Source organism: Danio rerio, chromosome 4, assembly GCF_049306965.1.
Source record: "Danio rerio strain Tuebingen ecotype United States chromosome 4, GRCz12tu, whole genome shotgun sequence".
Lineage (NCBI taxonomy): Eukaryota > Metazoa > Chordata > Actinopteri > Cypriniformes > Danionidae > Danio > Danio rerio.
Window position 1 is genome coordinate 64,633,295 of NC_133179.1, and position 72,089 is coordinate 64,705,383.

General features: G+C 36.3%; 6 protein-coding genes across 30 annotated transcripts in view; 4 read left to right on the top strand and 2 right to left on the bottom strand.

The window, feature by feature from the left end:
• Positions 1-3,063, bottom strand: part of si:ch211-226o13.1 — a 30,842-nt gene extending 27,779 nt beyond the window's left edge. Inside the window, exon 1 of the mRNA XM_068220049.2 lies at positions 2,989-3,063. The gene's annotated coding sequence lies outside the window, so the exon portion shown is untranslated. The remainder of the gene's footprint in view (positions 1-2,988) is intronic.
• Positions 3,064-8,029: 4,966 nt separating this feature from the next.
• On the bottom strand, positions 8,030-20,908 carry si:ch211-226o13.2. 5 transcript variants are annotated; one of them, XR_012402599.1, is made up of 4 exons: positions 19,225-19,275; positions 18,765-18,914; positions 9,191-10,428; positions 8,030-8,528 (listed from the first exon to the last, which is right to left on the bottom strand). XR_012402599.1 is itself a non-coding variant. In XM_005161507.6 (3 exons), the coding sequence occupies exons 2-3, from the start codon at positions 18,847-18,849 to the stop codon at positions 9,434-9,436; spliced, it is 1,080 nt and encodes a 359-aa protein (XP_005161564.2). In that variant the 5' UTR covers positions 18,850-18,914; positions 20,583-20,908; the 3' UTR covers positions 8,030-9,433. The 5 variants fall into 5 exon arrangements, 3 of the variants coding, with proteins under 3 accessions (XP_005161564.2, XP_073804848.1, XP_068076195.1); XR_012402598.1 differs by having other exon boundaries at positions 19,220-19,275; XM_005161507.6 differs by lacking the exon at positions 19,225-19,275 and adding an exon at positions 20,583-20,908 and having other exon boundaries at positions 8,030-10,428.
• Positions 20,016-53,805, top strand: LOC101885873 (NLR family CARD domain-containing protein 3). Of its 20 annotated transcripts, none has more exons than XR_012402487.1 (12): positions 20,016-20,282; positions 21,303-21,378; positions 21,738-21,788; positions 22,419-22,514; positions 24,810-24,914; positions 25,428-25,524; positions 29,762-29,957; positions 30,045-31,824; positions 33,121-33,294; positions 33,592-33,715; positions 44,534-44,580; positions 45,986-47,868. XR_012402487.1 is itself a non-coding variant. In XM_068220055.2 (12 exons), the coding sequence occupies exons 3-12, from the start codon at positions 21,745-21,747 to the stop codon at positions 46,507-46,509; spliced, it is 3,237 nt and encodes a 1,078-aa protein (XP_068076156.1). In that variant the 5' UTR covers positions 20,016-20,282; positions 21,303-21,378; positions 21,738-21,744; the 3' UTR covers positions 46,510-47,868. The 20 variants fall into 20 exon arrangements, 18 of the variants coding, with proteins under 18 accessions (XP_068076156.1, XP_073804351.1, XP_073804350.1 ...); XR_012402488.1 differs by having other exon boundaries at positions 21,306-21,378; XM_068220055.2 differs by having other exon boundaries at positions 33,542-33,715.
• Positions 53,806-58,824: 5,019 nt separating this feature from the next.
• LOC137487288 (uncharacterized) overlaps positions 58,825-72,089 on the top strand; it is a 371,338-nt gene continuing 358,073 nt past the window's right edge. Inside the window, exon 1 of the mRNA XM_073948710.1 lies at positions 58,825-58,980. Within this exon, the coding sequence (XP_073804811.1) occupies positions 58,896-58,980 (85 nt within the window). The 5' untranslated portion in view covers positions 58,825-58,895. The remainder of the gene's footprint in view (positions 58,981-72,089) is intronic.
• On the top strand, positions 62,336-69,290 carry LOC137491230 (uncharacterized). The gene is made up of 2 exons (XM_073948947.1): positions 62,336-62,533; positions 65,338-69,290. The coding sequence occupies exon 2, from the start codon at positions 65,505-65,507 to the stop codon at positions 66,309-66,311; it is 807 nt and encodes a 268-aa protein (XP_073805048.1). The 5' UTR covers positions 62,336-62,533; positions 65,338-65,504; the 3' UTR covers positions 66,312-69,290.
• The window catches only part of LOC110439559 (protein NLRC3-like), a 30,944-nt gene continuing 28,626 nt past the window's right edge, over positions 69,772-72,089 (top strand). For both annotated transcript variants that reach the window (XM_073948269.1, XM_073948268.1), the window contains exon 1: positions 69,772-69,844. The gene's annotated coding sequence lies outside the window, so the exon portion shown is untranslated. The remainder of the gene's footprint in view (positions 69,845-72,089) is intronic.

Here is a 72,089-nt window from a genome sequence, read left to right on the forward strand (position 1 = left end):
GCCACCATTAGCCTGTATACTCTGTCTACATTATGGTTATATGGTTTAATTAATATTTATTTATAATTGAAAAACCCTTTACTCACCAAGATTAGGCTACGTGTGTTTGTGGAGGAACATTATTAAATCCACTGGCTTTAGCGCAGTCCTGAGCTCACGGGGTCCAGCAGAACTGAACATCCTTTCCTGCGGCTATAGGCCGAGATGCAGAGTTCTGATCTGGCTGATTTTTCAAGTTTTGGGTAGGATTGTTTGTTAATTTTCTACCAGTCAGGAACATCCATTTAATTTTCCATGACAGCAGTTTCAGTGTAGCGAATTGCCTCATCATTTTACCTGTCAGCTTGCGGTTTAGGGCTCTACCGTAATACGCAGTGTATGAGCGACCGCGAAACACCTGCGGCTGGAATAACCGTTCCTTCTGAGCTAGTGACTGACTTGACCGCCGTAATAATTCGCTTTTTTACTACTTATTCATCATTTGTTTCACCTTTGCAGGGATGGATTTTAATGCAGGGATTTGGATTTTTTCGGGTCTCGCCGGGTTCGGGCAAAGATCTTCAGCTCTAATGCAGACCTCTAGTTCATATTAACCACGTCTCCCTTCTGTTCAGTCGAAACTGCCAAACAGCAGGACACTTTGGAGCGCAACTTGTCACGTCACCTCTCCCTGTCCCTCTCCCCCTTCCCTCTCACCCTCCCTTTCACCCTCCCTCTTCCCTCTCACCCTCCCTTTCACCCTCCCTCTTCCTCTCTCTCTCTCTCCTCCACACTGTCCCGTGATGACAACCACACATACGTTTTTGTAGGCATTAAATAAAGGATATTTAATATTTTATGACGGTATAACGGTATTGAAACTCACACCGTTGCTATTTTTAGATCCCGCGGTATACCATAATACCGCAAAACCGCCCAAGCCTAGTTCAGACTGCGTGATTTTAGCCCGGATTTTGGCTCGCCGACAAGTTTTGAGAAATCGCCGACAAATGCCTGAAATCACAGGCAAATCACTGCTCGTGCACGTGAGTGACAAGACAATCACACAGTATGAACTTTCAAAGACGCGATCTAAGACGCGATTCAAATCATGCCATGTGAATTGAGTTTTGACTGAAAATAACATCAGCGATCACCTACAGCCAACGAGAGAGCAGCATTCACTTGTGTGTGTGTGTATACCTGCTGCAGGCCAGCGGGAGGCTGGGGAGAAGTTAAAAGCGCTCTTTTTCGGTTTATTTGGACCCACGAAATGGAGGAAAAACTAATGGAGGTTTGACCGGACTCAGGAGCAACCGTGTCTGTTTGACGTTTCATACAGAAAGAAAGTAGTTTATCATCAACGTTGAGGAGAAATGGCTAATTCCCTTTAAACCCAGGTGAGCAAACATGGACATGTTCTACCCCATTAAAGGCTTCTTTCTCATTATGTAGTTAATAACAAAAGATATACTACATGTTTTTGGCTGTGAGACGTATTTTGGATGGAGTTGTTGGTGATTCTTCCAATAGTAAAATCTTGCAACGTGAAAGCCCCTGTCGCTGATCCATCTTGCAGTGTAAACAAAGCAGCGACGAAACGCTAGCCCAGATAGTCATGCAGTGTGAAAACATCTGTGACATGACTACTTTGAAAATCATGCAGTCTGAACTCGGCATAACAATCACACAATGTGAACTATCAAAGACGCCATCTGAGAGAATCGCTAATGAATCACAGACACCTGTGAGATATTTGGCATGCTGAATATTTGGAGCTGTCATGCCAGGTGAAATGAGTTTTAACTGAAAATTACATCAGAGAGAAGTTAAATGCGCTCATTTTCAGTTTATTTGGACCCAAGAAATGGAGGAAAAACTAATGTAAATTTGGCAGGAGCACCTGTGTCTGTTTGACGTGTCATGTGAGCAATATTACAATCGGGTCAAAAAAAAAAAATTGAGGATAAATTGCTAATTCCCCTCAAATCCAGGTGAACAAATATGTAGATTTTCTACTCTATTATGCTTTTACTTCTTATGTAGTTAATAAACAAATATATACTACGTGTTTTTGGTTGTTTCGTTTAAAACAAAGTTGTCTGTGATACAGTGTGAAAGCCCCTGTCCATCTGGCAGTGTAAACAAAGCAGCAACAAAGCCCAGACTGTCATGCAGTGTGAAAACAATAGAGGTAAAGTTGGTTTTATATTTGCACATTCGGACTTTGCCCTTAATAATATAATTTCATGAAATAATTATTTGGAAACTCTAAATAGCGAAATCTTATTAGCAGCCAATGACTATCAAAGTACAACATTGCTCACAGTCAAATAATCAGTGTAATGTTGTTTTCAAGTCATACTTGCATGCTAAATCCGATCGAATATTCAAAGTAACATGGTAAACAATATAGAGACGTCTAAATAAACAAATTTGCGAATATAAAACTAACTTTACCAAAACATCGGTGACACGACTACTTTGAAAATCATGCAGTGAACTCAGCAATACAGGTTCTGTCAGGACATTAAAGATATAAAGCTATTGTAGGTAAACTATGGATTCTGTCTGTTTAAAACTGTGACAACAAGCTTTTTCACTTTCGTTTCTGAAGGGTTATGTTGTGCCGAAAATTGTGACCAGGGGGCGCTGTTCCGTGAAATACTCTCTCGGGAACGCCCAGGTCGCTCATGCACGCGATCGTTAACGCACACTCGCGCAGACATTACAAGTGATCAGCGTCGAGCAGTGCTGTAAAGCATGTTAAAATGCTAGATTCAGCAAACATGTTCATATTGAAAAACATATGAAATATATTGGAGAACTTTGATTTACTGAACTATGACTCCTGATCACAGATTTCATCTCTTTCATTTCATCTTTCAATCAGTCTACGGTCAGTTCAGTAAAAACATCCGTCACAAACACTCTGAACAGAGTAGATAAGGACATGCGGGATTTACATTCAATCAAATGACATGCAGAGGGTTACATGCGTGACTTTACCTAAAGCAGTATTAACGCTGGATGTGGAGCAGAAAGTTTAGACGCTGCGCACCTCTTCTTCTTCTGGCTGTGCGTTGAGTCAGAGAGCAGAGTAAAACTGCACACCGCCACCTGCTGTATTGGAGAAAGTAACATCAGTCCTTCAATGTGGATTTCCCTGAATATAAAATGACTGCTTTCGCTGCCTTCTTAAATTACCTAAGGTATTTCAGTTCCTACATAAAGTGAGGATACATTCATTGAGTTTATTCTGTCCTTGTGTTCTCTTTATTTTTTTCTGCAGGAACCTGCTGGTATCCTGTAGGAATTATGAAATCCTGCAGGACAAAATGACAATGTGCAGGCAACTCTACAGGTTTTAGAATCATGCAGTACTTTTTACAGGAATCCTGAAGGATTTATTTTTCCCCCTGCAGGATAGCTGCAGTACTGCAGGAATTATAAAATCCTGTAGGACACATTGACGATATGTGCAGGAATTTCTTACAGATTTCACAGTGGATCCAAGCAAGTGACAAATCCTGCAGGATTTTATAATTCCTGCAGGAGTTATTTGCTGTAATTGGAATGAAAGAAAGAAATTCTGTCACTTGCTGTTAGCAATACAGTATGAGTTCTAACAGATAAACAATACAACAAACAAGCAAAAACTTAATAAATACAGAAATACATAAAAGTATACGAATAGATTATAAACAATTATAGAAATCAACCATTACTATAAACCATTTAAATTATGCATTTGCATTTTACCTTTCATTTCTATACTTTTTTATATAATTTATTAAAATGTGAATCCAGCTATCTATTTTAATTCAACTCCCATCTGTTTCGTTGGATGCAAAAAAATAAAAATACTGCAAGAGGTGAGGCAGTGGTGCAGTAGGTAGTGCTGTCGCCTCACAGCAAGAAATAATAGGAATAATAGGTTTGCTGGTTCGAACCTTGGCTCAGTTGGCGTTTCTGTGTGGAGTTTGTGTGTTTCTGTGTAATGTTCTCCATGCCTTCGCGTGGGTTTCCTCCGGGTGCTCCGGTTTCCCCAACAGTTCAAAGACAAGCGTTACAGGTGAATTGGGTAGACTAATTTGTCCGTAGTGTATGAGTGTGTGTGAATGTGTGTGTGGATGTTTCCCAGATATGGGTTGCGGCTGGAAGGGCATCCGCTGCGTAAAAACTTGCTGGATAAGTTGGCGGTTCATTCCGCTGCGGCGACCCCGGATTAATAAAGGGACTAAACAGACAAGAAAATGAATGAATGAAAGAATGAACAACTGCAAGACTGATCCTTGATGTAGACACATGTTGAACGTATGTCTGTGCATTTCATGAGTTCAACAAGGTCTATCCCTTCTTCTTTTAAAATGTTTGTTGCTGTTATCCCTGATTCTCTGTCTTTTTGACGCAAGCTATTTTATTCTGTGTCCATTGCCTTTTTGTGGCAGCTGGAACTGGTGCCTCTTTTTTAAGTACACTTTTTACTCAATTTTTATCCTTTAAAAAGAAGCAGGTTAGTGTTATTGTTAGTGTGATTGGAAAACATAATGTGTTTTCTGCAATGTTAGAGTAAATTGAATCAGTAAAGTAATATAAACGTGAAACATTTTAAATAAAATGCAAAATTGAAATTAGATTATACATTACTACCAATAACGTATATGTCTATTTTATATAATATATATAATTATATAATTACAATATTTTAAGTTAATATGACTAGGCTCAGGAGTTGTCCTGTTGTGTCACTGCACTAATAATACTCTCATGTGTAACAAACTGTAAATGAAAGGCTTATAGAAATTGTAATCTTTCTGGAGCTAGAACTCTGTCCAAAGTCATTAAACACAGAAACATTATCATAAAAGGTAATATTTAATTACTGGAGCTCTTTATTTAACACTCTAGAATATTCTTTCTGACATGCAGCTAATAGAAAGAGGCCTGTCTAACTGCTGTGTCCTATAATAAAGGCTTTTCAGTGGTTGAGTTTTTGACTTAAACCACACACTCTGTCACTGTTGTGATTGTTGTCAGATAGCTTTAGGTTCTTTTTATTTTGCATGCAGACGAAGTTCCTTCTGCCTCAACTAACAAGCAGTGTAAGAATTTTCTGCACTTTTCCATATTTGAATATTACTCTTGGATCACAAAATCTTTTATCTACATATTTAAATTCTAAAGTAGCTGTATAAGGTCCATCTTCAAAGATAAAGTCACATGAGCATCAACTTAAGGTGAGAAATGTGTATGAAAAATATGTTACACGTTGAAAGGAGTGTGTATAAAGCAGTGTACAAAATCATTCGTTTTATTTCAGGAAATGCAGAAATGAACAGAACAAACTATTTGATTAAACATAGTTTTTTAACTAATTATATATTTTTAGCACTCTTCCATCTGTTTTGTCTGCTTGGGTCACTGAGATTTTCTCTGGGTCAGGCTGCAGGTACGTGTCATCGTATAAGGCAGAAAAGGGTATCTTTTGTCCTCCAGCAAGTAACAATGTAGTGCCCAGTAATGATTCTATTTTATAATACAAATATAATAAAAATAAACATTGTGTTTAGCAACATTTGCTTTATAGTTTTTTTTTTACTATATTTGTGTTATACACTTGAATCATTACTTCCTGAAAATCAGCCATTTAGCCTCAACATAGTGATGAGGTGGGGTGTGTGATGAGCTGGTAAGTGGAAGCAGTAATGAGTTTAATAGTTGAAACACCAAGATTAAGGATAGAAAATTAAGTTGTACCTGCACACTTATACTTTGGACAAATTTTATATTATCAGTGTCTTTAGTGACTGATGGAGCTTTAAAATCGGCTGCAATTAATGCACACAATAGCATTTAGAAACCCTGAAAAAAATATTATATTAAAAAATGTAGGTGTGTGTGCGTGAATGTATATATAAGAACGACGTCCTACATCTTAAATTAAAGATATATTTTCCTACAAAAGACAAAGCTGCCACTTATAATATTATACAGAAAAATGTGAGGGTGCAGAAGGAGAGAAAAAACACAAGATCTGTAAGTGAGATTTGAACTCGCTCCGTTGTGCGCTCCGTTGTTCTTTATCAACGCACTGTCCACTACGCTATTGCCGTGCTCTGAATCATCTGTGTAATGATACGCAGTAATGTATGACCAAGGAACTGTACAAAAGTGTAAAAAACAGTTCAGTGCCAGGCATACTGTACAGGTGGTCATACTGCCACATTGTACAGTTGCCTAAAATGCCCTGACGCAAATACAAAGAGCTGCACTGAATGTTTTTTATGCTAAGCGCAGACCCGCGGTTTGTCACATTTGATTTCAAAAAGGTTTGTTAAATACATTAACATTATGAATTTGGTTATGAAAAAAACTATGCACTTATAACCCTCTCACAACGAAAAAACTTGTATCTGTGTGTCCACATCCATAAATATTCTCATCAAAAGAGCATGCAATGCTCAGTAAACTCTCTGAAACAGACAAACTTTGAAACATAGCAACTTACTTTCTGAACATAACCTGCTCCAGAGCAGGTTATGTTCAGAGAGTAAGTTGCTATGGCTACTTAACATACCCAGAAGTTACTGTCGTAAATTCGACGACTAATCAATTACAAATTATCAGACCAGAGGTTTTGAATATCAGGAAATAGACTTTATTCTCCATAATAAAGCCGAGAAAGAGCAGAGCAGACCCCAGAGCATTCTGAAGTCTCTTCTGGACACCTTCTGAAGTCTCTCCTGCACCTTTTGAAGTATCTGTGTTTGTTACAATTTTTATACAGGATTATTTGACACACCCCTAAGTCTCTTTTTAACTCTTGACCATTTTTGAATAGGTTTTTAGTCTAAGGGGTCCTGCTATTCTTGGCTCTCAGCCCACTAGCTCATGTCAGCAGAGATGTTACAGGTCTATGTCAGCAAAGTATAGATGCAACTTATGCAAAGGAACTAAGTGTTTACATACATTTGTCATGATAGGATAATAACTTGATAATATGTTACTCATTCTAACTTCTGATACAAATACCTTCATACAAGTATTTAACATAAATAATCAGTGCTTTACATATTCAGTTATTCTACACAATCAGTCACTCAGCCTTCTCCTAGTGTTGCTTCTTTAGTGCAGGCACTCTCATCTTACACAGACATATCACTGTATTTTTAACACACGCTGGCATGTTTGCTGCAAACACTACATACATTTTGTGAAGAGAAAATTGACTGCTTTACACTTAGAAAATACTTCACACTGAGAGAATAGAAATCTTCTTCATTACCTCCGATTTTGGAACCAAAGTTGAGGTTATCCACCTACTTACTCTCAAACTTACCCGGGTATGTCACATAACCTGCTTTCTGGAACAGCCCCCTGGTCTATTAGGCTAGTTTAAATATTATTTTAAGATGTCACTATGCAGAGTGAGTGCATTTTCCCTCCTTCTCCTGGTTAAAAGATAAAGCTCTGGAAGTTGACAAAATCAAATAAACCCAGCCTGGTTATGGCGATGTTAAATGATTTGACAATGTTTGATATAAACCGTAAAGTTTACTTTAGTTTGTGATCAACTCTGGAGCAAATGCAGCATAAAGTGTGACGTGCAGCAAACAGCCAATCACAAGACACACAAGTGCAGCAAACAGCCAATTTCAAGACACATGAGAGTCAGTTTGACTAATTTCTCCAGAATCAGTGCAATTCACTTCTTTGTTGCAGATTATAGACATATCATAATATAAAAATATAATGAATCTAAATACATTTACAATCCAGAAATATACACTTCTGATGCAGCAATTGTTCAAGACGGCAATTTATAATATAATATCAGTGCAAATCATTCAACTTATGTTATAGATTTAGCTTCAAAAACAAGCTTTTTATATTAAAGCTAATTTATATGCTTATTTAAATGCAAATTTTCATACAAACAATAATTGGAATTATTAGATAGCTGAAGTGCTTCAGTAGTCTGTTAAGTACTGAAATTAGCATGTAAGCTAACAAATGACTCATGTTCTCATTCACTGAAGACACGGGGTTTCCCATACACAGATTTATTTGTAGTAATATGGGAGTTTTCACATTATTGCATCTTTAAAGGCAACAAGTTGTGTACAGAGAGTGTAATTGTTTTCAGAAAGAAAACTTGTTTATTTTCTCAAATCAGTCCATCAAAATATAAGTGTAGTGTTTTGAAATCAAACTCTTCATTTGTTACCCAAAAACATCAAGAGTTGATCAAGTCAAAATCTCATAATCTGACACAAATCTGATCTGTGGTAACTGGCAAATGGCATTGTCTGAACAGGGCTTCAGGGAGTCTGTATCGGTCGCTCACTGTCATTGCCTTATGGCGAGTTCACACCACATGAGTTTATCCACTAACAAGTTTTGTGAAATTGCAGACAAAAGCACAAAATTGGAGGCAAATCTTTGTTTGTTCAGGCGAGTGACAATCAGACAATGTGAATTATCAAAACCATAATCTAAGGGTGTAGGACAGTGTTCCCTGCATCTCCTCAAATATTTTCTCCTCCCTAATCTTTCTAATTCTCTTTTCAGAGCCGATCATTTGTTTGGTAAATTAATTAACTATTTGCAAATGTGCACTGTGCACAAATATGGTTATCGGTGCATATTATTGTTGAAGCACATTGTTATATTTTGCTGTGTTTGGCTTAACCGTTCTTGTGTGGCTTGCCAATGTATAGATGACTCTAACAGATGAAATAAGGAAGCTGACCAAAGTTCTTACAGGGAGAAGACTTTTATTGAAGACAAAATAATAGTGTAGGTCCTCATCAGTGATGTTAACTCATCCGTCTTCAAGTACCTTAAACCAAAGTACAGTCTGTGAGACACTACTTTATAACAAACGGCATAACTGCATAACCAGGGCCAGCGCGGAGAGAGAGGGCAGCGTCCGCGACACCTGCCTTACCACCCGCGTCCTCAGTTATGTCTGCAACACCTCCCTCACCACCCGCGTCCTCAGTTATATTCGCGCATAGGCGACAGAATAGAGGGCGGTGTCCATGACACATCCCTCAGCACTCGCGCGTCCTCAGTTATATCCGAGCATAGGGCGGCAGAAAAGAGGTACACGATACCTTGCTTCATTTTCATAACCGGTCACTTTCGTTTTCACATTGGGGTTTAGGGCGGCGTGACTGTCCTCTGCCTAGAGCGGCAGTTCAGCTTGATCCGGCCCTGCATGTAACCAATAACTGAGGTAAAAAAAAAAAACTCTGGTTATTTATAGTGAGTTTGGAATCATCTGATTGGTGAATCATGGGTTAGCTAATGCTGGACCAGCTGTGGACAATCATAAGCATGTGATCCTCTCAAAAGTAGTTTATAAAAAAACTTCACTTGAATGAACAGCCAAGCTACATGAAAAAGCTGCTGTTTTGAATATACCTGTGTTTCTGTGGACAAGGCCTCATTTTTCAGGACTCTGCTCTGCATTGTGAAGCTTCAAGTGAGCGCTGAGACTTCTTTTATGGGTAAAGCCCTTTCCAAACTCATTGCATCTAAAACGATTCTCTCTTGAGTGGGTCTTCATGTGTCGCCTAATGTAGTCTTTGCGTGTGAGTTTAATTCCACACTGATCACATGTGAACACTATGGTTCCAGTGTGACCATTCATGTGGTTCATGAGGCTAGATTTGGTTGAGAAGCTCTTTCCACACTGAGCACATGCAAACGGGTTCTCTCCGGTGTGAGTTCTCATGTGGTGTTTGAGTGAGCTTTTATATGTGAAACTTTTACCACACTCTGTGCATGTGTAAGGTTTCTCTCCAGTGTGAATCCTCATGTGGATGTCAAGGTTTTGTTTTTTAACAAAACTTTTCCCACACTGTGTGCAAGTAAATCTTTTCTCTCCAGTGTGAGTTCTCATGTGGACTTCAAGATTGCCATTTTGCTTAAAACTCTTTCCACACTGAGGGCAAGAGTAAGGCCTCTCCTCAGTGTGAATTCGCATGTGCATTATCAAGTTTCCTGCATGATAGAAGCTTTTTCCACACTGTTGGCATGTGTACGGCCTCTCTCCAGTGTGAATTCTCATGTGGGTTTTAAAGTTTTCTTTTTTACAAAAACTCTTTCCACACTGTTCACAGGTGTAAGGCTTCTCCCCAGTGTGAATTCTCATGTGCACTGTTAAGTTTCCTATAGTATAGAAGCTTTTTCCACACTGTTTGCAGGTGCAAGGTTTCTCCCCTGTGTGAACTCTCATGTGAACATCAAGCTTTGGCTTTTGACTAAAAGTCTTTCTACGCTGTTTACTGCTGAAATTACACTTAGATTTGGATTTCCGAGGTCTTCCACGTGATGAAGTCTTTTTAGTCAGTGTGGGTTTTTCATCAGCCATTATGTCTTGATGTTTCTCTTCCATTTCATTGCATTGATGAGTCTCTTCTTTCAGCACCATCAGGTCTTAAAAAACAACAAAAAAGTGAACTTTAGAATGAAGGCTCAAAGCGACAAGCATTAAATGGATATTCACCCACAAATAAAAATAACCAATTAACATTTACTCTCCGTCATGTGGTTTTAAACATTTCCTTTCTTTTGAAACACAAAGGAAGCTTGCATTTTTTTTTACAATATCTTGTGCTCAAAAGAACCAAGGGATAACTTATTAATGGAGAGTAATGGAGAGTTTTTTTTTTTGTTTTTTTTTAACAAGATGTAAAATAAGTCTTTGGTGTTCTCAGAATGTGTCTGAGGTTTCGGCTCAAAATCAGATCATATACCTTGCAGAATATTTCATTTTGGGGGTCAGAGAAAAACCAAGCTGTTTTTGTGCCTGTGGCTTTAAATGCAAATGATCAAATGCACTCGCTTTAGATTACTCAGGTTGTGTTCCCTTATGTGTATCTTCCACTGGATTTAAACATTTGTAACTTGCTTAGAAGACCCGATTGAGACAAATCCTGCATGTTTATAGCTAGTACGCATAATTCAGCTTATATTAGTGAGTTTGCATTATTGTAAATAACTTATGCAAATGTTTCCCAGTACTGGTTTGCAGCTGGACGGTATCCGCTGTTGAAAACATATGCTTGATAAGTTGGGGGTTCATTCCACTGTGGCGACCCCTGATAAATAAAGGGACTAAGCCGAAGGAAAATGAATGAATGAACTTGTGCAAAAGCTTAATGCCACGTTTGCTGTAAACTGTGATGAGGAGATGACATCCCAGGTGAAAAAAATATATAATTAAATGCAATTAAAATAGACTTAAATACCCGCAAATACATTTTTAGTACATTGTTATTTTTTGTGTTAAATAAAAGTTTGATGGTTTTACACTATAAATATACTAAATAAGTATGTTTATACTTCAGTAGGACTTTAGTACACTTGACAAAAGTATACCAAATACGAGTAATACTTAAATAAATTTTTAGTGTACTACAATAAAGTACACTACAGAAAAAAACACCCAAAAGAGTTTTAGTAGTGTGTTTTTCAAAAGTGTGCTTTAAATGCTTTAAACATTAGTTGATTTTTAGTACAATGTTTAAGTTTAACATAAGTTAATACATAAAAAATCTATTAGTAATGTATTATAGTAGAAGTACATTTTCCCAAAAGTTGTACTTAAGAACACTTAATGTGAATGCAATTATCACTAACACTTAAATTGATTTTGAGTGTGGTAATCTTACCAAAACATTATTGTCTTGAAGTATGTGTGTGTTGTGGGTGAAGGAATGATCAGGAAAGCCAATAATGGGCATGCAGAAGGGATGATATGTTTGTGTATATCCAGTGTAGTCAATAATATGATAATCTAAGGAAACATATGTTTTATATTGCATATTCTAAAATTGTTCTGGACTGTTTATCCTTCTACTTAATTATCTTTTGTCTAACCAATTACGTGAGGATGTCTAAACAATCTAATGACAAAGGTTTGTTGACTCTGTTAGCATAAATATCACTGTATCCTGAATGTAAGGAAGGTCGACCTGTGGAGCTCATGGAGAGTGCTGAAGCTGATTTCTTGCTGTCAAAACTACAAAAAAAGTAATTAAATTTCCTTCTATTTTATTTCATTCCTGACTCTTTTTTTTATTCATTGCAACTGGTCTTTCACTGTTCTTAAAATGTACTTAATACTAATTTTTAGTACATTAAATACAAAATTAGTTTGGGAAAATAGAGCACTTTTAATACAGTATTTAGCACACTTTTTTTTTTACAATTTGTATATTCTTTTAATATAGTACTATTATACTTTAAATTAGTCATAAATATATTTAAATGTTTAAAAGTAGGGTTCCAGTGTTTTTCTAGTTGTAACTAAATATATATTTTTAAAAATACAGATATAGTATGTTAAAAGCACATTTTAGATCAATTTCAGTGTGTCTCAAAATAGCACAGTTGAGTGCACTTAGATGGTGTTAAGTTTATCTTAACATATACTTAATACTATCTTTTAGTACATTAAGTACAAAATTAGTGTGCGAAAATAGAGCACTTTTAGTACATTACTGAAAAAAGTGTACTAAGTATACTTGAAGTGCATTTTAGTGCACTTTTTTCTTTTTTTTTACCTGGGCAAGCAAAGAGATCTGCATGCTGTAGGCTATTACATAAATGCGAACTCAACTTTTAATACTGCAGTCACAACATTTGTCATTGAAATAACGCCACAGGTAGTTGGTAGATCTGTGTAAAAAAGGCCTGCCGCTACAGCTGGAAAAAAATCCTAAAGGAAACACTGATATAACTCATGCAAATGCTTCTCAGTACTGGGTTGTAGCTGGAAGGACATCCGCTGTTTAAAACATATGCTAAAAAAGATAGTGGTTCATTCCACTGTGGTAACCCTTGATGAATAAAGGGACTAATGCTGAGTTCAGACTGCATGATTTTCAAAATATTCGTGTTACGGATGTTTTTCACACTGCATGACTATCTGGGTTAGTGTTTTGTCACTGCTTTGTTTACACTGCAAGATGGATTGGCGACAGGGAGTTTTACACTGCATGACTTTACAAAAGGACAATCACAGACAACTTTGTCCAAACTATGTCTCACAGCCAAAAACACGTGGTATATCTTTTGTTATTAACTACATAATGAGAAAGAAGCCTTTAATGGGGTAGAAAATGTATATATTTGCTCCTCTGGCATGGTTTCCGCTACATTAATTCTTCCATGGCGGGGCACCATGACTAAATTCATCCCGCCACGGCTACATTACAGCTTCTCATTCAAAACATTTAATTTTTTTAATAGCCAGTAATAACGTATTAAACGTCAAAACGTATTAAAAGGTTGAGTGAATTATAACAGCGTGAACTTCTCTGTAATCGTAGTAGTGCTGTGTATTATTTGTTTAACCCGTTAAGAATAAGTGCTGACAGACTGACTGGCTGACTGACAGATGCGTGAGGCCAGCAAACACGATCTATAGCCGTTTCACTTTACTTCAGGACGCATTAATATCGTTCTGTAGGTCTATTAGAGACATTCATAAATGTACAAGCAAAGAGATCTGCATGCTGTAGGCTATTACATAAATGTGATCTCGACTTCTAATACTGGGGTCACGACATTTGTCATTGAAATAACACCACAGGTAGTTGGTAGAGCTGTCCAAAAAAGGCCTGCCACTACAGCTGGAAAAAATCCTAGAGGAAACACTGCCTGGGTTGTGAAGGGAACTAGCAATTTCTCTTCAACTTTTTCCTTTTTCGGCCCAGTTGAGCCAAAGGAAAATGAATGAATGAACTAATGCAAATGCTTAATGCCAGTTTGCTGTAAACTGGAGTAATGAGGAGATAGCAAGATGACATACTTTGCAACTTGTTTTCATTCACTTGTACTTTTGTCTTTGTTTTATTGTCTTTGTGCATGTCCCAAGGCTTAGCTGAAGACCTACATGATGACATTTTATATACCTGACAAGATGCAGAAATGCCATCAAAAAAAGGTGACCTGCTGTTTGTCTAATCAGGGACAGTGACAACATAAATATACAAATAATAATGTTTACCCGGTGGTTGGGAATGTGTAATGTCTGTTAATGAACATCTAGGATTATTTGTTAGCCCCTGGTATAGCATGAGGAGAGTGGAACGTGCTTACAGATAACCAAGGATTTTGTTATTCAGAGTGGGAATGACCCAGGATTCTCCATTTGAAGTGTGAAAAGCCCTAAGAATACTCAGCATCAGTTCTCAGCATAAACAGAGCACAAAGACAAACAGCGACATACAAAAATTGTCAATCATGTCATAGCAGTGACCTGATCTCATATGCTAATGTTTTAGAACTTCCAATTCAAGTGCCTCTTGGAGAAATGACCAGGAATAATAAATGGCAGAAAACTAACACTACTTGCTCTGCAAACAAGTGTGTTCATGACTATACATACAAACAAAAATAATAAAAATAGAAATTTTGACTTTGCAACATTAAGCAGCATTAGGCAAGGGCTAGTATAAGATTCTAATTCTAATAACCTTGAATAAAAATATCAGTTTCATGGTACTGTGATTACTGCTCTAAAATGAATATTTTTTAATATGTCTGGGTAAAAAAACAAACAGTTTTCCCCTTTGAACACAATGTATTTTCTTTTGAGAAACTTTAAAATTATTTTGGAGCAGTAAACATGTCAGGCTGAATAATTCTAATAAATCATTGACTTTTGCTGTCTTCATTAGTTTTAGAAACACAGATTAATTATAAAATGGCATCTTTTGATATCTTTTCTGCTGGAGATACTGTTGTCCTGAAAAACTTAAAACATAAAAACCTTACATATACAGTAGTAATGATATAGCAGAATATTTTGTCAGCTTTATACCTTGAAAATTGTTATCGTCCCATGCCTTAGCAGCATAACACTGTTTTTAGGATCTAAAAATTAATTCTTTAAATAAAGTCTCAAGCAAAAAGATTCCAATGTCTGCTGGTACACTGTTAAAAATTGTCCCGTTAAAAAACAGTAAAATACTGGCAGCTGCAGTTGCCAGCAATGTACTGTTATTTTACAGTATGTTGCTGTAAAAATACATGGACTACATTGATTTACACAATACTCAAGTGAACTCATTTTGCTCACTGAAAGCAACTGCCTCAACTTGGTCAACTGCTGAATGAGTTTATGAAGTAATGTGCTATATATGCTTAGAAGCATACTTATAATGATAACTTGTTTTAGTTAATTAGAAAAGTTCGGTTTAACTCTAATGTCTTATTTTTCACAACAGCACACATACATGTAAATCTGGAATCACCAGAGAGATTCTGACTGCATCAGCAACTAAACAGCCGCTATATTTAAATAGAGAAACATGCAGAATAACATCAGCAGTTCATTGTTCATCTTTAACTCATACACTGGCTCTACTCTCCTCCACAACGGTGACAGACAGAAGAAATTAGCTTCAGGTTTTACAGTAAAATACTGTTTTTTCCTTGATTTAACGGTAATCTACTGGCAGCTGTGGTTGCCAGCAATATACTGTTTTTTTACAGTCTACTTCCGTTGTGTAAATTAACAGTATATTACTGTTAAAATACATTTTTACACTGTGTTTTTACCTCTCACACCTTTAACCCTTTAAACCCCAGAGCATATACTTCAATTTTAATTGAAGTGTCCACACTACTGAGTGTTCAAGAAACATGTAGCAAAGCTGAAGTAAATTCATTAATTAACTGACTAATTAAATGATAATTGAGGATTAACAATGAACAAATGAAGAAATACTAAAGGGAAAAAAACAAGAACAGAACATACAAAACTTTAGTCACAGCTTTATAATGAAATAACCTGAAGAACAACAAATGATTAAATCATTTAAATGATCAGCGGATGATTAAACAACTCTACAAACATCCTCACCAGCTACACTTATTACTTAATACATGTATTTTTGTATAACATCTACTAAAGTTCTTCTTAACAAAAAGTTAAAGTTTTACGTCACCATCATGGAGAACAGAGTTTGCTTTAGTTGGGCTCTTAGCCCTGTCATTTTTAACATTTATATATCTTGGCTGCTGCAATTGTTAAGAACTTTGTTTAAAAAGCTCCTTTGTTGTGGCAAGCCAGCCAAAAACCTAAATAAGATCTGGTGATGTTCATGTTGCTATTAAATGGCAGAGTCTGTTCTCATTTAGTATTATAAAATTTACTGCTCCTATTCAATGTTAAATCTATTGTTTTACATTGTATGTCTATATATGGCAATGATTTCTGGAAGTTTTTAAGAATATCTTGGACAATAACACTGCTCTATGGTGTGAATCGCACTCAAAGAGACATCAATAATCAGCATATGAACCTCAATAATGGTGACAACTAACAAAATTAACAGTTTAACTGTTCAATTTAACGCAACCGAAAGTCTAAACATAAACAACAGCAGAATCAAACACAAATAAAGAAAACTGTTAGACCATTATACAACATTTGTTTATACCGCAATGCATGCTGGGATATTTGTACCGTACCACTCCCAGCATGCATTGCAGCATGAAACATTTGAGATGTTACCATTGTTGAGATACAAGGTCAGATTCATCAGGTCTGAGTGTGTATTTGTCATAACTGAACTGTTTTTATATATTATTTCTTAACTGTTAAGTAATTACAGAGGTATCTTTTCTGTTTCCACTTCTCATTATTTAAATCAATAGCTGCAACTAAGCATAAAATCTATTGCATGAGACCCTTCTTCCAGATTTATAACAAAAACAATTATCAGAACTAATTTCAGACAAATAGATTTCTCTATTTATTGACTTTCCAACTTGATTGCTATAATACAAGCATTTTGTTAACTCTTTATTATAGTAATTGGAGAGTCTGAATTAATAAGTTCAAGGGTGAAGAGCCCAACTAAACCAGCCCCTCACTCCATTACGGTGACACAAAAAACACCTTAATTTCTGTTGGATCTCAATGAGAATAGTATGGAAGTCAAATCAGTCAGTAATAAGTGTGTGTCTGCTGTTGTTTGTAGAGTTGTTTAATGATCCTCTGCTGAGACTGAAGCTGTTTTATTTTATTTGATTTTATTTAATGTTGTAACTCAAGTCACTGTTTGTGTTTCTTGTTTATTTTCTTCAGTAATTGAGATTATTAACAGCAGGTGTTCATCAGTGTCTGAATTCACTCATTAGTGTTCATTAAAACTGTCAGGTGAACTATATTAGTTAACTAGTGTATGAAATAGTGAACAAGGACACAAAGTGTGATTTTAAACACAGACTTCAAAACATCGAATCTGAACTCTGTTAGCTCACAGTTTTCTGCAGTTGGTTACTTTCTCGAAAACAAAAATGTTACCCAGAATGCACTGTTTTTAACAGAATATTACTGTTTTAGTTAAAAAACATTATTTTACCGTAGAATCTGACCGTTTTTTAACAGCAATTTTTTACAGTGTACACAAAGAATATGGTCAAAATTCTAATAAACTTTACACTCAAATGTTTGCATATCATCAGCATGCTGTAATCCATTTCTTAAGCAGAAAAAGTCATTTTTAGACTAGTTTGTTGGCCAGTTGTAGTCAGTGCAATGCTAAACGTTATTGTTCTACTATAATTTGTTTATTTTGCCTCATGTTGTCCCAAAACATCATCAATATAGTTTACTGTACAATGTTTTATAATAATTAATTATTTTAGTGTCCATTTCATTCAGCATGTTTAAAATTGTGGGCATCCACGTTTTTGACATGCTTTAAACCAGGGTTTCTGCAGGTTTCACCAAGTTAAATTTAGGACTTTTTAAGACCATTATGAGTGAAAATTTATACTCATGAAGGGCTAAAAGCTAAGGAATTTTTCAAATGGCCCAGATGAAAATGGTTTTTATTTGCCCTTAAAGAATATTATGATTTTAATACATTTAATAATACAATAATAAATGAATAATATAAAATTACAATATTTTAGATATTTCTTAGCAAAAGATTTTAAATATTGTGTAAAAATAAGCCTTTACTTGTATCCATACACTTTTTCCCAACATAAACTTTGAAAAAATACAAAAAAAATTAACAAATGTTTTAAAAGTTTTTAAAACCATAATAAACTAAATCTATGCACAACAATCTGTCCAGGTCAATGTCCTCAGCAGTAAATACACGGATCACATTTAAACAAATGTTATTGTAAAAGAAATAATTAAACTATTATGATAAACAGAGTAAAAATGTCCTTTTTTAATTAAAAAGTTGAAAGTTTTATTGAGATGGATTGTTGGTGATTGTATGGGTTTTGGCCAGATTGGGTAGTAAATCATGAACAAAGGAAAATGAATTTTTGTTTTAAAAAGATTTAAGACCTACAACACAATATTTCAGAAAAATTTAAGACTTTTTAAGGCCTAAAATTTAGATTTTGGAATTTAAGACATTTTATGATTCGCGGAAACCCTGTTTAAATACAATAGCCCTGGTAATTAGTTATTATAATAATGTGGTTCTAACTCTGATACTATAAGTAACAACCAGTAACAACTACTAGAAACAAGTTTAAACCCATAAAGAATTTGGTAAAAAAAAAAAAGGAATTTACAATAATACATAAAATAATGACAAAAGACATGAGAACAAGTAACAAGAAAGAAACTTATTCCTGTCTTTATATAAGTGCTTATGTGCATTTAGGAGAACTAGGCAGTACACTCAGGGCTGCAAGATGGATTTAATTTAGTATTCTTATTATTAAAATATATCTGAATGAGGATCAAATGACTGAGTTGGTCTTTGAGAATAAAAACGAACCTGTTTGTTCCAGCAGATCTTCCTGTTTGACTGTGAATGTTTCTTCAATCTTCAAATCTTCACTCTCCTCTTTAATAAACGCCATCTTTATAACAGTGTGGAGATCAGTCGCTCAAGCAGGAGTTTTTCTCTGTGTTTGGACACTTTATCCTGTTTAAAATAAAAAAAAAACATTGAACAGAAACAAAATAACTTCTCTTTAAAAGTGTCTTCATATGAGTAATCAACAAAAAGAAATCGGGTAAAACGTTTCTTTAAAACACTTATTACACACTTTATCCAAACAATAGCTCTCAAATAATGAGAGATTATAGATTATAGAAATAGTATGTTGTATAAAAAGGTAAAATAATATTTCCAACAGCAGGAACATAATTTAAAATCGTCTAAAAAACCTAAAACTTCAGAACTTTAACTTTTAATTGGTTTATATCTGTAAACGTTTTAAAACAAACCTTACTCCAGTTGAACCATAGCGCAGATGCGGCGCCGCCTGATGACGTCACAGGCTACGCCAAAATAAAAGTCTTTTTTTTTTTGTTTAGCTTTTTTGCCACTTACTGTTGCATTCATGACTTATTGATACATTTCGCCCATCTTTTTCTCTTTACACTATATCTGCTCTCTCTCTCTGTCTCTCTCTCTCTTTCTCACACACAAACCTTCCCAGATAGCAAACCAATGTTGATTCAACGTCGAATAAGGGGTTCGGGGGAGAAGAGACTTTCCTGAGGTACATTTAAAGTGCTTTTAAAACGTATAAAATGGCAAGAAATATAATAATAATAAATAATAATAATAATCTCACAATTATTAAGAGAGGAAATAGCTATGAAAGGAAAATAGATTATTGTAGCCACACTGTTTGTTTTGTGTCTACACAAATCCATTTTGTTAAAGGGGTGGTCCAGAATGTTATTTTTAAGGCTTGGTTGTGTTAATAAGATGCAAAGCAATGTGTGCTCATGTTTAACTTGAAGGAAATCGTGTTATTTTTTCATAAATCTCACTTTGATTATACACAGCTACTCAGCTAACATGAAAACGACTGTCATATTTCCTAGTTTCTCTAAAAGGCCCACCCTCAAGTGACTCTGATTGGTCATCATCATAATATGCTGTGATTCGCCGATCGGCTCCACGTCACGCCCTGACAAGCACGCGCGTTTTGTGTAATCAGTCAGTCAGTCAACACGTGTCTGTAACGAGTGAAAATGGGATGCGGCTCCTTTAACTGTTTCTGTGCCTTTTAGTGTGTTTATGCGTGTATACGATGAAGTATCTGTAACACGAGAAGCGCATGTGCGCGGGAGAGATTTTTATTGTTCTTTTTCTCTCATGCTCGGATTAAGTTATTTTCTATGGTGACAGAATAAAGCACAAGATGTGAGATGAGACCTTTGTGAGCCTGGATTGATTTGTTTTTGATGTTACACTCCAGTTGGGAAATCATTGCTGTATTTTTTTTAAATCAACGCGTTACAGGACGTCTTTCATGCATATGCGGAATATGCCTGTGTAAGTAACATGAATCGTTCACATATCTTTTGCGACTTTATTGTCCGAGTTGTAAAACGCATAGCAAAGCTGCCTATAGAGAGAAACTGCCGTCTCCCACAGAGAGACGCAGGTGCTGGCCAAGAGTGCGTGTATGTGTATGTGTGCGTTTACAGCCGTTTGATAAATATAGATTTGTAACGTTAGCTAAGTCGTTAGCGGTTACCATAATTTCCCGTTGTTTACATCTTTGCTACAACACACCGTTAAAGTTAGACACTGTACATGTCATGATCAATTTTAACAAATAAAAACACTTACAGGTCATGACTCAGAGTTCACAGCGTCTCCTTGCTCCATCTTTGAGGAGATTTTAACTGAATCCAGCACTGAACTGGGAGAGATTCTGGAAGCTGTGTTTTGTCAAATCATGCTTGCTGTGTATTTTATAGTTCTCTGGAACATAATTAATATTGAACTGTAAGCACTTCTGTGTTTGGGTCGTGTCATTTGGAAGCCCAACAACAGAAACAGAACAGCTCTGTGGAAACAGCAGGATGGCATTTCTCTCTCTGCAGTAACGTTACAGCGCCTATGGCCACGGCCTTTACCTGCGCAGTGTGGGATGCGCAATAACGAACTTTTGTGATCTCACAGGGGGCGGAAGTATTTTTTGTAGTCCCCAAAATTCGTTAATTGTAGGCGTTGCTAAGCTAACTCTGTACAAATCAAGGTCTCCCTTTGCATTAAACTTTGAATATTTTACATTCAGAGATGCTGTTTATGTTCACACAGCTACATTACACATCAACTGAAGTTTAAAATATAATATCGTAGTGGACCACCCCTTTAAATGTGTGTGCTGTTCTAATCAGACCCTCATACATACTAAATATTATACAAGCTGTGCTAGACTTCATAAAGAAAGATTAGAGCATAGTTGTGAAAGCAGTAATTTAATTTTTGAAAATCAAATTGAGGTCTATGAAACTGATTTTACCAAACTGTAAAAATATTATTATAATACTCACTCCTGTACAGCAGGTGGCGGTATTCAGCTTTACGCTGCTCTCTAACTCGCCACACAACCACAAGAAGAAAAGAAGAGCTTATCCAGGTATGTGTTTCTTGTCTTCTCCGTGTCCAGCGTTTATAATAGAGCAGCAGTTTGTTTTACATTCGCACATTCTGACTTTCTTCTTAATAATATAATTTCATGAAAGTATTATTTTCAAACTCTAAATAGCGAAATCATATTAGCAGCCAATGACTATCAATGTACAACATTGTTCACAGTTTAATAAACAGTGTTTTCAAGTCATGCTTGCATCCTAATTCTGATCGTATATTTAAAAGTAACATAATAAACAATATAGAGACTTCTAAATGAACGAATATGCGAATATAAAACCAACTTTACCTCTATCTCATTGTTTCCTTAAAGCTCTGCTAATATTTGCATTGGTGGTGTTTTAGCTGCAGTATGGCAGAGGAGCGAGTAAAGGACTCTCTCTCAGAGAAACACAGGTATTGACTCTGTTTTTACACCATTATTTCAATACTTTCTCAGAAAAACAAAGACCAACAACAATGTTATATGTGTTGCTGTTGCCTGATCACATGATGGCCAAAGCTTCAGTTTACAGCTTCAGGAAACGTGTTTAGATCATTCTAGATTACAGACAGCTCGATCTGGTGTCATATTTACCAGAGCTGAATATGTGTCATGCAGAAAGTTTCAGCTTATAGAGGACAGGAAATGAAAATCAACTAGAACTTCATTTAATAAAAAAGGTGCATGTTAAGCTTACAGTTCAGATTATATTAATTTCTATAGATACAAAGTAATGTTTTGTGTTTTAGATTTCCTCATCTGGTTTCTGTGTTGAGTTTTTTTACTTAACAGTTTCCATTACAGGGTTTAAGAGTCAAATGTGTTTTTAAATGAAGCTGAAATTGTGCAGAATGAGAAAGCAGCACATCAGTCGTCTCTTTAGCCATGATTCCTGTATAGCAGACCTGATGAGCCAGACCGTCAGCCAACTATTAGTTTGCACTAAATTAAACTACACAAACTCGAATTTGGCTGATAAACTCTTTTAAAGGAGACTGAAGTTTCACCTGCAGTTTATTCCTCTGGTGTGTTTGTGTCTTCAGTGTGAGATCAGGATCATCTGTTTCTCTGAAGAGTTACTGGTCTAAAGATTATCATCTACCAAACCTCAGTGAGGAAACACCATCATCTGTTAAAAGGTATTTTATGTTTTACATTATTTGTCACACATGGACTGTTTCAGTATTCATCAAGACATTTTTATTTGTTACATAATGCTTTATATGTGAGAAACATGAGAACAGTGTTATATAATTTTCTGACTTGAATTCTTCTAAATGTATTTATCCATGCTCCTGATAAGGACAAATGTCTTTAAAAAAATTTGAAAAAACTCTGGTAGTAAAATGTCCTTCTTTTCATGATGAGTTATGAGTCAAAAGATCAGACAAAAGATTCATCTGCAGCATCCATTAAATAAAAATACAAAAAGACATGACAAAGATCAGAGCGAAAACAAGATAATCCAAGAAACAAGGTGGCAGACAAATGGCAAAAATATAACAATGACAATATAAGGAACAAATATAATCCACAGAGCAGAGAGACAGAGATACAAACACAATTGTCCTTATTAATCAGTCCAACACTGAAACAAATGCAGATCTGAGCACAAAAATCAGCTTATGACAAGGTTCATGTGGGATTTATGAAGCCTTCCTATTCAGAGTATCCCATCATACAGATGATCTTTATATGTTGAAAAATGTTGCGAATGTAAATGATTGTCATATGTGTACCCCACTTTTAAATATTAGTGTTTTAGAAGCCTCTCGCCTAGAATTTATGTCATGGATGAACATAACCAGTCCAAAAAGAGGAATTTCTCACGAGAGAAAGAGTGATCTCACTGATTAGTAATGTCAAAGTGAAAGTAATGAACACATGAGCTATCTCATCATGCAAATTCAGCCACCTTGTTATTATATGTTTTACATGATGTAATTTATAAATACTTATATTAGAGCTGCACAATGTATCGTTTCAGCATTGATTCACAATATACATATCCACAATAGCCACACCATAGGGTCTGCTATGTTGAGAGTGAATTATAGTTGAGCAGGAGCCACAGAACACACGTGATTTGTAGAATCACTGTAAAGTTTACCATAAGAGAGTGAAAGTATCATCTGCATGTGTTTCAAAGACCTGTGACTGTGAGGAGTTCAAGAAAGTTTAAAACATTTGTGCATAAGAAATTAAGACACTTGGAGGTGTAATAAAAATTAATTGACTTTAATTGTTTTTATAATGAAGACTGCAGGGTTGTTTTACGTGTGCACTGCAACAAATGCTTTTCTTATTGACATATTTTTTTGTCTTGTTTCTGCTTCAAATGACTTAATTTCAGTTTCAATTAATGCACTTTATTAACACACAAAGATAGTAAAAAAGAAAAGATAAAAGTAGCCTTTTTTACTTTAGCATTTTATTTTTGACACATTTATTTACTTCAGTCATAAAAAAAAAGTCTTCAAAAACATTTTTTTATAAAAAAAAACAAACAAATAAAGTGCCACAAACTATTATTATTATTGCCTCTTAGAAACTTTTTAAGGATTCTAATGTTTAATTTTCATATTTGTTCAATGTTAATGTTTGTGAGATGTCAGTTGAGTTGACATGGTTTCAGTGCTTCAATCAATTGATCAAATCTTCAAGCGCAGTGTTCACTGTGGTCTGCTCTCACTGGATTCCATCAAGCCATATTTTGTGTCATCACGTTTAAACTACTTTTTCTGCGTGCAAAAGTATCAACTGCATTTTAATGACACAAACATAAAGCTTAAAATTTGCGTTACTTTTGAGCTCATATTATAATATAGAAATACATTAACCTATAGAATGGGACATAAAATAATGCAGTTGGGCCTATTGATTTTCTCTCATTTAGAATTTCTTTGCGGTCACCCAAGCGCCATCTGGGGGGCCGCGGCCCCAAGTTTGAGAACCGCTGGCCCAATGAACTTGATCTTACATCAAAACCCCATGTTAGTCACGTTTCCAACTATTATTAGAGCTATTTAATATAGCCTGATATAAATGTAATGAAAAATGACAAATCACACCAAAACCTCAGTGTTTGCTAATCAAACTAAACACAGAAATAAAATAAAACACAAACTATCTTAGTTATTGTTTCCAAAATACAACTTTAATTTCCAGGTTGTAAGAAATAACTATATAGCAAACATTTTCAAGATTAGAGACTCCAGTTATGTGCAATTAATAAACAATTTGAACATTGATACAAGTAAGGCTTTATTAACAACATTGAACACTTAAATAGAACTTTTGATGAATTCATTATAAGCTCATTTTGCTACAAAGAGACAATCAGGAGCACAGGGGTTGATGGGAAATGAAGCCCATCATAAAAGAGTGCAGCAGGTGGTGACACTTCTTTTCCTCTGGTGTGTTTGTGTATTCAGTGTGACATCAGAATCATGTGTGTTCAGCTCTGTGTCTTTGAAGAGTGACTGGTCAATGCATAATCCACCTAAGTTCAGTGAGAAAACACCATCATCTGCCCAAAGGTATTTAGTGTTTTATTAAACACATTATTAAACACACTGTTTCTAACATATTATTGTGAATCAATAATTGAGTAGAGTCATTCCTGAATGAATAAGTTGTGTGAAGTAATTAATAATAATGTCATATTGCTGTGTCAGTAACTTCAAAATTCAAATTCTGTCATAATTTATTCATTTGTGGATCAAAAAAGATGTCACAAAAATGTTTATAAGCAAAACTGTTTAGTGAAGGTATCTAAATACTGATGAAGCTCCTGAAAAATAATTAGAGCTATTGTAGCTTAAAGCTTTTGTGTAATAATAAACTGTAAATCAAACTTTTCTTTCTACAGTTAGTCTTTGACATATTTCAGATGCTAAACACAATAATGACTTTAGTGTGAGATTTCTCATCTAAATTTAACACGTGACACAGTGGCCCTACAGAACATTCATTATTGTCAGTGTTTGTAAGATATATCTGTATCTGTTTGCCTCTAAATGTTTTATTACAGTAGTTTTATCTGTTAACAGTGTTGAATATGAGTTTGCAGATTCAGGAGACGAGACTTACCGGAGCCACAAGAATTTCAAAGACAATCACAAAGACAATCTCCAATGGATCTTCCAGGTGGGAAAAACTCATTTTGATTCATTAAAGTCACTGAAATAACTCCATGAAACACATACAGAATAAGTGTTCACAAGACTTAAAAACTGGATCTTATAACATGTGTGAAGTTGAAGTTGAGGGACCCAACTATAAACCTCTGCAAAATTAATCGTCTTAATCGCTTGTGCTGCAAAAAGAAAATACAATGGTTTGTGGTTCTCTCAGTTTGAGGTTTCTCAGCCCCAACAAGTGCTCCATATTCAGCCCAAATAGTGTTTCTTGTATTTGCTATGTTTGATTTGGTTTGTGCTGCATTTGATTTTAAAATAATGGAAATTCAATTAAAAAAGTGCTGTCACCAACAAAATAATGTTTTGTAATTGAAATTATATTTAAATTAATGCTTCTTATTTGGTTTGTGCAAGTGAAAGTTTAATTTGTGCTCAATCAGACTCACTCTTAACGACCATGTCCAACTTGAAATCAGCTGAACACTGAACACACGAGAAGCCCAGCACTTTGCTTATTAAATGAAACTGGTGGTATCAAGTGCCTCAGCAAACAGATGCTAAATAGCTCTGCCATGAATGATGCCATCCATCATTAATCGCTCATAATTCAACGTGTAATATTTTAAAAACTAAAACCACAAAACATAACAAATGGAGTCCAAACAAACAAGACCATTTGTGGTGATTTTTCAGTGAAAGTAGGCTATGTGATATGGGGTTGAATGTCGGAGGCGGGAACTGATTAGCAGGTTAATGAGCTCAAATTGAAGAATTCTGCGTTGTGTACTCTTCATACAGTTTATTATAAAGCACAGAACAATTTTTTCAAAAAGAATTTATTTATTTAAAAGTGGTAGTTTTAGGCTTAATGCAGGTATGTCTGTGAGGCAAATATTCAAAGAGATTCAGCTGTTTTCTGACAAGTGTGAAAGTCATGTTGACCGAAGACTCAAAAAAGAAAAAAAGACTTAGCACCACTAAAATAATCTGACTTATTTAAAAAAAAAAAAACATTGTTTTGTTGTAATTATGAAAGTACACACATGAAAATAGATACTTTGCCATTCAAATCTGAATGCCCTTGGCCCTGTTTTTAGCAAAGCTGTATTTGTTTAGATCTTGATTTGACTATGGTTCCCGCAGCTTTAGCCCCTGTTCAGATGTATTCCAACATTCATCAGGTATTTGTCCTGAAGCTGCTTCTTAGTTTCTTAAACATTTTATGTAAAGGCTTCTGCTGTTGGGTTTTGATGTGATTTTCGACTGTTGTAGCTGTGAAATATCTAAAATCATTCAGCATAGTGATATGAAAGTGAATGTGCTCAAAACCTGCCAGGATCTACTTTACCTGAGTGTTTATCTGAAAATAACCTTTGAATATCCATCAGCTAATCAGAATCAAGTATTATCAAGTGTAAGGTCCGGCCAGTTGGTCCAATGACGGTATCCAATGGTGGATGAAGGTTCACTGCATCTTCGGTCTTTCCAGTGCACAATGTTGATTTATATTAAACTTAACTCATATCTGACTCCAATTTTAGTATGAGGTGGTTTAGAATATTAATATATTTATCCTCGTTTTATCTGACTTCAATTATAAAACATTAAGAAGATTATATCAATATATAATTTAGATAAATGTTTAAACCTTTTGTCTTCACTAGTAACTATCACATCCGTTCATTCGGGTGCTCATGTCGCTCAGAGAAATCGCCTCAGCCGAAGGCGTCCCTCACGGTCACACTCCGGTCAGTCTTGAATATTAAACAGAGGTAATTGACTAATACTTTAGATGGCTGCTACCAGCGCGCTCGTTCTAAAATACTTTAGTTAGTCCCGCTTAGATGTACACCTTTGAGTTAAGACAATTTTATTTCTAATTTGAGGTTATGGCATTATTATAAATTTACCAGACTACTGGACTCTATAGTAACTTAGGTTTTCACCAAGCCCATGGTTTCCCATATGAACTTAATTTAGAATAATATTATCTTCAAACAAAGGTCGGGTACCCAATCTAGGTTAGTCGTGCAATAACTTGTTGACCTAGACGGAAATTAACACCCATTCCACCTAAGTACACTTGAATCAATATCAAGAGTCAGTCGGATCCCTAAAACACAATTAGTGTGCCCAATGCTCCATCTCAATTGGATTTTAGTCCATCTACTTACCTGACGCAAGACGTGCGGAAACAAGGATACAGCGTAATCTACTAGAACTAATAATTACAGAGTGAGCAAAATATGTTCAAACATAACAATTTATTAGTCAGGTAAATGTATTATGCCAATTCAGTCAGTCAATTCATAAATGATCAATACAAAACATCAAATTATCAAAGATAAATCCAAGATGAAAAGATGCATACCTGACTTCAAATTATACATAACATGTTACGGGCTGATCTGGTTAAGCAGAATCTCCCTGAGCCTTTCTCAAACCTTACCTTAAAGGGTCACGAAACACCAAAACAAATTTTTTGAGCTGTGACAGTTGTAAATGTGTCCCACACTGCTAAAAACACTATTAGGACACCTATATTTCACTAAAAAGTGTAAATTGGTTGTTTTTGCGTTATTTCAAGCAAATTCGTACTTCCGGTTTGAAACGAATTTTTGAAGCTGCGTCACGGTCATGACATAATAGCGTTGTATTCCAGCGTGCAGACTGGACGTCTGTGCCAGAGTGTGTCTTATTACGTCTTACAGTGTGCTGCATTAATGCATGAGTAAGGCTTGGTTCAAACCAATCAGCGCGCTCTATTGTGCAACTTCATTAATATTCATTACTGTCACAGTGTTTAGACGACACTCACACCAAGTTGTGTTGGCAAAACAAGCGTAAAGTGTTGCTTTTATAGTTTGCTGCAGTTAAGTTTTGTTTTCATTTTCTCTCTGTGAGAGCTCAGAGTCACGTGTGGATTAACAGTGTAACAGTTCGACAACAATAACTTGCGTGTCTAAGGAGGATTATTGTTTACCTGAGAGCTGTTCTCATCTGCAAACGCTGAGATCCGGATTCGCTTGTAGTATTCTCTTCATAAAGACGCGGCTCTAGTTGCTGGTGATTGTCCTGTCTCTACAGATTTGGTAAGTGAGTGAGCAGTGCTCTTTGTTTATTCAGTTTGTTCGTATCGAACTAAGTTAACCATTGCACCGAGTGTAAACATGTTAGCACCACAACCAAACTTTAACCTCGTGTAGGGTTTTCACCACATTTGGTGACCGGAATAACACATGCGGCTTTCTGACGCTTCCTGCCGTGTGCGTCTAAGTTTCCGGGAAATGCAGAGGTTTTTATTTTCTCATTCGCCGTGCGGTATCAAACATTGCATGAAAAATACACGCTTAGAGCAGTTCCTCGAATCAAATATCTCGTTTGTCGCGAGGGGCATGAATGAATTCCCTGAATGAAAGAGCCAAACTGCAGTTAAAGTCCAACATTTAATAATTTGGCAAATAATTCAACTACAGATGTCCATGTAGGTTAAACACCATCACTTTCTACTGTGTGTGTGAATTTTGACTCTGAAACTCGCGCGCGCCCAAATAGACACTCCCACACCATCCCACTTTTCTTCCTCCGACACTCCCCCCTAAACAAAGCTGGACACGCCCACTTTTCTGGCTTTTTCCAAAGTAGAGGTGTGAAAACACCCTGCTGAAACGAGGGGGTTTCATGGCCCTTTAAGTAATCCAAGAATTCCCTCAAGGAAAGGGGTTTGTGCATAACAAAAGGAATTTGCATTTAGCGCTGCCTGTGGAAAAGTCACACCCTTCACAGTGGTTCAAAAGATGCCTGAAGTTATATATTTATTGTTTTGATTATGTCTATTTCTGAGAGAATGAGACCATTGTACCAGTCGCACTGAGACATTTCAAATGACATCAAACATGATAAATAAAGTCACTTTGGTTAATTTAGAACATTCAAACATTGAAATGACCATATGTGTGAGTTGGGGTGGTTGAAGTCGAGTTTCAGCAGACTCAGATGCAAATGCAGCAGTTTTTCCCGCATTCCCACCTGCTGGGTTGTGGAGTCAATTGTCTCTGTTTTCAGCTCATGTTTGAATTGTCAAAGACATCAACAATATTTGCAATATCTCAACTCTTACACAAGCATCTTAGTATAAAATGTGTTTTTAATTATTGAGTAGTTTGTGGATGAACAACTGTATGCGAATGCATGTTTTGGTTAGTGTTTTTTTTTTTGTCTTTTTTCCGTTTCTTCAATCATAGAATCTTGAAAGCAAAATAATCAGATTCCTGAAGAATGAACTGAAAAAGTTTAAGAAAATTTTACAAGCAGAAAACAAACAATACTTTGTAAAGGGCTATAATGAGAACAGAAGCAGAATCACAGAAGCAGCTCTTGATCTCACACTCTTCTTCCTGAGAGAGATAAAGCAAGATGAAGCTGCTGATACTCTCATGGGTAAGAGACTCATGGCCATCTGTCAGACTGTCACGTACTAATATAGCTGAAAAAGTCAACACTAAAACTATCTGCTCCTGTGTTTAGATGAGCTGTTCTTCATTAATCAGCTTAAATGTAGCCTGAAGAAGAAATATCAAAGTGTGTTTGAAGGAATTGCTCAGCAAGGAGACTCCACACTTCTGAATAAAATTTACACAGATCTCTACATCACTCAGGGTGCGAGTGAACAGGTCAACACTGAACATGAGATCAGACAGATTGAAGCTGCTTCCAGACATCATCAGTCACTAGAGATACAGGTTGAATGCAAACATTTGTTTGAAGCAGCTGAACAAGACGAGCAGATTAAAACTATCCTGACAAACGGAGTTGCTGGCATCGGGAAATCAGTCTCTGTGCAAAAGTTTGTTCTGGATTGGGCTGAAGGGAAAGAAAATCAAGACATCAGCTTCATATTTCCTCTTCCATTCAGAGAGATGAACTTAAAGGAGAAAGAAAGACAAAGTTTAAAAGACCTTATAACTCAGTTTTTCCCAGAGACTAAAGGACTGAACCTTACAAGAAGCACACGATTCAAAGTCCTGTTCATCCTTGATGGATTGGATGAATGTCGTCTTCCTCTGAACTTTGCTGGTAATGAGACGTGTCGTGATGTATCTTCAGCAGTCTCTCTGGATGTTCTCCTGACGAACCTCATCAAGGGAAATCTGCTTCCTTCTGCTCTCATCTGGATCACCAGCAGACCAGCAGCTGCCAGTAAGATTCCTGCTGACTGTATCGACCGGCTGACAGAGATACGAGGATTCAATGATGCCCAAAAGGAGGAGTACTTCAGGAAGAGACTCACTGATCAGAATCAGGCCAGAGAAATCATTGATCACATTAAACAGTCAAAGAGTCTCTTTATTATGTGCCACATCCCAGTCTTCTGCTGGATTTCAGCCACTGTTCTCCAGAACATACTGAAACTGAAACACAGGGCTCATGCTGAAACACTGCAGGAATCTCCCAAGACTCTGACACAGATGTACACACACTTTCTCCGCTTTCAGATCCAGCAGAGCAAAAGAAAGTATGATGGAGAAAACACAGCAGATGTCTCCTGGGATCCAAAGCTCATCCTTTCACTGGGGAAACTGGCCTTCCAGCAGCTGGAAAGAAACAATGTGATCTTCTATGAGAGTGATCTGAAAGCCTGTGGCATTGACGTCTATAAGGCATCAGTGTACTCAGGCATGTGTACCCAGATCTTTAAGGAGGAGACGGGAATCATTCTTGGTACCATGTACTGCTTTCTTCACTTGAGCATTCAAGAGTTCATTGCAGCCCTTTATCAACATCTGATTCTAGACAGCGACAAGAAGCATGGATGGTTTTTTATACAGAAAAGCAGAGATAAGTCCATGATTGATTTCCTGAAGACTGCAGTGGACAAGGCTCTGGAAAGTGAGAATGGACATCTGGACCTTTACCTTCGCTTCCTTCTCGGTCTGTCACTCTCGCCTAATCAACAACTCTTACGTGGCCTGTTGTCACAGCAGGATGACAGAGACCAGAGCAAAGAGGAAATAATTGCCTACATCAAGCAGAAACTTGGAGATAATCTGTCTCCAGAGAGATCCATCAATCTGTTCTACTGTCTGAATGAACTGAACGATCAAACTCTGCTGAAAGAGATTCAGTCTCACCTCAGTAGTGGAAGTCTGTCATCTGCTCGTCTTTCACCTGCCCAGTGGTCTGCTCTGGTCTTTGTGTTGTTAACCTCAGAGGAGGAGCTGGAGGAGTTTGAGCTGCAGAAATTCAAAAAATCAGATGAGTGTCTCATCAAACTATCAGCAGTCGTCAAAGCCTCCAGAAGAGCTCTGTAAGTCAAAGTCCTTCTTTCTGCTGATATTAAATAATACAATATTTCATTTTAATGAACATGCACAATATTGATATTGTCAGCACTTCAAAATACTGTGAATAATTGTTTATTATTTAATATTTTAGTTTTACAGGTTTTTAATAATATTCAGATTAATTTATTGGCAGTGGTTGTTTAAGGGTTGTTTAACTTAACTGTCAGAGGGACAATACTCTTGCTGTACAAGACTGATCTAAGTCAGCAAATACACCTCTAGGAAAAAGAAGTATAGGCCAAGTATAAAAGTATACTTTAAGTATATTAATATCAATATCTATCTCCCAGAGGCCCAGAAAAATACACCGCAGTGACAAACGCTGCACACTTTGTTGATAAAAATACATTTTTAGCTTAATGCTTGTACAGTTCAAATAATTGTTTAGCTATATACAGCTGTCATTAAACGAAACAAATGAACACCATAATGACTCCTTGTGTCAGTGTCAGTCTGAACAGTTGCCACAACCCAATCCCCCCACCCCCAAACTGTAAAACCTAGTGCAAACACTGCAATTAGCATCTAAAAAGTATATAGGATTGTGACTTAAGATCCACAACAGATAGATCACAGCACCATACCAGCTGGGGGCATGGCAGCCATCTTGTAAAGTGACTCTGTGCAGGTAAACAGTTTGGGGAGGTACTCGGGGTTAGCAGCCATGACAGGTGTTGAATCCACAGGATTTTAGAGTATGGAAACTGCTGTGCCTGAGATTGCTGAATCTGATGTATTATAGAGCATTGAAACCATTGTATTAGAGAGAACTGAAACTGTAGACATGGCCCTGAGGAGCTGTAGGCAAGATTACAGAGAAGGCAGTACTTATCACTGGTATGAAGAAATTTTTATAAACAGTGAAGAATATATTTATTTATTTTCTATATTTCTGTTACATATGCATCTGTTTCATATTATTTTGTAAAGTGTTTTGAGATGCAACTTTTTAAAGATGCTACAGAAAATTATACTTATAAGTGTGTTCATTAAAATAATAATAAATTATTTTTAAAATGTATTACTGTTATTACTATTAATTATTTTACTGTTTTGAAATTTTAGGCATTTAATAAAGAGTTAAACATCTAAAGGAAGCCATTTAACTGTGTTTTATAGACATGAATTCTATTCAAAGCTCAAATCATTAGTTGTACTTATTAATTAGTGAAGTTATAGCAGTCACTACAGTCATATGTGCCCTAAACTATTAAACACACCAGATTAACACATACATATTGTTTTTTTCCTCTACACAGGCTACAGTGGTGTAATCTCACTGTTCAGTGCTGTAAGAGTTTGTCTTCAACTCTACAATCCTCAAAGTGTGTGCTGAGAGAGCTGGACCTGAGTAACAATGACCTGCAGGATTCAGGAGTGAAGCTTCTTTCTGATGGACTGAAGAGTCAACACTGTAAACTGGAGACACTGAGGTAAATGATTCTCCACTCAACAATAACTACAGTCAGACAGTTTCATATTAAGGCTTTTGAGTAATAGTCTGTTGAGTGTGTGAATGTGTCAGAGCTTGATCAATAAGGCAATAAGGAGAGCTAATCAGGATGTGTGTGTGTTCATCACTGCGGGTCACATCAGCAGAAACAGCAATCGGCATCTTCACAACACAAAGAGATGTGTGATTGTCCAACTGTGTGATGTGGACTATTGCTGTGTTTGTAGATTGTCTGGCTGTATGGTGACAGAGGAAGGCTGTGGTTTTCTGTCTTCAGCTCTGACTTTAAACCCCTCACACCTGAGAGAGCTGGATCTGAGCTACAATCATCCAGGAGATTCAGGAGTCAAGCTGCTCTCTGAACAACTGGAGGATCCAAACTACACACTGGACAAACTCAAGTATGTGGAGCATTACCGCCCTTGTGTTTTACACTTAGTAGCTTTAAGAAGATACTGCTTGTAGACTATTACAATCATGTCAATAAAGAGAAAGTAATTCAGTATGAAATTAATCTTAATCTGTAAAGTGTTGGATTGTATTTGGTCAGTTGTGATATTAATTGGGACACACTGCACAGTTTCAGCATTTGAGCTGAGCAGAGAAACTTCTTCATAAATTTTTACTGAAGAATCCTACAATATCAGGTCAGGAATAGGTTTGGGTGTTGACAATCGATTCAGATTCTGGAATCAGACTCGTAAAATAATGTTCAGATATTGTAATAAAATTAACATTTTGATTCCCCTATAAATTCCGATGCCTTTTATTTTTTCACTTGGTAATTTGCCAGGAACTTCCAACTTGATGAGCAGCTTTAATAATCTGAACATAGTTTAGAGATGGACTGCAACATGTGCTCAAAGGCTGCATGTGCTGAAGAATGATGGCAAAGCTAAGTGTGATCACTGTAATAAATGAATGTTGCTGCAGGGTGTCTCTATCAACATGAGCAGTATCTGCGCTCGTTTCACAAACATCAGATTAAAAGAACGCACTGTGTTACATTCATTGTGCATCACGCTGTAACAACAAGTGTTTTGTATTGTAGTTGTAGCTTAGCAGCTCAGTCCTAGCTTTTGTTTAGGTCTTAAGGTTAATCTAAACAAATGGTTTCACACATAGAAAATGGCTTGAATCCTATATGAAATTCAAATTAAAGATCAGATTTGATAGAAAAGACCTACAGTACCATTAAGATTTTGACACTGTTAAACACTGTGAAAAACTCACACCTGAGCAATGCATGTGACTTCATTCTCCATATAAGAGGCGTCTTTAAGCTGCAGCTCCAATAAAAGCCTTTTATCTAAAGTATTAAAGACATTACTGTAGTCCAGCACATTCTCCTTTGTCATTTCATTGTTAAGACACACAACTTTTTAATTTTTTCAGTTTTATTTGTTTTGCTTTCATTTTATGTTTGTAATGTGTAAGGTTTGGGTGGCACAGTGGGTAGCACGTTTGCCTCACAGCAAGAAAGTCACTGGTTCAAGCCTTGGCTGGCTCAGTTGGCATTTCTGTGCAGCATTTGCATGTTCTCCCCGTGTACACATGGGTTTCCACCGGGTGCTCCGGTTTCCTCCACAAGTCCAAAGACATGTGGTATAGGTAAATTGAGTAAGCAAAAAAATGACCGTATTGTATGAGTGTGTGTATGGTTGTTTTACAGTGATGGGTTGCAGCTGGAAGGGCATACACTGCGTAAAACATGCTGGATAAGTTGGCAGTTCATTCCACTGTGGTGACTCCAGATTAATAAAGGGACTAAGCCGAAAAGAAAATTAATGCATGAATGTTTAAGGTTTTACCAAAATCTGGTGAAATTTTGTCAACAGCCCCTTGAGAAAAATTATTCCCTGGAAAAAACACATGATGTGTTCAATAATTATTTCCCCCACTGTACTTATTAAGGGCTGTATTTTAACGATCTAGGTGCAAAGTCTAGAGCGCATGGTGCAAAAGCATTAAGGGCATGTCCAAATCCACTTTTGCTAATCACAGTGTTGAGTGTTATTAACAGTGTACAAATAACAGTGTTATTTGATAATAACAGTGTTGTTGTTATTCTCTTAATAAGTTATGGGTTTGTTTTAAGCATAACATGCATTAAACCAATCAGAGACTTATCTCCCATTCCTTTTAAAAGTCAGTTGCGTCATTTGCTATTTACACTGCAGACTTTGTTAGTGGAAAAACGTCCCTAGCGAGAAAACGGTTAAACTGGCCATCTGCAGTGCGAGGAAAAAGAACAAGCTTCCTCCATTCAGCCTTTTTACTTTCTCTTTATTTTACTTTTACTCTCTACTTTTCTCCTTTCGTTGATAAGAAAATGGTGTTGTACGCACTCCACTGAAGAAATCCATTAGCCTAAACAAAATTAATTTCATGTTAAGGGCAAAGGTTTGTTTCAAAACTATTTCTAAATTCAGCTCTAATTTCCAGCAAACAAATAAATGAACAATAATAATTGTCACATCCTTCTGTGACCAACTGATGGCGGTGTAGTGCACTAGGACTCTGTAGGCCAGGGGTGTCCAAACTTTTTGGGCCGAGGGCCAGATGGAAAAAAAAAAACCTTTGTCCCGGGCCAAATTTTACATACATCACACAAACAGGCATATATATATATATATATATATATATATATATATATATATATATATATATATATATATATATATATATATATATATAAATGTGTGTGTGTGTGTGTGTGTGTATTGTGGATTTATTTTAATTTGTCTTCCATCTGTCTTTCTAAAAAAACTTAACGTATGTTTTTAAAATCTGGAATCTTCTCTAGGCAAATTACAGTTGCAACACTCATCAGACACTCCTATATAAATTCTCCTTCAGTGAATTCTTTCTTGCACTTTACTAGCACAAAAACTGCTGTTGTTGAGCTGATAGGGCAGCTGCTAATTGTTTTAGTTTTTGATCTCCTACGGCATCAGTGTAAAAGTGATGTTTTGTTTCATAATGTCTTTTAATATTAACGTATATTCCTTCATTAATGCAACTGATTCCTGACAAATTACACAGATACATTTCCCACTGACCTCTGTAAAGAAATATTCTTTGCCCCAACGTGACTGAAATTTCCTGCTCTCACTGTTGATTTTCCTTTTTCTTGGTTGTGCCATGGCTCGCCAAAACGTGATTATGAATTATGTTTCTTTCAGTTTGTTCGGCTCATTTTACTTCAAAACAGAAACTGCTGCCTAATTGAAGACATGTCATAGCGACACCCGGTGGTTATTTATGGAATTACGTTAATTTTTGTATAGCGGGCCAGATTCTATTATTACTTATAAAAAGCCCCGCGGGCCGCCACAAAACTGATTGCGGGCCGCAGATGGCCCGCGGGCCGTAGTTTGGACACGCCTGCTGTAGGCGCTACAGCGTCCCAGGAAAAGAACTACATATTCATACATGCCCCGCGCACACACCGGAACACCTACACTGACTGACCTGTCATCACATCTGTTTTGTGTTGCCGTTGATTATCTGGACTATTTATACAACTATTTCACCACAGTTTGTCATCGCGTCGTTTGTCTACCTTGTCTGTCTTGTTCCCAGTGCCACAGTAAGTCTGATATTCTGAGTCATAATAAGAATAGTCTGAGATAATCTGCAGTCATACAGCATCTTTAAGATGTCCATGTGTCTGTAAGAGCCTACTAGAGGTCCGCAGTCTGCAAGTTCTTTCACAAGTCTCTCACAAGTCTGAATTAAGACAAAGATTTCATGGCTATATTGTGTTCTTAGGAGGAGGGGTTATGGCTAAACAAAGCATGCAAATTAAGAGTTGTGGTCGGCAGGGTAAACTGCTTTTTCAGGCCTGGTCTCATCATGTTCTGGAGACAGAAACCGCCTGACCAGTTGATCGAAAAGAGAAAACAATAGACACAACCATGCTGTGAAACTGACAATTTGCATTACTTTGGTTTAACCTGTTGTCAGAAAGACAAAAGGTTAATGTCCCTCCTAGCTGAGATGTTAATGAAATGATATGATTAAAACCAGAGAATATAACTTTTTAGTTATACGTAGATTATTGTTCATTTGGAATTAGATGATAGAAATTTATATTTCCACAGTATGCATAAACTGAACAATACTGCTAATAGTAATAACATTTTACAAAAGCAAACTGTCATTAATAAACTGAAAAAAGCCCTGAGATGGAGGCAGTGGTTTTTATATTTATGTAGAAAATAATCTTTTTTTGTAAAATTTTAATCCTTACATTTTTTTCATATTTTTTCGTATTAAGCAATATGTAAGTTTTAGGCATAGGCGCATAACTAACCGCATAGGTGCATAACTAACACGTTCTGCGCTGGACTTTAAACAAGCTTTTACTTGGTCAATGGTGCAGTCTATTTCAGTTTCTTAAAATAGCAATGCGCCAACAATGCACCTTAACACACCTCCTTTATCGACCAGCACACCTACGAGTCCACAAAGTGGCGCAAATGGATTTGCTATTTTAACAACATTGTACAAAACATAAAAATTAGGGTTAGGCTGGTGTTGGAATTTACATCAATTCCTTCCTTTTCTTCAGTGTCAAAAATCGTAACAATTAATTGGATACAAATGAATAATTTGATTCACAGAATTCTGTTATCCTCTATGCAATGCAAAAGATACAATAAGGAGGTGCACAAGCGTTTTCATTTCCTGACTTCAACTTATAAAGGCAGCTGATATTAACAGGTGGAGTTTAATGAAATTTGCATTTGTCAGTACCCAGGTGAAAAAAATAAAATAATAATAATTAAATGCAATTAAAATACACTTAAATACCCGCAAATACATTTTTAGTACATTGTTATTTTTGTGTTAAATAAAAGTTTGATGGTTTTACACTAAATATACTAATTAAAAGTGTGTTTATACTTCAGTAGGTCTTTAGTTCACTTGACTAAAGTATTCTAAATACCAGTAATACTTAAATAAATTTTTAGCGTACTACAATAAAGTGTGTTTTTCAAAAGTGTGCTTTAAATGCTTTTAACATTAGTTGATTTTTAGTACACTGTTTACATACTAATCCTAAGTTTAAAATAAGTTAATATATTAAAAATCTATAAGTAATGTATTGTAGTAGAAGTACATTTTCCCAAAAAAATGTACTTAAGTACACTTAATGTGAATGCACTATTATCACTAACACTTAAATTGATTTTGAGTGTGGTAATTTTAAATTTACAATACATTAAATTGACTTTATAAAAAATCTATTTGTAATGTATCATAGTAGAAGTACATTTTCCCAAAATACTTTTAATACAGTATTTAGCACACTTTGGTTTTTTTTTTTTTTTACAATTTGTATTTTCTTTTAATATATTACTATTATACTTTAAATTAGTCATAAATGTATTTAAATGTTTAAAAGTAGGATTCAAGTGTATTTCTAGTTGTAACTAAATATATATATATATATATATATATATATATATATATATATATATATATATATATATATATATATATATATGTATATATATATATATATATATATATATTTAAATACAGATATAGTATGTTAAAAGTACATTTTAGTTCAATTTCAGAGTGTCTCAATAGCACAGTTGAGTACACTTAGATGGTATTAAGTTTATCTTAACATATACTTAATACTATCTTTTAGTACATTAAGTACAAAATTAGTGTGTGAAAATAGAACACTTTTAGTACATTACTGAAAAGTGTACTAAATATACTTAAAGTGCTTTTTAGTGCACTTTTTTTTTTTTTTTTTTTTTTTACCAGGGTCATTGTTCAGTCCTCTTTTTCTATGAATTCTCTGCACAACAATAAAAGCATAAGACTTTGTGTGCTCTGTGTTCAGTTTTAACACCTTTCTATAGACAGAAAGTTCTGCAGAGCTGAATATAATTTTGCACCAGCATTTATCTACTTCTGCAAAAATGCTAATTAGTATACACAGCATCCCACACACAACAGTAGAAGTTCAGTTAATATATGACCCTTACATGAACTTTACAAATAATTATTTGATGAAAATAAAAAGAGACAAAAATAATAAAAAGATACAACACTGGTCTGAAAATAGCAACAAATTGTGCCATACATGTCAACAATGTGCCTTATTGCACCGGGTGTATGATAGGGCCCTTAAATTGTAAAACCGATAAAGTGCAAATATAGGTCTAATAGATCAGAGGTAGAGGTAAAAAGTTATTTATAATTTCATTTTTTAATGCACAAAGTAGGCTAGCCTATTCATAAAGTGTGGTTAATTGATCTGGAACTTTTAATCAAACATGTTGTAGTAAATTATAAAAGTTGCATCAATAGCCTAATGTGTCTCCTTTTTCCACTTTGTGATCAGATCGATAAAAATGTACCAGAATCCTGCATGAGCAGGGCCTAAATTACTTTTTATTTATTTATTTATTTATTATACATTTTTATCGATTATTATCGATGAGCGGAATCAAATTGGTACAGGAATTATTAAAATTATACAGACACCCAACCCTAGTCAACAGTCTGTGTGTGTGAGGTTTTGGAGCATAATGAAAATGACGAATATTTTTAATTTTGTTTTGCTGGTTAATGAACATAGAAATAAATAAAATATGAATACATAAAATATGAATCAGAATTAATTACACGATAGAAATTATTTTAACAGTAAAATTCTGTACAATCTACAGTGAAACCTGTTAAATTAAATTGATGTAGAAATGAGAAAATAACTGTGATAGATCCAAACTTTGTCTTTGAGAAAGTGAGCAGTGTTCTGAGTCGACACTAGAAATCTCACTATAAACCCTCATACACTAGTCCCTAAATTAGTTGATCAGTATAGTCCACTAGACAGAGTAAATGAGCACACTTGAGTGAATTGAGACACTAATGAACACCTGCTGTTAACAAGAACAATCGGTGAAGGAAAGAACAAGACACAAAACTACAGACAAATGAATGAAGAAAGAGGAGGATTAAACACCTCCACAAACAGCATTAGGAGCTTCACTGATGACACTTTGACTTGATTTCTCTCCTTTATCTACTAAACATCTTTAAACATTAACAGAGCTTTATATCTTTATTGAACATGTTTGATTGGACCTCACCATTGTGCTGATGCTTTATTTATTTATTTACTTTATCTGATCATTTACTCTTTCACATCAATGTTTCTCTGGCGTTTATAGCTGTGCTTGTGAGGCGGATCATTCATGACAAGAACAGCTCAAAGAATTTGACAGCTCAAAGAATTTGTACATGCTGAATGATCATAGATGATAAAATAGCTCTTATAGTTTGAGTCTATGCTGTTTTCTATTTCCACATCTGATCTTAAAGTTCTGTGTCTCATTTAGAAGCTGATTTTACAGCTGCAAACACACTATTGTTGATTTATTAATGCATCGATATAATAATAATAATAATTCATTTTATTTGTAAATGGCGCCTTTCTAGACACCCAAGGTTGCCTTACAATAAGCATCAGCAGACATGCTAAACAAATTAAACATTACTAAAAACAATCATTGACCAAACAAGTTAAAACACAATAGCTAACATAAAAGAACATGATAAAAACATGATTAAAAAAGTGTTAAGTAAAAGCCTGCTTAAAAAGATGGGTCTTTAGACGTGATTTAAAATTGTGAAGACTATCACTGCTCCTAAGATCTAGTGGAAGTGAGTTCCATAGCCAAGGAGCCATAGAGCTAAAAGATCTGTCTCCCATTTTGCTCAATCGAGTGCGAGGTGGTACCAGGGTGAAGTTGTTGGCTGATCTAAGGGTACGAGAATGGGTGTAGATATGGAGAAGTTCAGTGAGATATTGAGGAGCGAGATTATGAAGTGCCTTGAAAGTTAGAAGTAATATTTTAAAATCAATTCGATACTTTACTGGAAGCCAATGAAGCTGATAAAGGAGTGGTGTGACGTGCTCGTGAGATGGGGTCCTAGAGATAACACGAGCTGCATGGTTCTGAACCAGTTGGAGTTTATGGAGAAGTTTAGAAGGAAGTCCAGAAAGAAGTGCATTACAGTAGTCTAGACGTGAAGTAACTAATGGGGGGATAAGAATGGCTGTGTTTTTAGTTGTGAGAGAAGGGAGGAGACGAGTGATATTACGCAGGTGGAAATATGCAGTACGTGTAATTTTACTAATGTGACCTTCAAATGAGAGTGTGCTATCCAAGATGACCCCCAAACTCTTTACCTGCACGGAGGGAAAAAATGTACTGTTATCAATGTCCATAGTGAAATTATCAGCTTTTTTCCAAAACACGTTTAGTGCCAATGAGAAGGGCTTCAGTTTAGTCGCTGTTTAATTTAAAAAAGTTAGCTGAAAGCCAGATTTTTATTTCAGCTAAACATCTGCTCAAAGCAGGAGGAGGAAAAAACAGGAAGGCTTGGTGGACAGGTAGAGTTGAGTGTCGTCTGCATAACAGTGAAATTGTATGTTGTATTTTCTGAAAATGTGACCAAGACGCAGTAGATATATGATAAACAGGAGTGGACCCAGTACAGAACCCTGTGGGACACCAGTAGTGACAATCTGCGATCTTGACCTAAAATCTTTAATTTGAACAAACTGAGTACGATCTTCAAGATATGACTTCAACCATAAAAGAGGGGTGCCAGAGATCCCTAGTGAGGCAAGCCTATTCAAAAAACCTTGTGCGAAACCGTGTCAAAGGCTGCACTCAAGTCCAGGAGAATAAGAATTGACAGTAAACCAGAGTCTGCTGCCAGTAGTAGATCATTAGTGATCCTGACAAGAGCAGTCTCAGTGCTGTGGTTGGGACGAAAACCAGACTGGAAGAGCTCAAACTAATTGTTATTAGCGAGATATTTATGAAGTTGAGACGCAACACATTTTTCCAGTATTTTTCAGACAAATGGCAAATTGGAAATTGGTCTATAGTTGACCAAATTGTATGAATCAACTCCAGGTTTTTTTTAGTACTGGGGTGATTACAGCAGTTTTAAGTAAAGATGGGACAGATCCAGTGATTTGTGAATAATGTTAGTAATCAGTGTGGACAATGATGGAAGACAGGTCTTAACTAAGCATGTAGGAAGTGGATCAAGCAGGCAGTTGGTAGTTTTAGATTTCTGTACATGACCAACTATTTCAGCGGTAGATGGTAAGGTAAAAGTATCAAAAGAGAAATGTGTGATGATTTCAGAAACATTTTGGCTGAAGTCAGGGGCTGAACTATTTGTATGTAATTGATGATGAATGTCCTTAATTTTTGTTTAAAAAAAAAACAGGAAGCTGTTACACAACTCAGTTGAAGAAGAAAGTGATGTGTCAGGAAAACTTAATGATTTTTTAACTACAGAGAAGAGTAATCTAGAGTTACCCTGACTAGATTCTATTCTGTTAGCATAATAGTCAGATTTTGCTTTACGTAATGCTTCCTTATAATGATGAGCATGTTCTGTAAACATTTCTTTGTGGACAGTTAACCCAGACTTCTTATACAACCGTTCCAACCTGCGACCTTTAGTTTTGAGTTGATGCAGATCAGAAGTAAACCAAGGAGCAGAAACAGAAAAAGAGACAGTCCGGGTTTGTAAAGGTGCAAAAGTGTCCAAAATTTCAGATAATCCATTATTGTAAATAGACACCAGAGCATCAGCAGAAGATGAGTCCACATTGTATGCAAAACTATTAAGTACATCTGAAAAATGTAATAAATCAATGTTCTTAACGTTTCTAAATTTGATTGTCCGGGGTGACTGCAATTTAAAAACTGCAAGCTGAGCACAAAAAGACACTAAGAAATGGTCAGATATAAGAAGATCAGAAACAGTACATTTGTTAGGGATAATTCCAGAGCAACAGATGAGATCAAGGGTATGGCCTTTAGTGTGTGTAGGGAAATTAGCAAATTGCTGCATTCCAAAGCTGTCCAAGCAAGATAAAAAGTCAATTGTATTAATATTGTTGCCAGCATCAATATGAATATTAATATCACCCAGCATAATAACATTAGGAGACAAGGAGCACAGCTCAGTTAAAAACTCAGTTCAGTTAAAAAGCTTGAATTGGTTTTAGGAGGACGGTATATTGTAGCAAGAACAGTTGGAACTGCCCCATTTATTTTAATGATGGCTGACTCAAAAGAGGGGTATTCAGACACAGTTACTTGAGATACCTTCCATTTCTCCTTATAGAGTATCGCCACGCCCCCTCCCCGTCCAGTAGTGCGGGGTTTACAAATGTATTTGTATCCTGGTAAAACAGCTTGGTTAAAATAATAGAATAAATCATCATGTCTTTGCCAAGTTTCAGTAAGACAGAGGAAATCAAACTTATGGTCAGACAGTACGTCTTGCAGCAGATGACTTTTATTAGATAACGAGCGAATGTTGAGTAGTCCAAAAGATAGATTGTTTTTGCATGCTTCGTTGGAAGCGGAGTTTGCTGGGTATGTGAGTACACTACGGTCTATGGATCGTACTGACCTTGATCCCTGGCGACTGTTGGACGACCAGAAAGACCGTATTTGGGATGAGTCGTCAATGTTGTAGGACCGTCGTGATCCTCTGTGAATATATCTCTGACGCAGTCAGACCGCGATGTCAGGATGAAAGCGCAGCGTTGACGGAGTCTAGGAGAAGTGGGAGCGGAGTTGAAGAAGTTCCTGAATAGTGGAGTAGTAGCTCCGCAGGGCGATATACAGCAGCGAGGAAGATCCAGAGTGTTATGACCCAAACAAGCAGGTCAGGAGCTTTCATTGTCGTTTCGTCTCTTCTCCGGGTTTGAGTTGAGTGACAGCTGCTGTGACAGGACAGTCACAAAGTCACGATAAGGACCATAAAGCAGACTGGTGCAGTGGAAAGTGCAGAGGTTTAGCATAAAGTGCTATGCGTTATACAGTAGATGTACTGTCAACTGTGTAGTCCAGACAGAAGTTCTTTAAAAAGTTCTTTAAAAATATTCTCTGTGGGTAGCGGCAGCTAACAGCGCCAGCGTGCACCCTAACCGGAAGTTACCCTAACATTTGGCTCTATTGATCATCTATTGTAGATCAGCCAATCAGAATCCAGCATTCACATGACACTGTAAAGGTCTTATTGTAATGAATCTGCATAATGAGTGATGTTTGACCAGAATAATTCTGACTGTAGACCTGCTGAAAATAAAGTGTGTTTAGTGTTTGTTTAATAACTGAGTGTCAATCTGTGTGTGTTTACAGTCTGGATCATGGAGGAGAGATGAGGATTACAGCAGGACCTCGCAAATGTACATCTATACACACACACACACACACACACAGACTTTTTCTGACTAGCTATGTTTCTATCCACCTATTTTTATGTGCATTTCACGAGTTCACACTCACAGATATTTGACTGAATAGAATATGCGTGTTTGGCATGCTGTCCAGAGAGAGGGCTCTGAGCTATAGAACACACTCTAACACCTCCGTGAAGTTGGGACCCCATAAAAACAAATTAACCCTAAAACTATGCCATTCATTTGTGCTTTGTTTGTGCTGATTTGTACCGCAAAAAATGGAAGTTAGTGCTGGTTTGGGGTCAGAGATATCATGCATTATTTTTTTTGACAAATAGTGTGTATTTGGCAGTGACGTCGCGGCTCCTGAAGTGTTTTGATTAGGCAATATCTAAACAATAAAAATAAATACAGTGTTTATTTTAACGGCACAAATCCAGCACAAACGAATGACACCAGTTTCGTGCAGTTTAGAGGAAATAATGGGGTAGAAATTGAAGCATCCACACGAGGGATGCTGAAGTCAAAAGAAAACAGAAGTATGACGTGTTTGATTATTTATAGGGGTTTGATCTTGAGCTGATTAGATAATAAAATGATTGTCTGTGATGAATTAGCCTCTCCAAAGACTGATCTTGCTCCTACCAAAATTTGTTTATAAAACATCATTTTGGAGATACGCATAAAAAACAGTTAATGGAAATGCTACGATGTGCATAAATTTAGAAAATGCACATAAAAAACATATTAGCATAACTAAGTAGGAAAAACTTTTTATTCTGTTAGAAAAGATGCACATAAACTATGATGGAAAGACTTAAACTGCACGATTTTCAGTATGTGCATTAAAAAAAAGGTCATGTGATTTTGTTAAAAGAGATCATTTGATGATAATAATGTGTGTAAATAGAGAAACCAGCAGGCTGAGCACACTGTAGGACATCTAAAATGTTGTTTTGGTCATTCTTAAATGCCTTACCGTTTCAGTAGTAGTGTTATTATATTATTAATGACCTCCAGAATCAAGAGCGTCTGTGCTCCACATCTGACACCTTTAAACGCTGTCGTGCGTTCACTGAGTGTCATGATTGCCTTCTGAGGCGCAAGTCATTTATTAGATGAAGAAAAGATTAGCAGAGCTTCTCCTACTGCAGCAAATTCAGTTTTTACCGTTGACATTTGGCGCCCGTTAATCAGGAAGTGACGATTTTGTTCGCTTTGACTCGTTGGATGGAAACACTGCTTTATTTGCATGTCTTTTATACAATAATCCAGTTTTGCGCATGAAGTTCATTTGCATTTTTGGATGGAAACATAGCTACTGTCTCTCTCTCTCACACACACACACGCACAGTGCTGTAGTGAGTGTTGTTGTGTTATAATATATGTATGTGTCTCTTCTTGTGTTCAGATACCTGTTTTCTCACACTGGCTCCAAACACAGCACACACTCAACTCATTCTGTCTGAGGAGAACACAGAGGTGAAATGTGTGAGAGAGAAACAGTGGTATCCTGATCATCCAGACAGATTTGATTATTGGCCTCAGGTGTTGTGCAGAGAGAGTGTGTGTGGATGCTGCTACTGGGAGATTGACTGGAGTGGAAGTGTGTGTATATCAGTGTCATATAAGAGCATCAGGAGGAAGGGAGGAGGTGAAGAGTGTGTGTTTGGATCTAATGCTCAGTCCTGGAGTTTGAGCTGCTCTTCCTCCAGTTTCACATTCAGACACAATAACACACACACTGATCTCCCAGTAGAGCGACTCAGCAGTAGAATAGGAGTGTTTGTGGATCACAGTGCAGGAACTCTGAGCTTCTACAACATCTATACAGAAACAATGAGCCTCATCCACTCAGTCCAGACCACATTCACGGAGCCGCTCTATCCTGGGTTTAGGGTTGATTACTCTGAATCATCAGTGAAACTGTGCTGAAGACTGAAGCTGTGCTCACACTGTGAGATTTCAGCAACAATTTTGTTATCTGAGACAATTTTGGGAAATCATAAAAGATTCCTGAAATCCTAGGCTAAAATCTGTGATCTTTGATTGTGGGTTTGATATGTTCACTGACAGCCTGTTATGATCAGATTTTTTCTCCAATGAAGTTCTGGCAGGGTTAGAAGATTTCAAATCAGAGGTGGGCAAACTACGGCCCGCTGAACACTTTCATCCGGCCAGCAAGGGAGTTTTTAAAATGCTGCTTTGAGTAACGGTTTGGGTCAGAATTAGTAAATTAATGATGCAATTACAAGTAAATGCCATGTGATGGCAGTATTGGATGCAGTACAGTTAGTGCAACCAGTAGAATTAGAACACACTCTCAGATATTACGATGCACTCGACCGTTAATGAATGAAAATGAGGCAGGATAAGAAAAACTGACTCTGATTGTTGTGTGTTTAAGGAAGAATCGACAACAAAGTACTTCTTCACCTATATTGGAAAGAAATTGGTAGTTTTAATATGCCAAGAAACTATTGCTGTTTTTAAAGACTACAACCTAGGGGGCTGATCACACCGAACGCGTATTATGTGTTAAGAGGCGCCTCTTTTAAATGGTTTACTGAAGGTTTTGCGCACTGCTTATACGCCCTGCGCTTTGTTTTAACCAACTGCTGCGCCTCATATTTTTACCGTTGCAGACTCCAGACATTGACACTCTTGCAAAGAGAGGGGACCAGGCTCATTGTTCACATTAACACACTCATAATAACATGACTTGGAATAACAAAGACTAAGATTCTTCTTCCGTTTTATCTCATTGTTTTATGATTGATATGAGCATATTTATAAAAGCTACAAGTGAGATTGTTATACATTTGACTGAAATTATATAACAATTGCTGGTTAAATGTGTTAATTTTTGTCATAAAATATATTTTCCATGCAAACATTCACTTTAAAAAGTTCTTTTAACAAAGATTTGTGGTTTCATCAAGTTTTATGATGATTGATCTGTATATTCTAAAAGCAGTGCAAATGAGATTATTGTAAATTTGACTGAATAGTAAACTTTAAAAATTATTTTTAATGTGTTAATTTGAGATTTTTTCTATCAGACAATATATTTTCTATTCTCCACTCTCAAAAATATTACATTATTATATTTTATAAGAGATTATTTTATTGTTTTATGATGATTGATAAGTAAATATAAATAGCAGTGCAAATTAATTTGACTTATAATATTTTTAAAAAATCAGTTTTGTGTTAATGTGACACGTTTCTGTCAGATAATTACATATTCCATGCATACTGCCTCTATAAATTAAAGTTTTTTTTTTTGAAGAATTTGACGTGTAGCCCTTCACTTGGTTTGCAAAACTTGATGTGGCCCTCGGGTCTAAAAAGTTTGCCCACCACTGTTTCTATCACTTACCTGCAGTGTAACAAAAGCTGGGATGTGCGTTAATCCAAGAATCAATAGGAGCTCTGAATTTGATGACGCAATCCATGTGACAATTCAAATGTCAAAACAGTTTTTATCTGATCATTTAATAGATCATTTCTATTTTAATGATCTAAGCGCAAAGCTCAAAGCACAAACGCATTTAGGGCGTGTCTGAATCCACTTTTAAAATTTTAAGGAGGGGAAAACACGCTCTGCGCCATGGCGTATGATCTAAAAGGGTTGCGCTTATTACCTTCCATTAAACCAATCAGAGTCTCATAATCCATTCCCTTTAAGAGCGAGTTATGCGCATGGCAGATTCGTTATTAAGACTACATGGCGGGCGAGGAAACAGATCTGCTTGAGCGTGAGTTTAAAGCGCATGAGCAGATCATCTGTGGAACAACTCGGAATCCACCAAAGCTCCCTGAGGTAAAAATGGCGTGGGGAGAGATAGCAGCGACTGTGTCCTCGTCTTCTGGCATCATAAGAGTGGCTGTACAATGCCGAAAAAGGTACAATGATGTCAGAAGACAGGGAAAAACAAATCTCGCCGCTAATAAAAAACAGCAGGTGACCACGGGAGGAGGACCACCTACAGCCACTTTATACCTTACGCCAGCAGAGGACATCGCTGCCTCTACTCTCAGTGCTGAAAGCATTGAGGGGTTTGGTGGTTTAGAGGTGGGCGTGCAAGGTAATGCATTTTTTTATTAAACAAGATAAAGTAAAAAAAAAAAGAATTTGTCCAAAACATCCAATGTTCTTATGAATACATTATATTTAAATAATTCAGCAACAATCATGAAGTGAATTAACTGCATTTTATGCAGCTCCGCTGGCTGAAGATTCTGCTGTTCCTGGAGTTTCGCGACTGCGAACAGGAGGAAGAAGGCCAAACATTTAAGTTTAGAATGTAAAGAAACGCGCGCACACACACACACACACACACACACACACACACGTACGATCGTGGCATCATTGCAATCTAAATAAAAATAAAATCATAAACTGAGTTTTTTTTTATTCTTTAGGTCTACTAATTTGCAAAAAAATCCACTAAAATGCTTTGCTTGTACAGCAGGAAAAAAGCTCTTAATATTTGTACATTTCGAGAGCAAAGGCGTTTCAGCACCTGGGACAGAGCTGTGTGTGTTTTAATGAAGATATTTAAACAAAATGGCTGCCATTATATCCAGAGGTTAAGTCAAATGCAATATTTACACAGTTTAAAAGTAAAAAAAAAAAAAATTAGCTTACTTAAAAGTCTACAGGTGAAGCAGCTCTTCTGCCAGCTGGTCTCTCCTCGCCCGTGCTGCTGCTTGAGAATTTAGATTATTTGGCATTGGCACATGCAGTTCAGCTTCAAGCCTTCTAAAATCCTGTAATCTATCCTCATTTGTGTCTAAGAGACATCCATGGCGTATGGCAATGTTATGCAAAACACAACATGCCACAAATAATGCTCTGACCTTTTGAGGACTGTACTGCAGTGTTCCCCTTGACTTGTCAAAACACCTGAAGCGCATTTTTAGTATCCCAAATGTATGTTCAATGACAGCTCGTGCTTTTGTGTGTTTTCGATTAAAAAACATCTCACTCACTGTTGTAGGCATGATATATGGGGTAATCAGCCATGTCTTTAATGGATAGCCATTGTCCCCTAACAGCCACCCGTCTGTGGAAGTGGAAGACTGCAGGAATGACAGAGTTGGCTAGAATAAAGGAGTCATGGCTTGATCCAGGATAATTTGCAAATACATGTGTAACCACACACGTTGCATCGCAAATTACCTGGATGTTGATGGAATGGGTTCCTTTGTGATTAACGTAAATCAGAGCATTCTCAGATGGGGCACGTAGTTGCACGTGAGTACAATCTATTGCACCCACAACACCAGGAAACCCAAATTTAGCCCAGAACTCCTGTTAAGTGTATTTTGGCTTGCAGGTGTCACAGGGAATTTTTTTTTCCATAATATTTTTATTTTTGTTTTCAGTTTGAACACATTAAAAAAACTTCACAGGGAATTTAATGAATTTGAGCGCATTTCGGATCAGGCTTGATGTTACTGCATGTATAGCCGAACTTACGGCAGGTTGGGATATGCCGCCAATAGAACTGAGGGGATGTTGAAAAGACCCGCTCGCAAAAAATGTAGTGCAGCAGTTACTTTTACGGCAACGGGGAGTGCATATGGGCAAGATGCATTAGTTTGTAAGTCATCTGCCAGAAGATGACAAAGTTCGGTTACTGCCTGGCGAGATAACCGTAGCCTCTGGCGGCACTCCACCTTGGACAGCAACAAATTTGTGGACCTTGGGAGACCCTCGGCCTCCTCCGTCTCCCAATTCTTTGGCCCATAAGGTACTCCATTTGGCTAAACAAAGTAAATGCAAAACTACATTGGGCTACTGATAATTACTGTTAAAATTTGTTAATGATCAAATAGGTACACTGAGGAGATCAATAAGAGATATTTTGCTCAAATTACATGTTCAGTAGTCGGCTGTTCAGTTGCTCAAGTTGGATCCAAACTTGTATAGTTGGTGATACACAAACTCAACCAAAAAAGTCAGTTTAAATATATGCAAGTACTGGTCTGATTGGTCAAGTCATTAGCCAATTTCATGCATCATTACTGCAGATAGTTGAGCTAATTTGATGCATGCAATCGCTATCCATTATGTCATGTAGTCATTTTTTATTTTTGTACACAATAGGCTAATAATCTTTTACTATTACATATTCATTCTTTTTTCATATTTAAACATAACTTGTGCTGCGTATCATGTGTGTGAAATAAGCCACTTGTCGCATTGGAACTGCCTCTCACTAACGCGCTCTTTAAATAATCAGATATAACCTGCGCTCAGTGTGCTGGACTTTAGACCAACTTTCAGTCGATCAATGGCGCAGTCTATTTTAGTTGTCTCAAAATAGCAACGTGCCAGCATTACACCTCATTACGCCTCCTTGTTTAGACCAGAACGCCTACGGGCACACATATGAGTACAAATTTATTTGCTATTTACACAACATGGTGCAAAACAGCAAAACGACACCTGCGTCAAGCTAAAACTAGCAAATAACATTGCTAGTTTCCCATTGCGCCGGGTGTATGATAGGGCCCCATATCTTTCAAGATTTTTAGACAACACATTCATTGTATAATCATGCTGAACATCCTGAATAGTCTTTATTTGATTTGCCATCTCAGTAATTGTGGAGGCTGGGATTAAATGCTTTACCTCCGAACCTAAAAAAAAATATATAGCTAAATTGTCTATACAATCACCTGGCTCTGCATCTTTATGTTGGTAAACGTTAGCATCAACTGTATCACCTACATCAATGACTACAGGTAGAAAATGAGAAACAAGTGCTCCCTCACCTGGAGAAGACTGTTCTGCAACCCTAACAGATGAATAGGTGAGATCTGGCTGCTTTTCCACCTATGATACATAGAGATATGAGATGAAAAAGATGTCTTTATACTGAATTGCTTGGAGCATCCATTAAAAGGACAAGTATCAGCCAGCCCTTCTTCTATGTGACCACTCAAGTGAAAAACCAGCCCTTTCACATCTCCATACTCAGTGTTACAAAAACTCAAAGAACACTTTAGTTGTCAAGACACATTCCGGTTCCAAGTTTGTATGGCCCGCCTGTCTGGGTGTGTTGGTGACATTTGAACCACAAAGGAATTGAATGAGGAAAATTTTCTTCCACAATCTTTGTGGCCACACAAAAAAAGTTTGATGTTTACATGTCTGTGAGTTCTACAGTGCTTCAAGTATTGAGACAATAAAACGCACTTAAATTCACAGACACTGCAAGTCAACATAACCACGGATTAAAAATGGAAAAAACGTCACGTTATCTTTCCAAATCACGCGCCTCACGCACACCTGCTTACGTTAAAATGGAGCAAAACCACAAATGACGACTTAGGGCTGGTCTTGATAACAAAGGACATATAATTCATTAGGTAACGTTACCAAAAAACATTTCATTGTGAGCTCAATGAATGCCAGTACGCTCACATTAACATCACAAATACCAACTAAGCATGAATTGAATATAACGTTAAATCATCGCACAAGATCACGAACGAGTATAGTAATGTACAAAAAATAAAAGGACGTTATAAATAGACGTTATGGGTCTAAACAATAAAAAAAATAAATCATATACATACTTTTTTTTAACCACAGAAGCGCAAGACTGATCCTGCTATCGTCCTTCACTCGTTTGACCATGTGTGTGTGTGTGTGTGTGTGTGTGTGTATGCGTTTGAAATGGCCTCTGGCTTAATCATGGGAAACGGCAATTTGTGTGGCTCATGATAAATGGATTTGAGTTTATGTGGTGTCTGAGCACCATCTGCTGGTTGATGTCGGTAGCGGGAGAGTGTTGATTTCAGTTTCACTTTCATTTTGACATAAACAGCGTTAAACGTTGTGCTTTAGATATTTTCATCAAGGCTAATACCCTGTAAACATCATTTTTGTTGCCTGATATGATAAATGTAATGACTTTTCTGTTAAAGAATAGTTTGTATTACTGCTCATTCATGATGGCTGAATTCATCAGGATAAAATTATTATGTGATAAAACGCACTGCACGAGTTTTATATTAGAGTAAAATAGATTTATTTGTGTTTCACTGTTTTACAAAAAAAAGAATAAAGGAGACAGATCTTCAAACTGTATCTTTGGTTCTTTATACTTTTAAGTTGCTGACTGAACAGTTAGGCAGCCAATCTTAGTGAGGCCAGTATAAACTATTGTATTATTGAATGTCTTTTCAAATGTCCTTTATTCTTGTGATTTAAAACTGTACTTTCAGCATGGTGATCTGCTGTTTTTCTATAATCAGATGTTATTGGTACAAAATCACTAACAATAATTACAATTGATAAAAATAAAGTTCAAAGCAATAATTGAAGCTATTATTTTGAAAAGTAATTATTATCAAAGACTACTTTACTGCACACTGCTGTTCACAAAACACAGTTGGAGATTTGAAAATCAATGTAAGAGATTTACCAAAGGCTTTATTTCAGAAATTAAACTAAATAAATTACAGTAAAAACAATAGCTCAGCCATTGATTAAATTGACTTAAAGCTCTTTAGTTAACTAAGAAGTTCTATAGTGAACTACTGGATACATCTTTTTAAGTTCACAGCTGTCACAGTCAGAACAGGTAGTCCACCCTTCCTAATTCCTTGCCTAGTCATCGTCCTGTTCGTCTTCCTTTGTTTCTGTTCCAAGACCCACCACTGCACCCACAATAAAACAATAACCCACCACTGCAAACAAAACTAATAAAGGCTAGCACTGTAAAACAGCATGGTGGTCTTGCACCCATTTGTTCAAGATTATAAAACTCTTGAAAAACATAGTGGATACATTGAACAGTTAGGAGATTGTGTAAAAGGAAGCATATGTTTGTGTCATCTGATCATCTAGGTGCTTTTTTATTGACTGAATTGCTGGAGAGTTCCACTGTTAAACTCCCATGTCGATTTTGCTTTGCCAGGAGGTGTAAAATCCAGAAAAATGGGGTCCAGTCAGGAGCATTCAAATTGAGAACAAAAGCAGAACACGACAGGCAAGTCGGTGAATTGGTACGTGATGGTGCTTTAAGTGAACAGTTAGCAGAAGAAAAAAGTAGATCAGTCTAATATGTTATTGTGTTTTGGTCTGTGTTTGCAATTTTATTTATTTATTTTTTTAATTCACCTTTATATTTTAGTTTGCACCGCTTATATGCACCTTTCTATTTTGCCCTACTTTGAATATTGTTTACAAATAAAAGCTCTTGTTTATTAATTGTGAATTGTCTATGTCTTCTAACATGAATGTAAAAGTTCACACCATGGGCCCTATCATACACCCGGCGCAAGGTGCGGCGCAATAGTCTTTTACTAGTTTCAGCTTGGCGCAAGAGTCGTTTTGAGGCGTTGCGCTACGCTGTTTAAATAGCAAATGCATTAGCACTCATTTGTGTGCCCATAGTCGTTCTGGTCTAAAAAGGAAGGCGTTCTGAGGCGGACCGCTGGCGCGTCACTATTTTAAGAAACTATAATAGATTTTTTATTAGACCAAAACTAACCCGGTCTAAACTCCAGCGCAGAGTTGCGCCTCGCTTACGCACTGCTTAATACGCACAAGAGAGCAATAGGCAAATATCTTTACATATGAAAATATTTAAATATTAAGGATATATATAGGATATAATAAGAATAGATATAGGATATAAATATAAAGGATTAAAATATTACAAAACATATTATTTTCTAGCCTATATAAATATGAAAAACCACTGCTTTTATGTCTTCTTTATCTCGGGAGGCTTTTTTTAGTTTGTAATTTGCTTTTGTATAATGTTATTATTATTAGCAGTATTATTTATTATATCCATATTTATATTTGTTTGATTAAAAACAACCTTAGATTTGCCCACCTGTCAGGTTTAAGACCATATGGGGCACAGCATGTGTTTTAGGATATAACTCAGGTTTTTGCGCACACTTCGTTATTATTGTTTATTTATTCGTTTGCTGGAAATTAGAACTGAATTTAGAAATAGTTTTGAAAACTAATAGCCTATTTGCGCTAACAATCAAAATTAATTATTTATAGACTAATTGATGTCTGTGCGTAAAGGTTTCCCTATCCAAGAGCGAAAGTGAAAGTGATCCATTATCTCTCATTCTCACGCAGTAGATGCTCTGTTTAACTGTTTTCTGTTAAAAAACTGTTTACTGTTTGTTAGTGAAATGCTCAGTTTTTCCACTTAGACTGACTTTACGTCCTGTAAATAGTGAATGTGCTTATGGCGCGACGCAGCTGACTCTGAAAGGGAATAGGAGATGAGACTCTGATTGGTTTATTCTCAAAACACAACTATAACTCATTAAGAAAACAAACTCAACCCTTTTAGACCATGCGCCACAGCGCAAAATGGATTTTCCCGTCCTTAAATTAGCAAAAATGCGTTCTGACACGTGCTGAAAGCGTTTGCGCCCTGCGTTTTGCGCATGGACCGCCAAAATAGAGCCCTAAAGGTTACCAAGACAGATCTCTCAACAAAAGAGATCTGTCTTAGTACAGGCCAAAATCAAGCAACAAGTAACACAAACAAATCAAGAAAGCAACTTCTAGTCAGAAACTTCCATAGCATAGCAGCTTCTAAATGCACCCTCTCTGTCTAAGGTAGGCTTATATATATGAATGAACTGAAAAAGCCTCCAGAGATGAAGAATACATAAAAGCAGTGGTTTTTCATATTTATTTAGGCTAGAAAATAATATGTTTTGTAATATTTAAATCCTTAATATTTATATTCTATATCTATTCTTATTATATCCTATAAATATTCTTAATATTTAAATCTTAATATTCTGTCTCATGCACGCACGTGATGCGATTTTAAGCTGTGGTCTTACCATTGTGGAGTCCAATATTAAATCTGTCATGCATCTATATATTTATAATTAGAAAATAATTTCATCACAAGTAAAATTATTGTATGGGCAGTTTATAAAGGGTAATTCAGGGTGATTAACCTGCTCCACCTACACCATTTCTCAGAATTCTTTTTACCATGGTGTGTTTACAGTGGTGGACATCACATACAACAACAACTGAACTTGCTCCTGTAACTTGTTTGCAACAATGAAATTTAAATATCTGTGTCACATATTCATTTAAATAAATGGCTCATCATCATGTGCAGTCGTATTTATTAATAGCTGCCTGATAGGCCACACCATTACCTGAATAGGATTGTTTTACATATAAGAAACCTGTAACGGGTGTAGCTGCTCGCTCCAATACCAACTTGATAGGTTAAAGCATATTACATGAACAAGACCTGCCTTATGCATGATAAAGACCTGCCTTACACCTCTTAAGACAAATAAGCATAGTGTCTATAACCATACATGCTTGATTGCCCAAATCATTACAATCGCTACATCTGAATGGTGTCTTTTCACACATTTTAAAAATAAACATTTTTAAGCATAGTTATTCACCAATACCAGTTTAATACCTCAAATAATTATACATGTGAGACGTCACAGTGGGTAGCACGATCTCCTCACAGCAAGAAGGTCACTGGTTCGAGCCTCAGCTGGGTCTGTTCAATACTTTAATGTGAGGCGTCAAAGTGGTGCAGTGGGTAGCATGATCACCTCACAGCAAGAAGGTTGCTGGTTCGAGCTTCACCTATGTCAGTTTTCATTTCTGTGTGAAGTTTGCATGTTCTCCCTGTGTTCGTGTGAGTTTCCTCAAGATGCTCTGGTTTCCCCAAAGTCAATAGACATGCGGTATGCATGCAGTGTGTGTAAATGAGTGTGTATGTTTCCCAGTAATGGGTTGCAGCTGAAAGGGCATCCGCCGTGTAAAGCATGTGCTGGATAAGTTGGAGGTTCATTCCTCTATGGCGACCTCTGATTAATAAAGGGACTAAGCCGTAAAGAAAATGAATGAATATATGAATAATATCATCACATGAGTATCAGTGCTATCAGTTTTTGTAATTCTATTTGTTGTAATGGTCTGATGTTATTGCAATAAAAATAAATAAATAAAAAAAGCAGTGGAATGTGGCTGTATATCAGCTGTGGTGGAATGCGTGTGTTATAGTGTGCACTAGGCACTCGAGAACGATTGTCCCTCTACCTGTTGTTTCAGTCCCCTGAGAACTTTGCTCATCTTCAGAACGCAAATGAAGACACTTTAGATGAAATCAGAGAGCTCCTTCATCTGTCATAGACAGCAAGAGTCCCGAGATGCTCAAAGTCTAGAAAAGGAACCAAAATATTGACTTTGACAGTGACTTTACTGGTTCAATTGTAATCGAGTTCCAAGAACATTTTGTGTGCCAGAAAACGTTGAAAAAAGCAGCCATGTCCAAAGTAGGAGCTGTTGAACCATATAGTGACTGTTTTTGCTTCTGTCGAACTTGCTGCTTTTTGACCCTGTAGCTTATTCTTTTCATTTCAATTCAGCAGAAGAAACTCAAACAGGTTTGGCTCGAGTGGAGGATGAGTAAATGACAGAATTGTAATTTTTATGTGAACTATCCCTTTAATGCTTCTGTAAGTAAAAGTAAATTAAATATTATCACTGAAGAAACTACCAAAGAATGGCAGGAAACGTGGAACAGATAATAAGAGTAAACAATTTATATGAAACAATAAGAAACACTATAGAATTATAAAAGAGGACATAATTATGAGGATGAGATTTGGACTCAGATATTAATAGAAGTAATGTGTTGTAGATCATCATGAACTGGATTAAAAAAAAGTTTCTCAAAATTTTCTTAAAATGTGTAGATTAAAATTTTTTGATCAACTTTAAAATACTGAAGTGTGTGTGTGTGTGAGAGAGAAATCTAATCTATTTTTTAAAATATTTTTTATTAATCTTTTTAATGTTATTAATCTATTTTTATTTTATTTATTTCTGTGTTTTCTCTGTTATATTATATTTATTATATTTTATGTCCATATTTGTTTGCACTACTGCCCTTTTTGCACTGTCTTGTTTGTACGCAGCGACGCTGCACTGCTTTGGCAATACGAATGTACAGTTATTTGTCATGCCAAAAAAGCACCTAAAATGTGAAATATGAGAGAAAGAGAGAAAAAGAGAGAGAGCAGAGATAGTATAAAGTGAAAAACATGGGAGAAATGTATCAATAAGTCATGACTGCAACAGTAAGTGGCAAAAAAGCGAGATAAAATAAAGACTCTTATTTTGGCGTGGCGTGTGACGTCATCAGGTGGCGCCGCTTCAGCGCTGTGATTCAACTGGAGAAAGGTTTGTGCTTTAAAACGTTTACAGATATAAACCGATTTAATTAAAGTTTCAGGATTTTTTTCTTCCGATGCTAAATTATTTACCTGCTGTTTACAAACCCTTTATACATCGTAGTACTATTTTATTCTCAGTAGCCGAGGGTTATTGTTTGAAACAGAAAAGGGTGTAATAAGTGTTTTAAAGCAGGGTTTCCCAAACTTTTCTGATAGAGGTAAAGTTGGTTTTATATTCGCATATTTGTTCATTTAGAAGTCTCTATACTGTTTACTGTTACTTTGAATTCGATCGAAATTAGCATGCAAGTGTGTCTTCCCTGCTGAAAAATCCAGCCTAAACCAGCCTAGGCTGTTTTTAGCTGGTCGACCAGGCTGGGTTTAGAGGGGTTTTGGCCATTTCCAGGCTGGTTTCCAGCCAATTCCAGCCTGGTCTTAGCTGGTTAGGCTGGGAGATGACCAGCTAAAACCAGCTTGACCAGCCTTGCCAAGCTGGGAGTCCAGCCAAAACCAGCTATATCCAGCTTAAACCAGGCTGGTCAAGCTGGATTTGGCTGGTCATTTTCCAGCCTGACCAGCTAAGACCAGGCTGGAAATAGCTGGAAACCAGCCTGGAAATGGCCAAAACCCCTCTAAAACCAGCCTGGTCGACCAGCTAAAACCAGCCAACCAGCCTAAGCTGGTTTAAGCTGGATTTTTCAGCAGGGTTGAAAACAACATTAGCACTGATTATTTGACTGTGAACAATGTTGTACTTTGATAGTCATTTGCTGCTAATATGATTTTACTGTTTAGAGTTTGCAAATAATACTTTTATGAAATTATATTATTAAGGGCAAAGTCTGAATGTGCGAATATAAAACCAACTTTACCTCTATTTTTAAAGAAATGTTTTACCTGATTTCTTTTTGATGATTAAAAGAAACTGTTGAAGCAAGTGTTGAAGAGAAGTTATTTTGTTTCTGTTCATTGTTTTATTAATTTTAAACAGGACATTTTTATTGTTTTGTTCATTTTAAACAGGATAAAGTGTCCAAACGCAGAGAAAAACTCCTGCTGAAGCGACTGATCTCCACACTGTTATAAAGATGGCGTTTATTAAAGAGGAGAGTGAAGATGTGAAGATTGAAGAGACATTCACAGTCAAACAGGAAGATCTGCAGGAACAAACAGGTTGATTTTCATTCTCAAAGACCAACTCAGTCATTTGATCCTCATTCAGATATATTTTAATAATAAGAATACTAAATTAAATCCATCTTGCAGCCCTGAGTGTGCTGCCTAGTTCTCCTAAATGCACATAAGCATTCATTGAAAGACAGGAATGAGTTTCTTTCGTGTTCATGTGTTACTAGTCTCCTATTTTCTCTACCTTCTTAACGTTATTGCTTTTCTTGTTATTTTGCTGTTTGTAAAGCGTCCTTGGTGCTTTATAAAATAAACAAAAACAATAAATTAATAAAAGGTTTAACTGAGCTGACGATATTTGACCTACAGTATTCTCATAAAATACTTAACATTTTAGGCCTTAAAAAGTCTTAAATTAACTGAAATATTGTGCTGTATTGTGTCTTTTTTAAACAAGTCTTTATTTTTCTTTGTTCATGTTTTTCTACCCAATCTGGCCAAAACCCATTCAATCACCAACAATCCATCTCAATAAAACTTTAAACTTTTTATTCAAAAAGGTCTTTTTAACTCTATTTATCATAATAGTTTAATTATTTTCCTTACAATAACATTTGTTTAAACATGCTCCATGTATTTACTGCTGTGGATATCGACCTGGACAGATTGTTGTGCATAGATTTATTTTGTTATAGTTTTTAAAACTTTAAAAACATTCGTTCATTTTTTATTTTTAAAAAGAAAGTTTTTGTTACACAATATTATTTTTTTTTCAAAGAAAAATAAAACATTAAAAATATATAGTAATTATTATTGTATTATTAAATGTATTAATTATAAATTATAATATTATTTTGACGGGGAAAATAAAAATCTTTTCCATCTGGGCCATCTGAAAAGTTATTTAGCCTTTAGCCCTTTATGAGTCTAAAATTTCATTCATAATGGTCTTAAAAATGTCATAAAATGTCTTAAATTTAACTTTGTAAAACCTGCAGAAACCCTGGTTTACAGTATGTCAAAAAATGTGGATGCCCCCAATATTAAATATGCTGAATGAAATGGACACTAAAATAATTAATTGTTATAAAACATTTTAGTCTCAGAATATAGATCATATTCTTCATGCACCAACAGGCAGCGCCATTGGAATCTTTTTGCTTGAGATTTTTTTAAAGAATTAATTTTTAGATCCTAAATATCAGTGTTATGCTGCTGAGGCATGGGGCATTATAAAACCGCCAACATTTTCTGCTGCACCGTTCCTACAGTATATGTAAGGTTTTTTTGTTTTGTTTTGTTTTAAGTTTTTTAGGACAACAGTATCTCCTGGGCCCGGTTTTTCAAAAGTAATCCACTAGGATTTTGGATAAGGGATTGGATCAAATCTTGAAAATGGGTTTTTCAAAAGAAAAAACGGATTACCTAATCGGATTAGATCACGTAATCCAATCTTGGTTTTGATCCGGATCAAACCCTTAGTTTGGGTTTTTCAGACCTTTTTTGTAGGATCTGGATCACAATGATCCAAAAAACCTGGATTAAACTGATCCCATCAGAAGGGTGGATTTAGCGTGGATTTCATGCCTAAAATGTAATGAAAACTTAAAAAATTTATTAAATAATACTATTTTTGTATCATGCAGTATAGATATACTATTTATTCATAAGGTTTTAATTTTATTTGTTCATCTGTCAGGCTATAGTGATTATTGGCTTTAACGTATTTAGCCTTTCTGTATAGGCCTCCAGCAAAGTAGAAAGAGTTTGGCCTCATAAAATAATCCCCCAAACAGCTGTGAAAATTTACCAAAAACAATCAATTTTATTCTGTCTCTAATTGATATATATATATATATATATATATATATATATATATATATATATATATATTCATCACAATGGAAAATATTTTTCTTATTAGAATATTTATTAGTGATGATAGCAATGATTACAGGATAAACAAAAAATGGCAATGACTGATTTTTGAAATCTCTTTCAACAATTGCAAAAAGAGACTGAAAGAGCAGACGCACAGCTTTATCTGGCAGAGGAACAACTGACTCTGACCAAGCTGCAGCAAACCAAGGCCAGACTTGAGATCCGCCTCCTAAAGGCTACGCTCAGACAAGCTGCTCTCTCCACATCAGATAAGGAAGTCTGAACTTATTGTGGAGTTTTTGACATTAAGTTTTTTTTTTATTTAAATCTATATTTAAAACTTATTATAAATATCCTCAATGTACAGTATTTGTGTTGTAGGTCTCAGATGAGCGGACTGCTGGAAGAGAATGGGGTGGGGTTTTTATTGTTTTTATTATTTATTATTATTATTGATTTAATATTTCTTAAATTTTCTTAGTTTTCATTAAAACAAAAATTAAAGTTATATTGGCCCCTTGCTGGCTATTCTACTTGTCACTCTACATATCTATAGTTCTACATTGTGATTTCCTCTCCTGTTTGAGCACTGGTAATCCAGATTTAGTGATCCTGAAAAGTTCCTATCCGGATCAGAATGATCCAATCCGATGTTGCTTTGAAAAACTGGCTCAAAAAGTATGCTGGATTACCTGATCACGGATCGCAAAAACAGAATTACTAAATCTGGATCAATTTGATCCGGATTAAACCTTTTGAAAAACCGGGCCCTGCAGACCGAAGAACAAAGATGCTGTTTTAAATCGTAAAGAAATCTGTGATTCATTAGAATGATTTAGCCTGACATGTTTACTGCTCAAAAATATTTTAAAAGTGTCTCAGAAGAAAATATATTTTAGGTTATTATACTGTCAGTATCCTATACTGGACCATGCCTAATGCTGCTTGATGTTGCAAAGTCATATTTTCTCATTTTATTATTTTTATTTGTATGTATAGTCATGAACACACCTGTTTGTAGAGCAAGTAGTGAGACTGTTTTCTGCAGTTTATTATTCCTGGTCATTTCTCTAATAGGCAACTGAAGTTCTAAAACAATAAAGATCAGGGGGCTATTTCAATAAAGTGGTTTAGAAAAGCGGGGATTAAAGTCAAAAGCCTGACTTGAATGAGCTGAACTAAACGTCCACGCTTAAAGGGGTAGTCCACTACGATTTCATATTTTAAACTTTAGTTGATGTGTAATGTAGCTGTGTGAACATAAAAAATGTCTCTGAGTGTAAAAAGTTCTAAGTTCAATGGAAAGGGAGACCTTGGTTTTTACAGAGTTAGCTTAGCAAAGACTACAATGAACGAATTTTGGGGACTACAAAAAAATACTTCCGCCCCCTGTGACGTCACAAGTTTGTTTACTGCGCACCCCACATTGTGCATGCAGGTAAGGGCCGTGGCCAGAAGCAATGTAACGTTATAGCAGAGATGAAGCTAAAAATGCGTCTAAACACGGCTGTTTCCACAGAGCTTCGTCTGTTTCTGTATTTGGGCTACCAAAGGACACGACACAAAGACAGAAGTGCCTTCAGTTCAATATTAATTATCTTCCAGAGAATTATAAAATACTCAGCAAGCATAATTTGACAAAACAGCTCCAGAATCTCTCCCAGTTCAGTGCTGGATTCGGCTAAAATCTCCTCAAAGCAGAAGTTGTAAGCTACAAGTAAGTGTTTTTATTTGTTAAAATTGATCATGACATGTACAGTGTCTAGCGTTAACTGTATGCTGTAGCAATAATGTAAACAATGCAAAATGCTGCTTTGCGGGCAAACGATTTAGCTACAAATTCATATCTATCAGCCAAACTGCTGTAACACACACTCACAACCAGCACGTTCGTGTCTCTTATGTGTGTGCGCACGGGACTGCACTGATTGTCTTCAGGCAGCGTTTCCATGTGTTTCACATCTCAGATAATAAAGTTGCAAAAGATATGTGGATGATTTATATTACTTACACCGGCATATTCCGGATACTCATGAAAGACATCGTGTAACGCATGGAGTTAAAAAAAAATACAGATTAGCTTACCTGACTAGTGGTCGCAGCAGAATAATAAATCAAGGCTCAACAGGTAGCATCTCACATCTTGTGCTTTATTCTTCTGTCACGATATATTACAGAAAATAACTTAATCCGAGCATCAGAGAAAAAGAAAGTCCCGCGCACATGCGCTTGCTAAAGAAAGTTCACACATTCACACACACATAAACGCACACACAGACGCTGTTAAAGGAGCTGCACCCCATTTTCACTCCTTAGTTACAGACACTTGTCAGATGTTATTTTAGAGAGCGGGCGCGAGGTTGACTGCATGTTTACACAGCAGAAAAGCGCGTGGTTTTATGGGCGTGAAGTGGAGCCGATCCGTCAATAGCAGCACATTATAACGATGACCAATCAGAGTCACTTGAGGGCGGGCCTTTTAGAGGAACTAGGAAATATGACAGTCATTTTCATGTTAGCTGAGTAGCTGTGTATAATCAAAGTGAGATCTATGAAAAAATTATGCGATTTCCTTCAAGTGAAACATAAGCACACATTGCTTTGTATCTTATAAACACAACCAAGCCTTAAAATTACATTCTGGACCACCCCTTTAATATTTATTATTACAATAACATTTTAATCCAGACTGGAAATGTGGGTGCCTGTGTGTTTTGAGGGAGCCTAATAAATAATGAACATAACAAAAACTGCATGCTGATGCACAGTTAATGTTGATTAATAAAATAAAGATAAATAAAATAAAAGCAATGTGTCAGAGACCCTAAAAAAATGTTTAACTCAACAATGAAACATCAAACGTTGCTAAAAGATTTTACATTGTCAATCAAATGAACTTAAACAATTAAAAAATGCAACAAATATTTGTTTCTGTCCGAACTACAAAACTAAATGTAAAAAAAAAGTTGCTTAAGTTGCACACTAGATTGGTCATGTATAAATATTATTATAACCATATTGTACAAATATTATTGTCACTATAAGCCTACATCATGCTGATGATTAAAAACACAATGTCATGATATCTCATGCGCTTGTCTTCTGACCGAGTGCATCTTAAAATACATGAATAACACTCCTCAGAGCTTTAGAAGCAGACATTCTTTTTTAATTTGTAAAATAAAGACTTGCAGGTTAAGGAAACAGCATAGGAGGAAGTTGCCGCGGGCCAGGGTGGAGATTAAAAGTAAAAAAAAGTATATTTATATGGACAGAGAGGTAACTAAATAGAATAGACAGGAATATATTGATTTGTGCCCCGCTGCATGCTGCAGAGCGCAGATGCAAATGGCAAATGCCTGCTCTCCGCTTCTGCTCTCCCTCGGACTCGCGCATAAGGTGCGACTCTCGACTATTCTGACAAATACACACCTACGTTACACATAGCACAACATGGAAGTTTGTGATTGGGTCAGCCCAACGTCAATAAAGAAAAGAACCAATGGGCTGCAGATTATGTCACAAGGCCACTCTGTCCGGAAAAGAAACATCTTACTTTCAGAGCGTGACAGCTCAAAGGATTGTCAATCGCTTAGGCAGAAAAACACGATAGTCTGCCAAGTTTTTTGCCGATCAGATCATAAGAAGATGAGCCCAGATGATCATCTGTTTTTTGGCCGCGAGGGCCGGTGTCCCTAGTTCCAGAATCTGTTGCTCTCAGCAGTCACACTTTTTAAAAATAATTTATTTATTTACTTGACCACAGCCTTCTTATTCATTATTTTACCGCAGCTCTGCTCTTTTTATCTATTTTCTTGTAGCCTCGTGAGCAGGATGCAGCCTGCAGGTTAATGATGATATAACTAGATAAGTCGCCATTCAACGTACAGCTGTTGTGGTTAGTACGTTAGATTATGACGCGGCTAACCTGGGTTCAGTCCTTGTGGACCGTTTGGTTAAATTTTTTTTTTTTCATTTTTATTGTTAAGACATGATACTGTTTGGGTTGTTGAACATTTGAAGTTCTAAAAGAGCTGTTTTCTCCAAAAAAAAAAAAAACGTGATAGTGTAATTAGAAACTGAATTGGAAATAACCTTATTTTAATATAGTCAGTGGTAAACTGATGTAAGCCGGTCTGAGGCTTGAAACTCCAGGGCTGAAAAAGAGTCCCAGTTCGGCCCTGGCCCGGCCCAAAACGTACGTCGACCCAGCGGGAAACTGCCCCTTGCCACAACAGGAAAAAAAACTGTGTTAATTTCTTTTTTTTTTTTAACGCATTTTCAAATTAATCGCATGCGTTAACGCGTTAATTTTGACAGCGCTAGCTTAAATGTGTATGTGTGTAATGGACACCAGGAGGTTGATATGACAAGATCAATCTAAATATGATCTGCTATGTCTTTACATTTAATTTGCATTAAAATTAAGGTTTGTGTAGCCAATGTTTTAGAGCCTTTTCACTTCAGCTTTTGATGAGAATTTTAATGATTTACTAAAAACTGAACTTTTTTTTATTTCAGACCTAATTAAAGACTACGATGAGAATAAAGAGGAGGAACATCATGTCAATATTGAAGACAAAACTCATTTAGAGACTAATGGTTTTTTAAAAGTGAGAGGTAAGAGTTGTTTTACCTGCACTCACTGTGAAAAGAGTTTGGTAAGCAAATGCAAACTGAAGATTCACATGAGGATCCACACTGGAGAGAAACCATTCACATGCACTCAGTGTGGGAAGAGTTTTAGCCAATTATCGCACCTTAATCAACATATGATGATCCACACTGGAGAGAAACCGTTCACATGCATTCAGTGTGGGAAGAGTTTCAACAAATCATCATCGCTTTACAGACACATGAGGATCCACACTGGAGAAAAACCATTCACATGCACTCAGTGTGAGAAGAGTTTTATCCAATCATCATCCCTTAATGAACACATGATGAGCCACACTGGAAGGAAACCATTCATATGCACACTGTGTGGGAAGAGTTTCAGCCAATCAGCATACCTTATTAAACACATGAAGATCCACACTGGAGAGAAACCATTCACATGCCCTCAGTGTGGGAAGAGTTTCATGAAGTTATCACACCTTAATGAACACATGAGGATCAACACTGGTGAGAAACCATTCACATGCCCTCAGTGTGGGAAGAGTTTCAGCTGCTCATCATACCTTAATAAACACATGAGGATCCACACTGGAGAGAAATTATTCACATGCTCTCAGTGCGGGAAGAGTTTCAGCCAATCATCATCCCTTATTAAACACATGAGGATCCATACTGGAGAGAAACCATTTACATGCCCTAAGTGTGGGAAGAGTTTCAACCAATCATCATCCCTTAATAAACACATGAAGATTCACACTGGTGTGAGAGAGTATATGTGCTTGGAGTGTGAGAAGACTTTTATTACAGCTGGAGATTTGAAAAGGCACCAGAGGATTCACACTGGAGAAAAAAACGTACAAGTGTTCACACTGCAGTAAGAGGTTTACTCACTCACGAACCCTGAAAACACATGAGAGGATTCACACTGGAGAGTAAATGTAGTCATGATCAGTGTGTACAGAGTTTCACTCATCCGGGGCAGCTTAAGAAACACATGGGATGGTTTTCGGTATGTCGTCAACAAGTGTAGCAGCATAGAAAAAGTGCTACCATACACACTGGTATTAATCATCCTTTTTACATCATATATGATAACCTAAACCATATTTAAATAACAAGGGGGGGAAGAATCCTGAAAAAAAAAAAAAGAGAAATCAACAGATTAAAAATCAGAGACAGACAGGATAGCTGATAGCCTGTCAGCTTGCATTGCAGCAATACATTCAGACATCAAAGTTTTCCAGATGGATATTAAATCTGACTTAACCGCCTTCCAAGATTCTCTCACAAAAGAAGTGAAAATGGAACTAAGTAACTTTAAACAAGAAGTAAATCAAAAACTGGATGGCCTTTTTATGGACCTAAACACAACGGCAGAAAAGGTCAACAAAGTGGAGCAGCGAGTTGGGAGAATTGGAGAACGTTGCTCAGATGAAAGAAATGCTCGATCAGTCTATCCAAAGAGAAAAAGAGAACATGCTCTAGAAACATGCTCTTGTAGAAATAACATTAGAATTTTTGGAATCCCGGAAGGAAGCGAAGTAAATAATATCCAAGACTTGGTGAAAACGATTATCAAAACGGAGCTGTTACTGAAGATTTTATTCTCTCTGTGTGAAGTATTTTCTGAGTGTAAAGCAGTTAATTTTCTCTTCTCAAAATGTATGCAGCAAACATGCCAGCCTGTGTTAAAAATACAGTGATATGTCTGTGTAAGAAGAGTATGCCAGCACAGGAGCAACACTAGGAGAAGGCTGAGTGACTGATTGTGTAGAATAACTGAATATGTAAAGCACTGATTATATATGTTAAATACTTGTGTGAAGCTATATGTGTCAGAAGTTAGAATGAGTAACATGTTATCAAGTGATTATGCTATTATGACAATGTATGTAAACACTTAGTTCCTTTTGCATAAGTTGTATCTATGGAGAGAGAACTTTGGTTTCAAAACAGTTGCTGACATGACATAGATCTGTGACATCTCGCTGACCATAGCAAGCTGGCTAAGAGCCAAGAATAGCAGGACCACTTAGAGTAAAAAATCTATCCTAAAATAATTAAAAGTTAAAACAAGACTGCACATCCAGTTTAAATTATTTAATATAATTGCTTAAAATTTTGTTAAAAGCTATGACACTTTTTAGAGGCCTACTCATTCATGTGTCTTCTGTTTCTTAACAGCTGTTAAAACTACAAGGTTTTAAGGTCATCTCTGACTTTGTAATTATATCTTTTATCTGACAACTACACAGTATTTACTACATAGTGTTACTCATGGTCATTTCTTGTTGTGTCCTTTGTTTTCTTTGTCTTGTATTTTTTTGTTTTGTGTGTGTCTCTTAAGTATGGCAAATACACCCTCTTACTGGACTTTAAAACGCAAATCTAGAGAAAGGGTAAAACAACAACTGAAGTCAGTTCAGTGTGCTTCTGATAATTCCTTTAATGCTGAGAGTCTACCAATTTACAATTCCGAACATCTAGATGAGGAATTCCCAGACTATGAATCATCTTTGCCTAGGAGCTAGATTTTTCACAGTCTGAAAACAGCAGCTCTAACGAGGAAGAGGAAGCTTATCTACAAAGCAAACTTGCAACATGGGCACTCAAAGAAAACATAACACAGTGCAATTAATAATTTATTAGAAATACTGAAGGAGCATCATCCATCATTGCCATCTGATGCAAGGACTCTTCTAAGGACCTCTCAGTCAGAGTCAGTGGTGGTCCAGGAAAAGGCTGGTGGGACATACCATTATTTTGGTATCCTGAATTCAATGAAGAACACTTTGGAGGCAAACAAATGTGGATTGGCTTATGCTTAGAGCTCCCAGCAAATGTGGATGGGTTGCCAGTATTTAAAAGTTCATCCACCCAATTCTGGCCCATTCTTGGAGTCATCAAAAACCTCCCTCCGCATCACCCATTTGTAATTGGGCTTTTCTTTGGCACTAGCAAGCCAGCAAGCCTTCCCGAATACCTGGAAGATTTTGTGGCTGAAACTTCATTGTTGGAGAAAGGCTTTTCATTTCAGGGAATATCAATGAGGCTCAAACTGTGCTCAATGGTCTGTGATGCTCCTGCCCGAGCTTTTTTGAAAAATATAAAAGGGCACACAGGCTACTCGGGGTGTGAGAAATGTACGCAGGAAGGCGAATATTTGAGCAATAGGGTGATATTCCCTGAAATGAATGCCCCCCTTCGCACTGATGAAGATTTCCTGGAAATGACAGATGAAGAACATTTAGGATATTCTCCCGATTAGGTTTGACCTAGCAGAACTGTTGCTATGACAACAACTTTCGGATCAGCTTTGAAGAACGAAACGATCCTGGATCGTGTCAAAGCGTCAACATCCAAATCCAGCTAATTGAGTAATCCACGTACGAAGAACGGACCCCAGACGCTCTCTCAATCACAACACACACAGCACACACACATTCAGCACGTCTGTGGACACATCTGCACATTCAGCCACAGTTACACACTCCACTCACACACACACACACACACACATCTCTGTGTGTATTCTAGTTCAGTTCAGTTATGGTGTCACTGTACATGGAGTCAGTTTACAGCTAAAGTTCTCTACAGTTGTATAGCCACGGGTTTTAATGTGTTTATTTTATTCTCTACAGATATATTTCCTATGGCTAAAGTTTGTCTATATTTTATTTCTTATTTCATTCAGTCATTTATTTCTCATTTATAATCTTGTTGTCTTTAAGGTCATGGCTGGTCGTATAAACATTTCACTGGATATTGTCGTGTGTATGAGTTTGTATTTGATAAAGAAAACTGAATTCTAATGTAAAGTCAAATGAGATATTGAATAAAACAACATTTCAGCTGAAGTTAAAGTCTTATTTTCTCTTGATTCTTCATCTTTATTAACACTTGATGTGATTCTCCCTTGTATATTCACTGGGCTCAGCTAATTTTGTATCTAACAGTAATATTCTGTGCTAGTTTCAGCATCCTGATCATCTTGAGTTGCTTGTTATATCAGTTCCAGTACTGACTGATCTAATGTTGGTCTTATTGTAAAGTGTCCTATAGAATATATGAACTAACACAGAGATCTGTAAGTGCTGTATTCATATATAGACCCATAATGTTATTTATATTCTTATTTTATAGCTCCAATACTCATTTGTTTTCTTGAAACTTTCTCAAAATCCTCCTTCAACACACTCGAGTTCTGAGAATCTGCACAGATATCTTCAGCGGTTTGTTGTCTTGAAGACACGCCCACAATCAGGAGAATCTCATGAATATTCATGTAAGCACCGCTCTGTGGAGCCAATATTATTTCAGGATACACCTGTAGATCACACAGGTGTGTTTTAGTGAAGTGAAAGAGCTCAGATTGTGTTCCTGTTGCACAAGAGCGTCTGTACTTCTGCAGGTGAGTTTAACAATTCTACATTATGCTGATTTGTGGAGATGATGAAGGGTTTATATGTGTATAAGCGTGTTTATAAGCGTGATTTATAGCACTGTCTGCTCCTGAAGCTCAAAACCTCAAACCAAACACGGTGAAAGCACGTTATGTTAACAATATAGTGGGTTATTTTTATCTATTAAAAGTGTTTGTGCTCTTCTATATCAGGTTGACTTGATAATTTCACATCATTCAGCACAAAATAAACTTTAAACAGTCACGAAATCGAAAGTGAAAGCAGAGCTTCCGTAAACAGGAAGAATGCGGATGTATATATTTCAGCAGCGGCGGGTAAGACAGACGCTCCTGGCGGGAAACACTTTTCAAATTGTAGCTTTCTTAAAAGCAGGGTTTGACAATAAAGATAGCCCAGTATGCATATGTGATCTTAGAATCGAGAAGCAGCAGCAGGACTGATGAAAACAACTGTCTTCACGCGAGCAGAAGAAAGATCACTCGCGCGCACAGGTCATGTGATGCGAGCGGCTGTTTACAAAGCGTGCGCGCTCCCGTTTTCTTCCGCGAAGCGACCGTGCCTGAAAACTCACCTGGTGCGATCTGCTCTCTTTAAACTCGACTGGACAAAAGGTGATGCTTGTGAATCTGCAGACCTGCTGCTTTCAAGAGCTCCAGATTTAAAATAAATGTATTTTTGTGAGCAGCAGCGGCGCCGGTCACTGCTTTCTCTTTTCTTTCCCCATTCTTTAAACCGATTATTAACAGCTCTAATGTTAACGTGATCCTATTATCACACGGTATCCTTTTCACCAGCTTTCCTTTGCTGATTGCTATTTTTGGTAATATGGTTTAATTGTGTGTATATATATATAATAAGATTTTTTTTTAATAGGAGATTAACTCGCTGTTTGGTTAACTGCCCAGACAGCACACATACGTTGGGCCGACGTCGTGCCGATTTTCAAAATTCCATCGGTGCGATGTCGCTCAGGGAGCGTTTGCTAATTGGCAAAATGTCGCCGCGACGTCGGCAAATGATCGGAAACGCTGTCCGGCCGATGTTAGGACGACGCAACCGGAAATACCGGCCGCGCCGCGGAGGCGCTGTTCTCAGGCGTTTTGCTCATACTTATGGACCACTAGCTGCAGCAGCTGCTTATTTATAATAAACACGACACACCACTCTCAATAACAGTTGAAGATTTATTCATATTTTCACAAACATACAAATAGATTAACATACTTTTATCACACATAACCATGTTTTACCACGTTTAAAACAAAACCAACAAGTTGTACTATAACCATGGCTGAACTAATGTGCAACTAAGATTTTAAATACAAAGTCCATTGCAGCATTTATATTAAGACCATAGGAATATTTACAAGTACTTCAAAACATGTACACTAAGGGTGACTATAGTTTACTATAGTAAAAACACAAATAACTTGTGTAAGCACATGTTATAATGCTTATAATTTCTTAAATAGTGTTAAAGAAAATGCATGTTTCCAAGACTATAATTTTAAAATACAAGATAATTCCAGTCATGTGTTCAGTATCCAAAAGACTTTCTTCAGGAAGTTACAATAATAAAAGAGAACACAAACACAAAATAAATACCAAGCAAACAATATTTACAGTAGTAAATAAAATCATACAAATTAAAATAATTGTCTTATAAAATCTTATTAAAGTCTGTAATACAATTTTTTTTTATAAATGGCATTCAACAATTTGCAATCTCCTATGAACTAATAACACATCAATAATATAAAATAACAATACTTTCTCAGAGATAACCAGTTTTTTTAAGCAAACTAATGCACGACACAAAACAGATTTTGTCATTATATATATATATATATATATATATATATATATATATATATATATATATATATATATATATATATATATATATATTGTATATAAAAATATTTCAGTTAAACAGAAATTAAGGGATTATATATATATATATATATATATATATATATATATATATATATATATATATATATATATATATATATATATATACAATCCCTTAATTTCTGTTTAACGGAAATATTTTTTAACACATTTCTAATCACAATAGTTTTAATAACTCGTTTCTAATAACTGAGTAAATAATATTTGACTAGATATTCTTCAAGACACTTCTATACAGCTTAAAGTGACATTTAGAGGCTTAACTAGGCAGGTTAGGGTAATTAGGCAAGTTATTGTATATCGATGGTTTGTTCTGTA

Bases quoted from the DNA above. Each gene is read 5' to 3' on its own strand.
- LOC137491230 (XM_073948947.1), top strand. From the start codon at position 65,505: ATGAGGATCCACACTGGAGAGAAACCATTCACATGCACTCAGTGTGGG.
- LOC101885873 (XM_068220055.2), top strand. From the start codon at position 21,745: ATGGCAGAGGAGCGAGTAAAGGACTCTCTCTCAGAGAAACACAG. The intron at 21,789-22,418 runs GTATTGACTCTG...TTGTGTCTTCAG, and splicing joins TCTCTCTCAGAGAAACACAG to TGTGAGATCAGGATCATCTG. The intron at 24,915-25,427 runs GTATTTAGTGTT...ATCTGTTAACAG, and splicing joins ACACCATCATCTGCCCAAAG to TGTTGAATATGAGTTTGCAG.
- si:ch211-226o13.2 (XM_005161507.6), bottom strand. From the start codon at position 18,849: ATGGCGTTTATTAAAGAGGAGAGTGAAGATTTGAAGATTGAAGAAACA. The intron at 10,429-18,764 runs GTTCGTTTTTAT...TTGTTTTTTAAG, and splicing joins AGATCTGCTGGAACAAACAG to ACCTGATGGTGCTGAAAGAA.